This window comes from Anguilla anguilla, chromosome 15, assembly GCF_013347855.1.
Source record: "Anguilla anguilla isolate fAngAng1 chromosome 15, fAngAng1.pri, whole genome shotgun sequence".
NCBI classification, from domain to species: domain Eukaryota; kingdom Metazoa; phylum Chordata; class Actinopteri; order Anguilliformes; family Anguillidae; genus Anguilla; species Anguilla anguilla.
The window spans coordinates 1,686,385-1,738,027 of NC_049215.1; the positions used below are offsets into that span (position 1 = coordinate 1,686,385).

Sequence of the window (51,643 nt, forward strand, 5' to 3'; positions counted from 1 at the left end):
ATCTCAGACAACGGACCCCAGTTTGCCTGTACTCAGTTCCGCCAATTTGCTGTGGAGTGGGAGTTTGAACATATCACTTCCTCACCAAGGCATCCCAAGGCTAACGGAAAGGCGGAAGCAGCTGTCAAAATCGCAAAGAACTTGAAAGAAGCAAGAAAGCACTTCGGGAAGGCAAGGATGCCTGGAAGGCAATCTTACAATGGCAAAACACCCCAACAGAGGGTATGGACAGCAGTCCTGCCCAACGACTGATGTCACAACATCTGAAGTCAGCTCTGCCAGCGGCTCACGCTCTTCTTGTGCCACGGGTCATTACGGATGTAGTGGACAAATTGAGACACAGGAGACAAGTCTCTAAACTCATCTACGACAGGACTGCAAAGGACCTTCCTGAGCTTGCAGTGGGAGAAGCAGTTCGGATGAAGCCACTGCCAGGGGACAGGACAGGCACCTGGCTGCAGGGAGTGTGTCTACGGAAGGTGGCTCCACGATCATATCTGGTGGAGGTCGAGGGCTCCTTCTATCATTGCAGTCGGGTCGATCTACGTAAGGCCGAGTCAATGCCATCACAAAACCCTATAGTGGGGTCAGAGGGGCCTTCCCCTGAATGCAGTGGGTTTCAGTGGGTTTCAGCCACCGAGTGAAATGACGGGGGGTGAGAGGGCATGCATGTCCTATCCTCAACATACTCCCAGCAGGCTTTACAGCAGTCTGCTTGCCCCTGGCCCACCACAGACTTTGGACACGTCTGCAGTCCCATCGGCACCCCATTCCCCTGCTCTCTCTCGATATGGCCGTCAGATACAACCTCCCAACAGACTGAACCTGTAAGTTTACATGGACTGTCAGCTACAGAGCCTGTGTAGAAAAGAAGAAAAAAAAAAGAGAGAGAGGGAAAGCAGACTGGACTGTTTCTACCGTTCAGTGTTTGGACTATTTGGGGGTTGTTGAGGAAGGGGAAAAAAAAGGTGGGGAGAGGAGGATAAGAAGGGCTGTTTAATTGCTTTTCAGATCCAGGCCATGCTTACATTGACTTGTATTACCATGTCTTTGGTTAAGTTATCAATTTGTTGTTAAAAGTTTTGTTAACTTAAAGAAAAGGGAGATGTTATGGGTGGTATTACAGTGCCACCTACTGGATGTTAGTGGTAGAAAACCCTACGTAAAGCCACGTAGTTTCCCAGCCTGCTTTGGGGGTTTGCTTGTTATTTTAGCCCCTCTGCCCCATTGCCTTGACTAAAGCTTGTTATCAGCTAACATGGTGTTCGGTCTCGTCTTTATAACACTACCTAAACAGTCCCAAACAGTCACTACCCAGAGTGCATTGTGACGGTAATAACAATGGCGACCTACGAGTCAATTTGTATTTTATTTAAATAACTAAAATCTTTTATGTTGTTTTTATGACATGTTTATATAATTGAAGGCATTTACACCATCTTAAGGCCTACCTGTCTTAACAGATGGAGTTCCTTTTAAGATTAAACATAAGGTCATGTCATGGCTCTGGCTCTATCACATGGGTGTTTGATGTAATTACAACACGGAAAAATTTACTCAGATGAGCTGGTTCCTGTTAATATATTATACTCCATACTGGTGTGTGTCATTAGCAAACTTCTGAGAATTCCTCTGCAAACTGTGTAGTGTGTGTCTTCCTGGTGCCCCTTGTATTAAAGCCTGTTAAAGAAAACCTGTACAGTGCCATGAAAAATATTTTCCCCCATCCTGATTTCCTATATTAGTCCATAGTTTCAGATCTTTAGAAAAAATGTTACATTAGACACACACACACACACACACACACACACGCACGCACGCGCACACACATAGACAGATGGTTTGATACTGTGTCTTTGGAGGCCCTACTAGACTGAAGGCTTTTCTTTCTGGGGAGGCAACGCGCCTTCGGTGTGTGTAGCAGGATGCTGGCCATGTTCTACCAGATCATTGTGGCTGGTGTCCTGTTCTACACCTGTGTGTGCTGGGCTGGAAGCCTCTACTCCAGGGACACAGAGAGGCTCAAACTGATCCAGAAGGCCAGCTCTGCCAAATTGGCTGACTAGTTCTGATAAAAATGATAACAGGGAGAATATCGAGCTGACTTCTTTTACGGAGAAAAGGGATAGATTAGTATTTAGATTTACAGCAAAACTAGTGACAAATCGGTGACAAATTATAAAAATAGACCTGCCAAATTTTCACAGGAAACAAGTGTGACACATGTAGTTAACTGACCTTAACAGATATGCATGTTACCACACAAGTTAGATAAGTTCAATGGGTGAAAAATACAGATTAATCTACAACAGGCCTGTTTGTGATATAAATGCATAATAAGACAACTGCTTTAGTAATGAGATAAATGGTATTATATAGTTGGAACTGCAATGTGGGCTGTTTTTCATGCAGTGTTATGATCAGTGACTTTCACTTTCACTTTCACTTTCACTTTGACTCCACTTTGCCAGTTGGTGCTCAAACGGCCATAAGGAGGACCACCTTCGTCCGTGTAGACCATGTCTCCAAATAAGGAGCACCACCTTCACCTGAGTGGACCACGTCTCCATATAAGGAGCACCACCTTCGCCCGAGTAGACCACGTCTCCATATAAGGAGCACCACCTTCACCTGAGTGGACCACGTCTCCAAATAAGGAGCACCACCTTCGCCCGAGTAGACCACGTCTCCATATAAGGAGCACCACCTTCGCTCGTGTAGACCATGTCTCCATATAAAGAGCTCCACCTTCACCCGAGTAGACCACGTCTCCATATAAGGAGCTCCACCTTCACCCAAGTAGACCACGTCTCCATATAAGGAGCACCACCTTCACCCGAGTAGACCACGTCTCCATGCTAGGCCACAGGGATTCTGTGCTGATCTCATTTGGGAAATGGAGCTGTGGATTGAGATCTACTTGCATGCTCCACCCTCTGCCTGGAACCAGGGCTCTACTCCCACCTTTGTGTCCTACGGTCCCCTCCTCCTCTGCTTGCCTCACAAAGTGGGTTTGATGCTCTTTCACAGGAGAGGTCTCTGCTTGCCTCCTGTCTGCTGGTCTCCAGTATTTCCGGAAGCTTCCACAGCAGCTGGTCATACCCCCATCTGTAGCACCCCTGTGCTGGAGGCCTGCACTGTGTCCCTGTGCTGGAGCCGTCTCACAGCCTGACAGACCTGCTCTGTGTCCCTGTGCTGGAGGCCTGCTCTGTGTCCCTGTGCTGGAGCTGTCTCAGTGTCCCTGTGCTAGAGGCCTGCTCTGTATCCCTGTGCCGGAGGCCTGCACTGTGTCCCTGTGCTGAAGGCCTGCTCTGTGTCCCTGTGCTGGAGGCCTGCTCTGTGTCCCTGTGCTGGAGGCCTGCTCTGTGTCCCTGTGCTGGAGCTGTCTCACAGCCTGACAGAACGTGCCAGAGGCCTGCTCTGTGTCCCTGTGCTGGAGGCCTGTTCTGTGTCCCTGTGCTGGAGCCGTCTCACAGTCTGACAGAATGTGCCACAGGCTGCGTTTGGGGGCAGCACAGAGCGGACGGTCTCATCCGCACCAAACCATTTGTGCAGGTTCTGAGGAGAAGGCAGCGTGTCATAATTGGCCCTGATCAGGAAGCTAAGCCTGGCTTGTGGTATCTTCCACCAGTCTGATCCACTGAGCGATCGGTCCTCCACACTTTCCCATGCTGTCCATCCTCCCAGACCACCTTAGCAAACTGCTAAAACCTGCTACCTCTCCTGCGCCATCCATGGTGGGATGACCCAGAGTCTTCTGTGCCCCTCTGTTTCCCTGCTGGGGGGGTTGTGCCCCTCTGTTTCCCTGCTGGGGGGTTTGTGTCCCTCTCTTTCCCTGCTAGGGGGGTTGTGCCCCTCTGTTTCCCTGCTGGGGGTTTGTGCCATTCTGTTTCCCTGCTGGGGGGGTTGTGCCCCTCTGTTTCCCTGCTGGGGGGGGGGGGTTGTGCCCCTCTGTTTCCCTGCTGGGGGGTTTGTGTCCCTCTGTTTCCCTGCTGGGGGAGGTTGTGTCCCTCTGTTTCCCTGCTGGGGCGGTTGTGCCCCTCTGCTTCCCTGCTGGGGGAATGTGTGTCCCTCTGTTTCCCTGCTGGGGGGGTTGTGCCCCTCTGTTTCCCTGCTGGGGGGAAGCAGTCAGGTAGAAGCAAACTGCAAACACAGAATGCATATCAGGCCACTGCTATATGTACCACAATTAAACCATCAGTGAAAGCCCAGGATATACTGGTATACTTATAAATCAATGACAAACTATGTTCTACAGCATATCCACCAATTTACTCACCCAGATATAATTTCTGATTAACAATGTTGTACATTTTAAGCTCTCATAAAACGCCAGTAGTACAGATTCTGATGTAGTCAGCTGAAAGGAACTTCTTAGCTTACAAAGGAGATTGTACAGTAGAATGGGCACATCCAATTTGTTCAGTTGCAGGGCATAAACAATATGTAGTTAAAAAAATGTCTGATGTTTGAACAAACTAGGCAGAATTTGTGTCATTTCAAACAGATTGGAATATGGGTTTATCATCAGCATGCCTTCGGAGCTGAGACGCGCAAGTGAGTACGTTTAACATGGTCGGTGAAAATAGCGGTGATATTTGTTATTCAACCAATCGTTTAAACAGAAACATTTACACTCCAGACATTTCACACGTAAACACTAAAAATAACACATACAAATGTAACATTACAAACTTGCACCAGCAGGCCTTATCTGATAGAAGAAAAATAATCACATTATCAGAACAGACATTGCCACAGGAAGACAAATGCAATTTCCCCCCATGTGGAATAAGCCGACATTTTGGAAAAACAGAGTTGCGCGGGCTCTAATAAAAATGATTAGCATGGCTTACAGGCTCGTCACAGAACATAAATAATATAAAAAATGACACCAACACAACAATCCTGTAATGTAATGACAGTATCACATTTTGCAGTAAATTATTGACTTATCAATGTTCAGTCCAAAACCTCTTATTAGATACCACTGTTCACATTTTTAAGTTTGGCATTACAATCCTTCCAGCTTCTCCCATTGTCATGCCTGGATTTATGATATGGTCAATCACTGCGGCTCTGAATTAATTTGATACAGCAGTATTTCTGCTGCAGTATCACTGCTGACTGTAGTGCTGTAAAACAGCCTTTTATGTTGGGATTACCAATCATGCTGCAATGCGACTCACCTGGGCAATGTTGCTGGAAGTGAGACAGGATTGCAAACATCTTGACTTCATTTCACAATCTGCATGTCTAGCAATAAGCATTGGAACATTGTACTAATACGAGACGACTGTGTTGTGAAAACTGAGTGTGATTTAGAGTTGTGCACATTGTGAGTAGGTACTGCAATTAGTGTCTTAGGGTAAGAATTTTGCCAGTCAGTTTGGCAAATTGAGTTTTCCACATTGAGCCAAAGCAATCATAACATACTGTAATGCATTTGTAATGTGTGACTGCAGATATTAGAAATGCATCTGAAAAAATGAGAAAAACTGCAGGGTCTCAGGAACATCTCAGAGACTGGATGTCATGCAAACCACACTTCTGCCTTGATTTTGGCTTAGTGGTCTGATCCAATGAACTGATGTGCAGCAGGTCCAGGTTAAAACTACAGGAAAACCATTTCTTTGAGAGGTAACAAATATACTAGCTCAACAGACAAGCAGTGGCTTTTCAAAATGTATTGAGTTGTGGTTACACTACAGTAACAAAAGCAAGCATTCATCAGACACTACACAACTTTTCTTATAATGGATTATTTCCACTACTGTAGATGAATGTCATTGCTTCAACTGTGCAGATTTTAGCCCCATGCTGATCTACTCATATTGAGCCCAAACATAATCCCATACAGAATATGAAATAAGTACTACTGCATCATAGGAGTTCAATACATCACACAATAATAAATCATAACACCAACACATCTGATATTTTTATAATTCAGGTTTAATCATTGCATGTTATTGTCTGAAAATACAGAAAATTGAAGCAACAAAAAAAAAACAAACAAAAAAAACAATCCCAACAGAATTAATAAGGAAACTCAATCCATCATTATTTACAGTAATGAAAGGAAATAAGTACACTGCAGTGATCATTCTGCATTCTTCCTATCAGCTGCATTTGCCCACAGAAATTTTCACATTGGAACTCTGGTGAAAATGAATGAAAGCAACTGTAAAAACTAGTAAAATGCACATTTAAGTGCAGGAGTTTGCCACTGGCTTCTTTTAAAAAAGATGCAGATACTGGAGACAGAATTATTACTTCAAAAACATTTTACCCTGCCATCTTTTGGCATTATTACTGTCAATGTTATATTAATGTTTTAATAATCAAAAGTACATAAACACACCCCGAACATTTGAAATTTAAATGTATTAAAATGTACAAAAAAATAAATGTGTGTGCATGTTTGTGTGCGTGCGCATGTGTGTGTGTCTCTACTCCAGTTAGCAGAGGGACACTGAGGAGTGTGTGTTGAGACATGTTTGTCTCTCTGCATGCATGTATGTGTGTGAGTGCATGAGTTTGTGTGTGTGTGCGTACATGTGTTTGTGTGAACGTGTGTGTCACTGTGGATGTGAGTGTGTGTGTGTGTGAGAAAGAGAGGGTGTGTGTGTGAGTGACTGAGTATGAGAGAGAGTGTGTGTGTGTGTGTGCATACGGTTATGAGCGTGTGTACGTATGCAAGCATGTGTGTGTGCGCGTGAGAGTGCACTGGTGAATGTGTGTGTTTGTGTGTGTGAGAGATTGTGTGTGTTCATGTGTGCAAGTGTCTGTGTGCATGTGTGTGATTGGGTGTGTGAGTGACTGGGTGTGAGAGTGTGTATGTGTGTGTAAGAGTGTGTGTGTGTGCACGAGTGTGTGCGTGCATAGGTGTGTGAGTGCATGTGCATGTGTGTACATAAGAGTGTGTATTTGTGAGTGTGTGTGCATGAGTGTGAGTGTGAGAGAGAAAGGGTGTGTGTGAGAGTGTGTGTGTGGATGTGTATATCAGTGTGTGGTGTGTGTGTGTGAGTGGGTATATGAGCGTGGTGTGTGTGCGTGTATGTGTATATGAGTGTGTGTGTGTGTGTGTGTGTGCATGTGTGTGTCTCTACGTTAGTGAGCAGAGGGACACTGAGGAGTGACACACTCTAAATCCAGCACAGAGGGGTGTGTGTTGAGTGAAGTGTGTGTGGAGCATGTGCAGGAGGGTCAGTGTGTTGGAGTCAGAGACGCTGTAGAAGGACAGAGTGCCGGCCGGACGGTCCACACACACACCCACCCTGTACACACACACTCCTCTACCAGCACCATCATCATCATCATCACACACTCCTGCTCTGCAGTAGGGGGAGGGGGGGGCAGGTATGTGTGTTTGGTTCTTATTGTGCCAGACAGAGTATTTGAGCTTATCAGAGTCACTGTGTTTATCAGAGGCACTGTGTTTATCAAAGTAACTGGGGTTAAAGCACCTCAGACCCCAGGAGTTTTTATTCCATCCAAACTCACATTCAGAAATCTCTCCTTTCCTGCTGATTCCTTTATCTGTCACTGCTATATAAACCTGTCCCCTCTCAGACACACTGAACTCAGCCTCCCAGTAACAGCGCTCACACAAACTCTCTCTGCACACAACCTGGGACCAGACCTCAAATCTCTCTGGATGATCAGGATGTGGCTGCTCCTCTCTCTCCGGTGTGTGTGTCACCTTCCTGTTCCCCTCAGACAGAGACAGCTCTCTGTTCGCTGTGTTTGGATCCAGTGTGAGCTGACAGCCGTCTGCACACCAGAGACATTAATGAGATTAATTATCATTATTAATATTCACCTCATTATGTGTGTGAGAGAGAAAGCTGTCATAGTACCTCTGTGTGTGTGTTTGTGTACATGTGTGTTTTTGTTTGTATGTTTATGTGTGTAAGAGAGAAGTCACTCTCTCACACACATACACACACACACACACACACACAGCAGAGTGTGTATCTATGGAAAGTGTTCTGTGTCGATACAAACTCACATTTCCTGGGTCCTGTTTTGGTCCTGTTCTCTCCTCCATGGTCCATACTGTAAGAACAGCAGAACAGAATTCTGAATTTTAACCATCCTTTATTTCCACTCTCAACACACCAATGACATCACATAAAAAAAACAAAGACACAATAAAACACAAAACCAAGATCACATGAAAAAAACACAAATCTGTCACAAAGGACACTTATTCCATTCCCTCACCCTATTCCATGGGCAAAAATAGCTCCTCTCCCTCCACTGAACATTAAACACCCTTATAACACACACTCTGAAACACACTCAGGTTCTCCATTGCTTTGTAATACTGAAACTCCATCATCACTGTGTCCCTGATCAAACCCCTAACTACAACAACCACATCTTATTTACTGCAGTGATCCCATGCAGCACCCTCCACTGGAGATCCCCTCTTGGGTAACGCTGGTTTGTACAATGCTCACCATGCCCCCCCCCCCCCCCCCCCCAAACCCTTCTGTGTGTATGTGTGTGTGTCTGAGGTGCAGTGTGGAAACTCTTTCTACGTACAGCAGTGTGAGTGTGTCCAGTTTAGTAGCAGACAGCGCTCTCACTCCTGAGCCTCCTGGGTGATTGTGTCTCAGGTCCAGCTCTCTCAGGTGTGTGTGTGTGTGTGTGTGTGTGTGTGTGTGTGTGTGTGTGTGTGTGTGTGTGTGTGTGTGAGGTGCAGTGTGGAAACTCTCTGTACTTACAGCAGTGTGAGTGTGGCCAGTTTAGCAGCAGACAGCGCTCTCACTCCTGAGTCTCCTGGGTGATTGTATCTCAGGTCCAGCTCTCAGGTGTGCGTGTGTGTGTGTGTGTGTGTGTATTGTTGGGAAACAGACAGTTTTGTGTATTCTGCGCTTGGGAAGTTTCCGCTGGGCCCCAGGGGGGAAGGGGGTGAGCCCCCCTGTTGTATTCAATTTCAATGTGAATGGTACCTGTTTGAATAGGTAGGATGGATTTGAATTTGAATGGTCCAATCGGAAGGAAGCACAGCCTCTATCACCAATCAGAGACAGTGCTCCCTTTCAACAATATAATTCCACAATATGCAAATACCAGTCTACTGTAAACTGTATAAATCTGATCACCCACCAATACTATTTTGAACTTCCTTGCTGAGTTGTTCCCGTGGCCGGCTGCGTATTAAATCTTCCTGTTTTTACTACAAACTTTTGATCTGCTTCTTCCTGGGCTAACGGTCATTTTACCTGTTTTTGGGAACATCTTGATTCCCCTACAGTTTGTTTGTGTGTGTGAGGTACAGTGTGGAAACTCCCTGTACTTACAGCAGTGTGAGTGTGGCCAGTTTAGCAGCAGACAGCGCTCTCACTCCTGAGTCTCCAGGGTGATTGTATCTCAGGTCCAGCTCTCTCAGGTGTGAGGGGTTTGAACACAGAGCTGAAGCCAGAGAATCACAGCCTCTCTGTGTGACTCTACAGCCTGACAGCCTGCAGAGAGAAGGACAAACACACCTTACACAGATTAATATAAACTAACAGGGCTGTGTGTGTCAAACACATAGCAGTGTGTTACACACCTTACACACATTAATACATTTTATTACATTACAGGCATTTAGCAGACGCTCTTATCCAGAGCGACTTACACAACTTTTTTTACATAGCATTTTACATTGTATCCATTTATACAGCTGGATATATACTGAAGCAATTTCGGTTAAGTACCTTGCTCAAGGGTACAACGGCAGTGTCCTTACCCAGGAATCGAACCTGCGACCTTCCGGTTACAAGTCCAGTTCCTTACCCACTGTGCTACACTCCGTAATCTAAACTAACAAGGCTGTGTGTGTCAAACACATAGCAGTGTGTTACACACCTTACACACATTAATATAAGCTAACAGGGCTGTGTGTGTCAAACACATAGCAGTGTGTTACACACCTTACACACATTAATTGTCTTCAACCTTCCAAAGTTCTCCCACGTCACTCCCCTGGCTACCAGTCGCTGCCAGGTTCAGGTTCAAAGTCCTGACCCTCACCTACACTGCAGCCAACAGGATGGCTCTCGTCTACTTGCAGCACATGATTAAATCCTATACGCCCACTTGACCACTGCCTTGCACTCCCTGCCATCCGGGTAAAGGGTTCTATCTAGTGTCTACCACAGAGCTTCTCCACCCTAGCTCTCCAGTGGTGGAACGAACTCCCTGTTCCTCTATGAACCTCTCCCTCACTACCCATCTACCGCCGTGGTGTGAAGATGCATCTCTTCAGACTATACCTGGACTAACTAATTATCACCACTCTGTAGATCATTTCTATCACTTAAACCCCCCTATTTCTACACATGTACCTCCCGTGCCACTGATGTTACATGTACCTCCATCCAGCACTTATTGTGCCTTGTATCATTGTCTAGATGTTGTTGCTTGTAATGCCTCCTAGTTTGACTTAGCATAGGTTAGGTCAGAGTAATGTTCACTGTGTGAACTGGGCTTAATGTGTTCATGGCTATGAATAACTGTACAAAGTATTGTGTCTTATCGGACCTGTGTTTTGTAGTTGTTCCAGTTACCTTTTGTATGCACTTATTGTACATAGCTTTGGATAAAAGCGTCTGCCAAATGAATGTAATGTAATATAATATAAACTAACAAGGCTGTGTGTGTCAAACTAAAATAACATGAATGTGGAATGAGTCATTATCAAACACATTTGAGTTTACACCCCACTGTGTAAACAGGACTAATTCATTTTCCTCATTCATTTGTGTAGAGTCGAATTCTACCAAGAGGAAGAACAGGAACATGCCGTTTCAGTTCTGTGGAGTGTCTGTTTTCACATTAGAAACATTGACATCAGTGTTGTATTTAGTCACATTGTAGCCCTAATTTATTGAAGGGGTGTGTGTTGGTACTCACCCCAGTCTCTGCAGTTTACAGTGTGGTTCCTCCAGTCCAGCAGAGAGCGCTATCACTCCTGAATCCTGCAGCTCGTTGTCTCTGAGCTCCAGATTCCTCAGCTCTGAGTGAGGAGAACGCAGGACTGAGGCCAGCACATCACAGCAGCCCTCTGTGAGATTACACCAACCCAGCCTGTGGAGAGACCACACACACACACCACACACACACGCACAAATTCACAGTTGTGACACTGTACACCTTGGCAGTTGATATATATGTACCTACACATTTCTGAAATGTACACACAAAAACAGGGAGGGGTGTGTGTAAATTAAGTTCATAAAGTATTCTGACTAATCTACAAAAGTCTAAGGCAATTACTGGGCTCTAATAACCCTTTCCATGTGATTAATTTATCTGATTTGCAAACATATTAATTTAATCTGCAAACACAAAAAACAGCATTTTTGTGGTGCACTTTACCTCACCTGGCATGTTCTTCAGTTCATAAACGTCTATACATTTCAAAGATGCTCAATATTCATCACTATGAATAGATAAATATAACTGTTAATGTACAAGTAGAACCCATTAGCTAAATAATTACTGTTATCCAGAGGAGGCTGGTCCATAGACACAGAGGAGGTTGCTCCTCTTCTATTTTTGAGAGGCAAGAGGGAGATCAAAATATAAAAAAAGAGTAATTGGTTGAAATAAACCATTACCAAATCTCAATATCATTTTAAAAATATTTTTTCTCTCTTTGGAAAAAATCCATTATTTAAATTATGATTAAAATGGTTCAATAGCGACACCTGCAGGCAAGAGGGGAAAGGGCAGTCTGTGTGAAGCGGTGGTGGGGGGCAGAGGAGGACGGGCTCCTGCTGTCCTCCTTAGGGCGGGACAGAGACTGTAAAAAATAGCGGGATCTTACATCAATTTAATGTACTTCATTTTTTTCATGCTAATCTGTTATTGGCCAAAACACGTAAAATGATGCTGCATAGGAGGACGTCCTCCCCAACCAATCAACAACCAGAATACAATATTGACATCGCGTTGGTCCAATGATAATTTCCAAATTTCATCTTCAATTCTCTACCACTGTATTGTATTATAACGTGCAAATTGCGAACTACTTTTAACACACATCACTAAAAAATTACATTTTATTTAAGCCTTTTCAACCAGAGGAGGCTGGTCCATAGAGGCAGAGGAGGTTGTACAAATTTCCTTTTTTCAGATTTACGTTTCCCTTTTTTATCGAGCAGTAGCTAGCTACTTGCGTTAGCCAACGCAACAGTTATCTTGTTGTAGCAGCCCTGAAGGACTGAGCTAACGGCGAGAATGGATTTTGAGGGGAGTGGTGCTGCTATTGCTAACGAGGCAATTAACAGCAGCGTGAGTGAGGGGGTCACAGAGAGGCATGGACGCAGACGCAGAGAGTGGGATGGGGAAGAACATCTTGTGGATTACTTGTTGTCACAGCCATTCCACAGTTTGGATTACGCAGCAGGTGAGGATCAAGACTGCTGGACGACCAGCTCCACAGATAACCATGATCAAAAATGCTAATTCTAGTGACACATTATCAGAGACTGTAAAAAATACTGTAGCTGAGTCCTCCGCAGTAATCCGGAAGTGACGCAAGCTGTACCTCATTGGTCCAGAACAAATATTGGCACTGTGCCCAAATGACGCAATAAATCATGAAATCGACCCATGGACAGTCATAAGACCAATAAAGTACACCTATTATGACTATTTGTTCTTTTGAGAAAAAAATATTGACTTTGTATTTTGATCGCATTTGTACCGTAGACTTACATGGAAACCGGATATGAAAACACCTATACTGGAGCCATCCGTAGTGGCGCTAGTGAGCAACCAGGAACTACAACACCAGGAAATGAGCTTCAAAAACGAAGTCTGGTTTTGGCCGCTTGCACATTATGCACACACGAGGTTCATTCTCATCCAGAGCCCGCAGTGATTAGATGTGTCTTTCCCTATCGTTCACTTGGCCCCTTTTTTATATTCATCTTTTGTGTTGTAATATGATATGTAGACCTAAACCACGACGGGCTGTCCCGTTATTGGAATAATTAAAAATAATTAAGGGTCGCTTAACCAGCCCCGAAGTAGGCTACATTATTTTCCAATAACGGGACATCCCGGATGGGTTTATTCCACATACAACAGGTTACCAACAATGACTATATATGGTTACTTTTATATTTATTGATTTTTATCGCTTTAATCAGAAAGTGAAATATTCTTCCGCGGGCGTTTGGGCATATTATTTTACCATTGTCAAGCAGAACTCTGGTTGGGTTCCATTTGCACCGTTTTTAAGCAAAAACCTCTGGTCGTTAATTCTATGAAAACAATCATTCTATCAAGAAAAAATAGTTCCTTCTCGTTTTATACCATATACAGTTAGCACCAATTTTGGTCATTTTTGTCATCACATTATTTAATAAAACTGCATGAAACCATAAGTCAATCAAATTAATCTCCCTAACAGTGTCTTGCTTTTTAAATGGTGTGGTCGCGCAATGTAGACATAACGTCTCAAGGCATGCTTATCCCGGCTGGCTAGCTAGCTAGCTAACTATTGAATTGTATTCAAAACAGTGGTTACTATAAACGCAATCGTTTTCATCAAACAATAAGCGCAAACCATTTTCATCAAACAACATGGCCCTCAAGTTGACACTTGTTGCCGTTCTTCTAAGTTCAGCTTTCGCTTTGACTCACAGGCACGAGTTAGCTAGCTACTAGCCGGCACAACCTACCTTAACGTTACTTCATGAACCAACCTAGCTAGCGGAGCCAGTGAGGAACTAAGCAGCTAACTGTCACAGACAACTTAAATATATACACCAGTATATAAAATAACATGAAGGTTTTATCTAACCAGTCATGATATTATTGGTCAGACCTGCGATATTGTACCTGCTAACAGCTGAAACAGTGCCGGAGCCGTGTACGAGCTGTGCCACACTTCAGTTCATCTGGCACGATCTCCCAGCAATGCAACTTTACCACGGCATCAACTGGAATTACACTGCAGCGCCATCTAGTGGCTGTATGAGAACACCACAACTGCTTATTGCCACTGACTGTTCCTGCTGGTAGACACTAGATTTTTAAAAGCGTGGTGTCTTCTGAAAATTCCACACATTGCACCTACTTTCTGCGTGTCCTTGCCCTATAATCCATCCATTCATTTTATTCTCGCAGCTTTTGCGAATATAACAGGTTAATTATTGTGTTACAATTATTATTGTAACCATGATAATAACAATGACAATAAAAGCCTGATTTATTAAGTCATTTTTTTCTTTTAAAACCCCTTATCAACATGTTTGGTAGACCTTGTGGAGTAATATAAACTGCACAAAAATTTTTATAAGTGGGGGCATTTGAAAGTTATTAGAATACTTATCTAAGAAAAACTCCTGTAAATGATGTTATTCTTTAGATGATATCAGCTAGAGCCAGAAAATTGATCTCTGAATCAGACTATTCCACACAGCATGACTGCTTACAATGGTATAATATCCAGACTATAACTTGGGACACAGAAGAGTGACTAAACTAAACGATGTAACACTGCATCTAAACAGCAGCTCACATGTTGTTCAGATGGACACTCTCCCACCGTGATGTACACGCATACCCTGCCGGCGAGTTAATGCCTGGCTTTACCAGCAGAATAAGACCATTTTATTCACAATCCTTTCAGAAACACCGCAATCCTGCAGCACACTCAGGTGTGTGATGAAGGAGTAAAACTCACCTTCATCAAAAGGTCAGGGTGTGAAAGAGAGTGGGGTAAATGTATGGATTTCATTAGAGTTCATAGCAGGTAGTGAATAATGGAGATGGATGAAGACTGCAATGTGTGACAGACCTGAAACATTTTACTATACAGGTGGTCAATCTTTTACCATGTCAATCAGACATTCAGCATCCAGTCATCACCTGATACTACAGACTCCACCGAAACCTTAAATTCTGTTCAGAACCACAAACCTGGCAACCCTCAAAAGGTTTTATCCTGCTTTTATTTGCTTGTTGTGATAGAGGAGTAAGGTATGTATGGCAAAGAAAGAATGCTGGTGGACAGAGGAGTAAACAGAGAGAAAGAGCGTTTTAATATTTCACTGAATAGAACCATAATCACAAATTATATTTAGTTAAGATCACACAATACACAGCACTACTCACCCCAGTCTCTGTAGTTTACAGTTTGGACTCCTCAGACCAGCACAGAGCAGCTCCACTCCTGAATCTCCCAGGTTATTGTAGCTGAGGTCCAGATCTCTCAGGGGTGAGTTTGATGACTGGAGAGCTGAGGCCACAATATCACAGGACTTCCGTGTGAGGTTGCAGTTGTTCAGTCTACAAAGAAGAGTTAATGTATTCAAGTAAAGAAGAATTATTGGCACTCTTCATTAAAATCAGCATAAATGATTGTATAAAAGAAACAATAAACCTAATGATTTCAATTCAACAGTGTTGCCAGATCAGATTGACAGTTTCCAGCCCAATCACAACGTAAAACCTGCCCAATTCAATGAAACCCAGCCCAAACCATAACACGGCCGGTTTTAGGCTGCTGTATTTGGGTGCGCTGCAGCCAACTGGAGGGGGGGGAGGGGGACAGGGTGCAGTAAAGGCGTATGGGAGTCGATGATAGATAGGGGGATTTTAAATGAGATATGGGGGAACATTTGTGAGGAATTTGAATGAGAGTTGATTGACGATTTCGAGGACTTTTTTTAGGAGTATTTGATTCAGGCATCTGGTAACACTGAGGCAGAGTTGTGAACTAGGTTCAGTCTCAATTCAAGCAAAAAACCGCAGTCATTTCCTTTATTCAAACATAATATGTTAGGCTATAAGAACTCATCACCACTTTGTTGATAATTAGATTCGATAGTTTGATCCACTATATAACATCTGCATGGATAAAGCTTGAATTCATAAGAAATTGTCCCACATTGCTAATTAATGTGTTTTAAAAAGTTTTTAAAAATTAGCGATTTATCTTGTCATCAGCTAATTGCAAATTATTCAGTCATCAACCTCGTGCCACTTATTTGTGAGCTAACCCCTAAATGCTAATTGAGTGAATTGCACAGAAATATGCCCTATATTGGCTATTCATTTTTAAATTGGATAAATGTTTCGGAAACCCTACATGTTTCAAACCCTACATGCCAGCCAGATCCCTCCGTTCTGCTACCTCAGGACGCCTAGCACCTCCCCCTCTTCGCACCTGCACTTCCAGAACACGTCTCCTGTCTGTTCTGGCCCCACGATGGTGGAATGACCTCCCTGTGGAGGTCAGAACAGCTGAGACTGTGAACAATTTCAAACGACGACTGAAGACCCACCTCTTCAGGCTGCACCTCTCTCCATCCCTCCCTTCCCCCCTGTAAATGACTAAACTTAGGGTTGTAACTAGGCAGCTGTTTCATAGGTTACTTAGTTGATGCGCCTGTCTTAACGACTACTTGTATTTTTATTTATTTTTATTTTTCCATAGATTGCGTTGTTGCCGTTCTCGTTGTTAGTGTTAATCAGTTTAACCATCAGGGTCCAAGTTGAACTATGCGGTTGTTCCCTGTACTTGGACCGGTACTTCTCTCTAGGGGTTTCGTCATACTTGTTCCTGGTTATGGTTATACACTTTGTTGTACGTCGCTCTGGATAAGAGCGTCTGCCAAATGCCTGTAATGTAATGTAATGTAATGTAATGGAAAGTCCTGTGAATCGCATAATAACATAGGCCTGTGCTGGGTTCATGTAGGAATTCACATCCAAAGCACAGTAGGTGAAATTACTTTCACTAGGAACTAGAGTCTGAAGTTGGAATCAGTCACTGCATGACTCACTCGTTCACTAGGAACTGAAGTCAATGAACAAGAGTCTGAAGTTGGAATCAGTCGCTGCATGACTCTCGTTCTCCTTTGTGTTAGTCCATCGATCTATTATTTATACCCGCTTATCCTGGTCAGGGTCACAAAGCGAGAGGCAGGAATACACCCTGGACAGGTCGCCAATCTATCACAAGGCACACACAATATTAACTCACCATTCACACATACTCAGAGTACCCGGAGGAAACCCACATGAACACGGGAGAACATGCTAACTACAGCAAGGTCCAGGCCGGGATTCAAACCCAGGACCTTCTTGCTGAGGCAACGGTACTACCAGCAGAATGAAATGTCATTTTATTCACAATCCTTTCAGAAACACCACAATCCTGCAGTACACACATGTGTGTGGGAGTAAAACTCACCTTCATCAAAAGGTCAGGGTGTGAAAGAGAGTGGGGTAAAGGCATGGATTTCATTAGAGTTCATAGCAGGAAAATGGAGATGGATGAAGACTGGAATGTGTGACAGGCCTGAAACATTTTACTATGCAGGTCAATGTTTTACCATATCAATCAGACAGTCTGTATCGAGTTCTCATCGGTGACCTATTACTACAGACACAGGGATTGTTTGACATTAGTACTCTCTTTTATTGATCTATTATCTCTCGTAGTTAGTTTATGTTTTAAAAAGATTACTTTCCTGAAAATGAATGGGAGTGAACTGGGAGCTGGACAAGCAGGAGGAACGGCGATGCCGTTAACGGTTAACAGGGACAGCTAGTTGCTAGTATTCACGCTATCCAAATACAATGGGGTAAGCTCCACAAAATTACTTGTGAAATATCCCTTTAATTATCTTGGTACCTAATTAATTTCATTTGAGGATTGCGGGTATGCATCACAAGTTCTTTGTGTGTTCCTTTTCTTTATCTGCCTAGTGATTTTGCTCCTTGCCCTCTCTCCTCTTTATTTAACTGTTTTCATTACAAATGGCTAACTTAACTGTTCACTCCCAGTACAGTTTATTGGTGCTGTTGACCAATATATAAAATATGTCCATTTCTTCAAAAACAAAGACCCTTTCAGGCAAGACTCGCCCCGAAAGGGACATAATAAGGAATCCTGTATCATGCTAACAGCCATTGTAGAGGCTGTGTTAGAAAAACACAGACAATATTTTGAGACACAGCTCTCCCAGATCAAGGACGAAACCCGGTCCATACGAGCTGAAATCTCTCAATATTCGCTCGGCATGAAAGAGCTACAGGCTGAATTTGCCGGTTTGAAAGCCAAAGTTAAACTAGCTGAAACCGCTGCCTCGCTGCACCCAGCCAAACAGGATCAGCTTGAGGCTAAAATGGCGGAGCTGGAGGATAGGAGCAGGTGATGCAACCTTCTCATTGTTAACCTACTGGAGAATTCTGAAGGATCAGACCCGGTTGGTTTTCTTACCAATTCCTTCAAAGAGTGGTTCCCCTCTCTGGCTGACAGGACTATAGAAGGAATGAGGGCTCACCGTTTCTATGGCAGCTGATCAAAAACAGCAGACAGGCCTGGAACATTGATTATTAATCTGCTGGGGTACACGGATCGACAGCATATTTCGCAAGCCGCCAGGAAATCACCAGTGAAGTTTAACAAGATAGTCATTAGTTTTTATCCAGACTTCAGCGATTACACAGCACAGCGGCACAGAGCCTTCTCTTCTCTGCTGGCAGTAACCTGTGATCGCAGTCTCCAGACGTTCCTAATATACCCAGCCACGCTCAAGCTCACTCACGATGATGTACAACACCTTTTCAAGTCTCCGGCTGAGGCAAGTAAGTTCATTAAATGTCTTTCCTGCTAGAGCTGCTCCAGTCAACTGTAAGAGCTGGTATAGTGAAGAGTTCCAAACTACCTCTGGAAACAACGTCTGTTATCATGGATTCTCTGAGATAAGCTGCAGAATTAACTCGAGATCAGGCACTGGGGTTTGAGGCTAATTTAACAGTTCCTCGAGAAGACTTCACTCTGGCGTCCATTATATCCTACAATTCCTCTACCTTCCTATTTTCACTCTATCTACAGGCACTATGCTGGAGATTCTGGGTCAGCAGAATAAAGCTGAGACCAGGATGGTGCTACTGGCCTTTAAACATGGAGCATTTACTGCCTGGTTTAGTCTCCCAATACAGAAACACAAACATTTAATTAATAACCAAACGTATCCCTCTCAAACCAAACATAACATAATTTTAATCATAACATTGAAAATAAGTTTTATCTTGCAAAGTGGCTTAAAACGAAAATATAAAAAGGGGGATAGATAAGTCTCTCCTTTATTCTTTTCTAATTATTAATTAATTAATTGTGCATTGACCAGGAATAGAAGGAATGGGATTCAAACAACATTTGTTCTTATTTTACTATTAAAACCTACAATTAAAGCAAGGATTGTTTTTTCTTCACAAACAGTTTGGCAAACACAGCCATAACTAGAACTTCACCAAACTGAGTTTGCGAAGAAAAGGTGTAAAGTGCATTTACTAGTCAAAGTCCAAGTTAAAGACAAATGTTGATTGAAAAATTGGCTATAAAGTGTTGACTTTTTAAGCAAACATGAGCCTTTGGTCTTGTCTCAGCTTTGTCTTTCTTCTCAGCTGTGTGTCTTTGGCTTTGATCAGTTTTAATGTGGGAGAGACAAGCTGTGGTTTTGTTTTGTCTTTCATTCGTTTCTTTCATGATTATCTTTTACTTAATTTCCAGGACTGTCTAATTCTGTTTTTGTTTGTGTAGTTGAGCCAGTGTTATTAAATTTTATGTTTAATTGGACCCTATTTTCTCAGTCAAGGCACGACTGTCAAACACTAGCAGCAATGAAAGGCGCTGTGTGTGTGCATGTCTTTTTTTTTCTTTTTCACTGTCTTTAATGGATTTCTATAAGTCCAAACTGGTGAGCTTGGCCTTCCTCCTTATCCTCCCCCCTGCCATCCTGCCAGGGAGAAATCGGCTATGATGCCATGCTGCCCAGGACCCTGAAAGCAACCGATCGATAAAAACCAAACTATTATATCCGATATAAAGTTTTGTTTGTGTAACGCTGAAAACTAAGAGGTCACCGTGTGCTTATTCAGTATTCATGCTATATGACTAGACACTGACAATCATTAATTTTGTTAAATCGTACGATAAGCATATGTATTAACCATGTGCCAATCAGATGTAGAATTATGTATGTTATTGTTAACCACTTTTTGCTAAAAAAAAAAAAAAAAAATCCATCTTGTTGTGTGTAGGTTCCAGACTCTTTCTGCAGAAATAAGTCCTATTTCTTAAATGGATATACCTCATCATGCTAGTTATTCTAAGGGTAGAATTTTCTCTGCCCAACACTATGAACTATTACAATCGTTATGAGGACCTCTACAAACCAATGAAGATGAAACTAAATAGTTTTGATTAATTATTTTGTTAATATTTAAACGAACGTGTATTTTCTGTTCAAATGTCAGTGCTAAGAGGTATAATAAATGGTTGCGTTCCCATGAACAGTTCCGCAGGGAGAATATTCCCAGTCTGGCCAGGAGCAGGAGGCAGCTGGCAGAGACAGCCTCCAGTCGGCCTCTCCATCCTGCTGCTGCCGCTACTTGTGCACCAGAGGACAGGAAAGAAGACATTTTGTCTGGATTTACTACAGCTTTTAAAAAAATTTTATAGTGTTTCACACCACCATTTAAAATAAACAAAAAATTCTCTACTTCAACTAAGTGTCATTCATTTCAGACACGCACTTGATAAGATGAATGAACACTCACTAGTGAAACGGCTCCACAGCCAACCAGCCCCTGCTCTCTCGTGCACTCTGTGCTCTGTAATCTCTGTAGCCATCGTCACATGCGACTCTGCTTCTCTCCGTATGAAAGTCCTGTAATGTGTCCTCTGTGAGGTCTATGTCACATCCATGGCATATGGCTATGTAGTGTAGAACACAGCACACCACAAAGAATGCACTGACTTTCTGAGGGCTGTACAGTAATGTACCACCCAACCCATCCAAATTTCTAAAATGCATTTTCAACATTCCAAAGGTCCACTCAATCATTGACCTAGCCCAGCCAAACACATGATTAAAAGCAAGTTTCCAGTGCATTCTGGGCTCATTGTAAACAATTTCTGAGGGGTGTAATGCCGGTCTCCCACCTATCTCATTCAAGTAGCTTACACAATTAACTCCACTGCCTAAATAGCCAGCATTGGACTGAATAACAATACAACTTTTCTTTAAAATAGTTAAATTGAAATAAACAAAATATTTCTTGTATCTGTGTTATGTGTGTATGGATTCACATGTGTGGCACAGTTATAATGCCCAAATAGCACAAGTTAAATCCTGGTATGGGTCAGTTTGACTGCAAACGCATTACTCAACACCAAACTCACATAGTGAAAGTTTCTATTGACTCATCCCTGATTGCACCAACAAACTCATGTTGACACAAGCAGATTAACCACAGACCATAAAACTAACAACCATGGTGAAATTGAAAAATATGACACTAGCAATTCCAAGTGTGTTTGTGCCTATGCTGTCATCAAAATAGGGCCCCTTTTCTTAATATTGTAACTTAATATAGCATCTCTTCATTTTAATCTGCTTGAATTGTATGTTCTGACAAAGGTTGATCGATCAGATTACTCTGCCTATCAATTAACTCCTTATTTATTTCATAATTGCTATCATTGCAAATAATTAGTAAATGTATTAAATTAGCAAATAATAATAGTAAATTAAATAACATATATGGTAAGTGCTGAGGTTTTGCATTTGATGCTGCTTATGTTCTGGATATAAGACGTTAAATGAGGGCACGAGTTAAAACATCTTGATTCAGAAATCTTTTTTTTAACCAAATTTTCTTTTGCCCTGCAATTTATTCTCACTAGAAATAGAAAGTGTGAAAATGCACTGTCAATCATCTACATTATTAATGACATAATACTCACATGGCCTTCCTGCAGTTCCTGATTACTGGTAGCAGTCTCTGATGACATGCCGCTGATGTGTTGTAGGTCTTCAAGTCAAACTCATCCAGGACCTCCTCTGACACTAGTAACACAAAGGCCAGAGCTGAACACTGGCCTGGTTTCAGCTTTTTATCAGGAAGTTTTCCTGATCTGAGGAAATTCTGTGTTTCCTCTACTAGAGAGCTGTCATTCAGTTCATTGAGACAGTGGAACAGATTGATGATCCTCTCTGCTGAAGATTCCTCTCTGATCCTCTCCTTAATGTACTGGACTGTTTTCTTAATGCTCCGTGATCTGCCTTTTGTCTGTGCCTGTAGGTCTGGTACAGTTGATCTGCTTCCTGTCTGTGTCAGTAGTCCTCTGAAGAGCATCTGAATGGAGTCCAGAGAGAGGCCTAGAAGGAATCGGAGGAAAAGGTCCAGGTGTCCATTCTTACTCTCTAAGGCCTGATCCACTGCACTCCTGTGTAACTCAGACAGCTGCACTGCTGCACTGTGAGGTTTTGATTCTTCTGCTCTGAGTAAATTTCTGTTCTCTTTTACACATGATTGAAATACAAACAAGGCAGCCAGATACTCCTGAATGCTCAGATGCACAAAGCAGTAGACCTTCTCCTGATACAGTCCAAAGTCCTCTTTAAAGATCTCTGTACACACTCCAGAGTACACTGAAGCTTCGCTGACATCAATGCCACTCTCTCTCAGGTCCTCTTCATAGAATATCAGATTGCCCTTTTCCAGCTGTTGAAAAGCCAGCTGCCCCAGTTTCAGGATGATTTCTGCATCTGATGCTGACATCTTCTTTGGGTCTGTCTCATCAGTGCCATGATACTTCTGATTCTTCGCATTAGTCTGAATGAGCAGGAAGTGTGTGTACATTTCAGTCAGAGTTTTGGGAAGATCTCCACTCCCTACTTTACCCAACATTGTCCCCAGAACAGTAGCAGAAATCAAGCAGAAGACTGGTACATGACACATGATGTAGAGACTCCGGGATGACTTTATGTGTGAGATAATTCTGCTGGCCTTGTTCTGATCTCTGATTCTCTTCCTGAAGTACTCCTCCTTCTGTGGGTCACTGAACCCTCGTACCTCTGTCACCTGGTGGACACACTCAGGAGGGATCTGATTGGCTGCTGCTGGTCGGGAGGTGATCCAGAGGAGAGCAGAGGGAAGCAGATTCCCCTTAATGAGGTTGGTCAGCAGCACATCCACTGATGACGACTCAGTCATATCAAAGCAGTCCTTATTGCTTTGGAAATCTAGAGGAAGTCTACATTCATCCAGACCATCGAAGATAAACACCACTTTGACTTCATCAACTTCAACACTTTTGATCTCTTTCAGTTGTGGAAAGTAGTGCTGCAGAAGTTGCATCAGACTGAATGCTCTTTCCTTCTTCAAATTCAGATCTCGGAAAGGAAGAGTGAAGATGAAATCAACGTCCTGATTGGCTTTTCCTTCTGCCCAGTCCAGAATGAACTTCTGCACAGAGACGGTTTTCCCAATGCCAGCGATGCCCTTTGTAAGAACAGTTCTGATGGGTTTCTCTTGTCCAGGTAAAGGCTTAAAAATGTCATTGCAGAGAATTGCAGTCTCCTGTGTGGTTTGTCTCTTGAATGTCTCAATCTGTCTGACCTCGTGTTCATTATTGACCCCCCCACTTCCCCCCTCTGTGATGTAGAGCTCTGTATAGATCTCATTCAGAAGGGTTGGGTTGTTCTGCTTCGCTAAACCTTCAAATATGCATTCAAACTTCCTCTTCAGATGAGTATTCAGTGCCTGCTGGGCTCTTTTTATGGATTCATCTGGAAAGAAATATGATAAATAATTGTTTAAAATAAGATTAAAATTTCCCTATCAATAACAGATTTTAAGAAGAAACTATCAATAAAAATATTAAGGCCCTCAGTTTTCACAGTATTTCACAAATACAGTATCATAGTGTTACATACTTCTATCAGTATGTTACACACCTCACACAGTGATACACGCCTTTATCACAGTGTGCAACACACCCCTCACACAGTATTACATACCCATCCTTGAAATTGAATTTCTTGCTGATACGAGCATCAGCTTCACTGTCACTCTCGCTATAATAGTTTTTGATTGAATTAACACAAATGCTTATTTTTTTCATTATGGTGAAAAGGAGAACGCACTTTTTCGATTCCGCGTTCCCAACCTACTGCCAGTGTGTGATGATGTGTAGCTATCCCTCCAACAAGAGTGACTAGCTACATGGAAGAGGGAAGCTAATTTTTGGAATAGTATTAAAGAAAACCGCTGTTATTTTCTGGAAAGTTAACGATTTATATGTTGCTATTTGATTATAGCTGAAGCATTTCTGACACTTAACATGAAAAATGAACTGTTTCATGAAAAATCGGCAAAATGGGATCGACCAGGGTCTTACACAGGTTTTACATTGCAGACTTATAATATGACAAGAGAGTTAGGGATCGAATCAATAAAAATACTTGAATGGCGACTACGCTGACCACTATCCTAAAGTATGGTACCCGATGCCAGACCACTATTAGCTGGAGCTTTATTTTTCCCAAATATCGTACGAATGATATCTCAAAGCCACAGAGCTAAGCGTTCCTCTAAAGATGGCCAGTCACCCCGAAATACAACGTAGTGTGACATCAAGTACAATTGATGGATGCTGTCTCTGAGGAAAAAACATAGAGAAAAAGTTACACTTTGCTGCCTCCTACTGTTGGAACCCCGCAAGTAGCCTATTTCCCTCTGGCTGGCAGAACCTCTGCCGTAGAGGCAAATGCATCAAATGAAACCCTAAATCACTGTATTGAAAACACAGGTGCCAGACCATAGCCGCGTTTCCACCGCAGGAACTATACCCCGGAACTAGGAACCTTTTGAGGAACTCAGTGCGTTTCCACCGCAGGAACTAGGGTCTAAATTTAGTTCTGGGGGCTTTGTTTTACCCCCCAAAACGTTCCTGCTCGGGGGGTAGTACTTTCCGAAAGTACAGGAACCTTTTGGGTGGAGCTTGCAGCGCTGAACATTTCTGATTGGTCGAGTACTCGTAGCATTTGTGTTGTATTTATTTTCCGCCATTACCCGCCATGTTTGAAAATATGCAGCGGCAAACCAATTTATTTTCATAATAACTTCAAATCAAACTTGTATGTTATGCGGCGCAGTAGCCTACTTTTGGTTATAGCCTGTCAACGTCTTGGAATTATAACGTGTGCTCTTCTGTTCTTTTCTTGCTTTAGTATTCGTTTTATAAAATGCTAAGCATTCGTGCTGGGACAGCATATTACGTACCAAAACATTCAAACGGTTTAATTCGGTTGCTGAATATTTTCTTCTGGATTTTCTTTGTTAGCCCGTTATAATTGACTCAAAACGTTTGATACAGTTATGTGAGGTATGCGGCAGTTCTGCGTAATTTACATTGTTGATACAGTAAAAGCACACTGGAAATCACCTTCCGCACTTTTTGTCAGGGTGAAATAACAGGTTAATTCTAGTAATCGTCCCTTTTGCTTTTTCAGACTGCCATAATTATACTCTGCGATTCTTCAATTCCACAAAAAGACCAGGAAGATTATGGACTAATTTATGGTGCATGGTTCGCATCTGGAGGGCACACTTCGCTGCTCGGCTAGCAGTAACTTCGAAGGAAAGCAAACGGTGGCTGTACCACTACTAATTTAAATGTTCACGCAAGTCCGAGTTTTCGTTCTATTGTCATTTTGCGATTAGCCTATATGGAATTGACGATGAGAGTTGAAGTAACCAATTCAACGGCAAATTGTTTACGACGTGTGCATGTTTTCTGCTGTTGTTACCAGTTATTTGTGGATTGTGAATACATTCTGTCACCTCGGATGTCAAGACATGAAAGTGAATGTTCGCATAAAAACATAATGAATGTGTTTGAGAGGATATATAAAACAGTTACAATCTGACTATTGGCTTGTTATATCCTATTTGTTGCATAACAACGGTCCAAGTCGAACTACCAATGAGAGTTTTGCTTGACAACGGTAAAATATGCCCAAACGGCCGTGGAAAAATATTTCAATTTCAGGTGATTAAGTCGATAAAAATAAATAAATACTAAAGTAACCATATATAGTGATTGTTGGTAGCCCGTTAAGTGGAATAAACCCCTCCGGACTGTCCCGGTTATTAGAAAAAAAAGTAGGCCACTTTGGTGGTAGTATGGGGTTACAGAAGAAATCATACGACAGATAGACCGACGACGACGTCGCTTTTTCATATGTCAGTGGGCTAATTTGCCTAATCTTCGCGGGTCTTTAGACCGCTGTGGAAACGCAGACAACAATGGGCTGAAGGAACCTTTTAGTTCCTTGAAAAGTAGTTCCTGGGACTAAAAGTTCTAGGTACTTTGGGTGCTACAGTGCATAAACCCTAAATGCCCATTTGAGAGTTCTGTGGTGTAAAACCCATAGGCACTGGTCTACAGAGATGTCGAGAATATGGTGAAGGATGGCTCATCTTACCATATCACTTTTTTCCACAAGTGGGCGAGTGCATGTGTGGCATCCATCAAAGAACCATACAGGCCTGAATGCTTGACCCCTACAGTGAGGGGGTCTGGTGACTCTGTTATGCTGCGTGGGCTTGGTCCACTTGACCCCTTAAAGGGAAGGGTCACTGCAAATCAATGCAAAGTTAATGTGAGTGATCACCTTTCTCCTACGATGAAACATTTTCATTCTGATGGGAGTGGTCTCTTCCAGGATGACAATGTCCCCATCCACAATGGCACGAGGGGTTACTGAATGGTTTGATGGAAGTGGGCAACACTTTGGCAAGGTCTGGCATATCCGTCTCTCTCTCTTTTCTGGTATTTCATAATCAATTGTTTACTGTTTTGTTGTATGTCTTCTGTTTTGCCATTTAGAAGTAGTGAGCCTGCATTCAATAAAGAATGCATGATTTCAACGCATTAATCTATTTGACTGCTTTGTAGTAAATGCAATTAGCTAATCTTAAAACCTAATATAGAGCTTTTGACTTGTTCGTTGATTCCACCAGTTTTCTGTAGACTGACCTATCAGTGAATTCAGCAAATTCATTGATAATTCTCATTTTCAATAATAATTATTAAATTAAATCACATAAAATATATTTTACATGTAGGTTAAGTGAGAGGTTCTAGCATGCAATATCACTTGGTTCAGTATTCAGAGTTCTGAACATTTTAACAAGGGCGTCGACTGTTGGAACTGCTGGATTCAGAAAATAAACATATCCTTACTTGTCCCACAATATATTTCAAAGTTTATATATATATATATATATATAATTATAATTATATATATAATCTGCCAGTGAGTTAGCCTAACTGCTCTACTACAGGTGGCGCAGCCACCTCTCACCTGGCAGACCTGCATTTGTCACAATATTTTATCCCAGGTTCAGAGGTCACAATATTTTATCCCAGGTTCAGAGGTCACAGTATTTTATCCCAGGTTCAGAGGTCACAATATTTTATCCCAGGTTCAGAGGTCACAGTATTTTATCCCAGGTTCAGAGGTCACAATATTTTATCCCAGGTTCAGAGGTCACAGTATTTTATCCCAGGTTCAGAGGTCACAGTATTTTATCCCAGGGTCAGAGGTCGCAGTATTTTATCCCAGGTTCAGAGGTCACAATATTTTATCCCAGGTTCAGAGGTCACAGTATTTTATCCCAGGTTCAGAGGTCACAATATTTTATCCCAGGTTCAGAGATCACAGTATTTTATCCCAGGTTCAGAGGTCACAATATTTTATCCCAGGTTCAGAGGTCACAGTATTTTATCCCAGGTTCAGAGGTCACAATATTTTATCCCAGGTTCAGAGGTCACAGTATTTTATCCCAGGTTCAGAGGTCGCAGTATTTTATCCCAGGTTCAGAGGTCGCAGTATTTTATCCCAGGTTCAGAGGTCGCAGTATTTTATCCCAGGTTCAGAGGTCGCAGTATTTTATCCCAGGTTCAGAGGTCGCAGTATTTTATCCCAGGTTCAGAGGTCACATTAACGTTCGGTTTCTGCATTTTTTACACAGATAAAGGAGCCACAGTGCAGGAGAACAAATACACTGCGTTCTATAAACACAAATACTGGTCTGACTTTTGTGCTGTTTATTGATCATAATATTTACACAGCCAATGGTAGCATTGTGAGATTCAAAGAGAAAGCACTTTGGGTGAAAAGTTGAAAACAAGATATTACTCTCTCGTTAGATTTGTTAAGATAATGCATTTGATTTGCTTTCTGCGTGCATCATCATCGTTCTGTGGCCAATTAAAACTGTGTGACATCAAAAATAAATAAATGGTACTGTGCACAGTAAAAAAGGCTAGTAGTACTGCCGTATTGTCATCTGTATAAAGAAGTGCATTCCAAATTAGTTTGTGATACTGTACAAAGTATCAGAACAGTCCTCTACAACAAGCCGTCAATGGTAAACTAGAATTGTACAGCTACATTTTTCATGGCCATCGTGGCAATATTACTACAATGTAGTCACTAAAATTGCTGTCTGATACATGGGGGGACTCTTAAGGATTTCCACTAGCCCAGATGAAATGTTATTATCCCTGTTTTTAAATTCATAACATGTTTACTATTAAATCCCTTCATATTCAAAACATGCACATTCATTCTTGTGCTATGACCTGTAAAATTTCCATCAATAATACTACTCATAGAATAACAAAATGTCTTCATACAGTAAAGATCAAGGCTACATTGAGAAAACAATGAAATCTCGAGTGAAAGTGTTCGCCAAACAAGTTTAAAAGCGGCAAAGGGAAATAGGCTACAAGAGGCAGCATATGCAAAAAAATGTTTGATTTATTTGTATTAAAAATTCATACCTAGAATTAGCTCCAAGGAGCGCTGGAGCGGGGCCTAGCACATGCGGAAAAAAATGTATTCCAAAAAACTAGATAGTCGGCCCCTACACTTTTTCACAGGCCAGCCCAATAATTTGTTTCTGCCTACCCCATTGTAGCTTGCACATGAGTAAATAAAACAGAAATCGCTTCTAGGGTTATCTATTATTTTTTCTATTATCATATAGTCTGTGTGGCAGAAATACATTTTGATCAGAATGCCAAAACATAATTTTTAGCTTATTTCATCTTGCTTCTGTTAATAAAATTATGAACAACAAATATTTCTTTTTGGCATTTAGCACGACCAATGCAGATTTTTCCCAACTGAACTTGTGGATCTCCTGCTTGATGTCAGGAGGAGAGGGTAGATATTTATGCTATTTTCCACACACTGCAGATGCAGCAAAAATTATGTGCTACCCACGTAGTCAGAGGATAAAAAGGTCGTCATATTCTCAGTTTGCGCATCTGCAGGCACACAAGTAGGACTTGAACACCCCGTTGCAGGGTCATGCTTTTGCTTTTGGAACGAGCTTCTTTACAGCGTGAGACACCCGGAGGCCCTCATAATATAATACTTTTACACTGATTGCTGAGTTTGATTCCTGGATACAAACTCAGGGCAGACTGTCTGATGGGACAGTGGTCTAGTTATTGGTATTTGAGCACAAGATTCTGCCTTTAAACCCCCCTCAAGGACATTTAATCTTGTTCATTTGCATTTGCATTGTAATCCCTGCTTGAGGCAATATGTTAATAAATGTAAATGTTAAATAAATAAAAGTTATTTTTGGCCTTTTATTTACAGTATGTAATATTGTCAATGTACAACAGTATTATGAAAGTGTAGATGCTCTAAATAAGAACATTGATCACTGTTAGATTTGCTATCTAAACTCATTTCAAAATTCTAATTGACACACAGTATCAATGAGTGCTCACCTCTTTCCAATGAATCAGCGAGATCCTTCTGCTTCATGTTCCTCAGGATGTGGAGTGTGATCTTCAGAGACCCCTCACTGCCACAGGTCTCCACCAACTTCTCAACTATACACACAACCTCAGGATCCTCCTGCTCTCTCTCAGTGCATTCTGAGTAATCATCAACTTCATGACTGTCGAACAATTCATTAATAAACTTCATAATCTTAGCCAGCCAAGTAGGATCTTCAGGCAGGCTCTGACCTTCAAGACAGCATTCTGGGCAATCTTGACTCAGATGGCTCAGAAACAGTTTCAACTTCTCAACCTTCTTCAGCTTCATCAAAGTGCGCAGGAGAGACTGAAATAAACACACAACGTATCAGTGTGAAATAAACACATGAAGAGGTGTGATGTCTCAGTGTGAAACAAACACATGAAGTGTGCTGTATCAGTGTGAAATAAAAACAAAAAGAGGTGTGTTGTATCAGTGTGAAATAAACACAGGAAGAGGTGTGCTGTATCAGTGTGGAATAAACACATGAAGAGGTGTGCTGTATCAGTGTGGAATAAACACATGAAGTGGTGTGCTGTATCAGTGTGAAATAAACACATGAGGAGGTGTGCTGTATCAGTGTGGAATAAACACATGAAGAGGTGTGCTGTATCAGAGTGAAATAAACACATGAAGAGGTGTGCTGTATCAGTGTGGAATAAACACATGAAGAGGTGTGCTGTACCAGTGTGAGAAACACATGAAGAGATGTGCTGTATCAGTGTGAACTAAACACATGAAGAGGTGTGCTGTATCAGTGTGAAATAAACACATGAAGAGGTGTGCTGTATCAAAATAATAAATGAATATATGACAAATAAATGGGCCATAATACAAGTGAACCGTAACAAATGTCTGTTCGTAAATGTGAATGTACCATGATGTGAGGGAAATGTCCCCATGGGGATAAAGAAGTTTGTATGTATGTACAATATGTATTTTACATGCAGTATGTATTGTAAGTAGCAAGAACTGGTACATTTAGCAAAATGAAGTTGACAAGCAAGTATAAACATATGTTTTCTGGAGGAATATGCTTCCTGTAGGTATTCACCAGCAGTTATGTACATTCATTTAAATGTCTTGCATGAGGCAATTAGAGGTATTCGACACTTTGACGTGACACAAAGTTTAAATGAAATGGTAAGATTAAAATGGTAAGATTAAAAAACACAGGGCCAAGTGTAGATGGTATGTCATAATGCAGTCTATATGTTTGGTGAAAGACAGGGATGATGTGGTGCAAAAGCAATAGTTGAGAAGTAATAGACAATTATTAGTGAGCATATGAGCATGTGTAAGACATGAAGAATTTGCTTCAGTTGGGACTTGAGCCTGTGACTCAATGATCCATAGATCGCGACATTTACCACTGAGCCACAAACTGATTTGCTGTTCAGACAGGAAATTTTATTGGGTAAAAAGATATGTCCATTTTGCGTGTGTATGTGAGATTTTAATTTGCTTTTGCTGGTGTAGGTGAAGGATTGGCTAGTGTCTGTAAAATGTCCAAAGGGGAGACATATTCTTTGTGGGTGTGGCAGTTGGTCCACCTGAGAGGCGGATTGGTCTCGGCTGCGCCGGCTGGTGGAGAGAGCACACGCACGCGTTGGCAAATCAGCCCAGGTGCTTAAAGGTGTGCTGCTCTCCACAGTTTGGGGCAGAGACCGGGAGCTCACACCGAGAGTGCAATTGTGAGTTTCGTTTTGTTTTATTTTAAGCACGAAAGCCAAGAAGGAAGTAATCCTCAGCTGGGATGCTGGAGGAGCTGGACCTGGCTGGGAAGGCGGGTCAGCTACGGGCGGGGCACGGGAAAGTGGTCACGCCGTTTTACTTTCTTTTGTCTTTGTTATTTAAGCTTGTGACCCGTGAGGGGGAAGGGTGAAGTGGTCCGTTAATTTGATTTCGTGTTCGTGTGTGTGAGCTCTCTCTCTCCATGCGACAGAAAAAGTGTTCCCCGGTACTGTCACATTCTCCCTGCCCAGGGTGTCACACTTGGCGTGTGACAGTGGGCTATGAGCATTGATGGATGAAAGAAGAAGAAGAAAATGCGAAGTTTGGGCCTTTATTGTGTGGACATGAGAAGTTGTTTATCAATTCTGTCTGTTGAAATGGGGTCAGAAAGGTACAGAAATAAATGCATTAAGGGCTGAGAGTCTGGCTGTTGTGGTTATTTCTGTGGGGAACCCAGAAAAGTGCCAAACTCTCAGTGCTGTATAGGTATGGGGCATGCCCCACTAAGGAGTAACTTGGCAGGATGACATACCTGCCATCCCAATATGTATTATACACACTCCAATGGAATGTACTGTATGAAAAAAACATAAAGCTTTAAAAATAAATTTGAAAAGAAAAAAAGACGGATCACACACCTGTTTAAGGGGACATAACATCTCTGAGCGGGATTCGAGTGGCCACTGTATCCTATGAAAAAAAACAACATCCAGTTAAACTCATCCCCTTACTGCAGCTCTAACTCACAGCACATGGAGACAGAGCTTCCAGTTAAACTCATCCTCTTACTGCAGCTCTAATTCACAGCACATGGAGACAGAGCTTCCAGTTAAACTCATCCCCTTACTGCAGCTCTCACTCACAGCACATGGAGACAGAGCTTCCAGTTAAACTGTTCCTCTTACTGCAGCTCTAACTCACAGCAAATGGAGACAGAGCTTCCAGTTAAACTCATCCTCTTACTGCAGCTCTAACTCACAGCACATGGAGACAGAGCTTCCAGTTAAACTCATCCTCTTACTGCAGCTGTAACTCACAGCACGTGGAGACGGAGCACCCACTTAAACACATCCTCTTACTGCAGCTCAGACTCACTGCACATGTGAATATGATGCAATACACCTCACCTACACATGAATGTCATATAATATACCCACCTATATGCGACTGCAATAATACATTTACTGACACCTGTGTGTCTTAATAAAAACTGCCTACATGGTGAAGAACACTGAAGAACAAATAAACAGTGGAGTCAATTTGAATCTGTTTAATTACCTCTGATCACCAGTGACGTCTCCTCTGAAAAAGATTGGTTTATCCATTGAATGATGGCTCTTCATAGACAGACCGTTGGGTGCAGGTGACCCAGCTGTTTCTACCTGGACCCTTTGAACAAAACATGAAGACAGAGCTTCCAGTTAAACTCATCCTCTTACTACAGCTCTAACTCACAGCACATGGAGACAGAGCATCCAATTAAACTCATCCTCGTACTGCAGCTCTAACTCACAGCACATGGAGACAGAGCATCCAGTTAAACTCATCCTCTTACTGCAGCTCTAACTCACAGCACATGGAGACAGAGCATCCAGTTAAACTCATCGTCTTACTGCAGCTCTAACTCTCAGCACATGGACACAGAGCTTCCAGTTAAACTCATCCTCTTACTGCAGCTCTAACTCACAGCACATGGAGACAGAGCTTCCAGTTAAACTCATCCATTAAATGCAGCTCTAACTCACAGCACATGGAGACAGAGCATCCAATTAAACTCATCCTCGTACTGCAGCTCTAACTCACAGCACATGGAGACAGAGCTTCCAGTTAAACTCATCCATTAAATGCAGCTCTAACTCACAGCACATGGAGACAGAGCATCCAGTTAAACTCATCCTCTTTCTGCAGCTCTAACGTACAGCACTTGGAGACAGAGTTTCCAGTTAAACTGATCTTCTTACTGCAGATCTAACTCACAGCACTTGGAGACAGCTTCCAGTTAAACTCATCCTCTTACTGCTGATCTAACTTTTGCAAATACACCCTGGGATAAATGCCAGAGAGAAGAGTAGCAAAAGAGGAGAGAGTGGGAAGAAGTGTAAAGCCTCTGGAGCAGTTTTTATGTTAAGGGCCTTGCTCAAGAGCCCAATGAGAGTTTTTTTATTTTGTGTACAGACCCAACTTAATCTCTCCAGATATAAGTCAGCATCTCTACATCTCCATCACAGGCTCAAACCAGCAACTGTACAGTTGCCAGGAGGACACCCTACCACTATCTACACCTTCCAGATAGCAAGTGACTCCGGGCTGGATCTGCACTGATTCTGGCCTTAAGTCAGCAGTGTAGTGCCGAAATCGGTGCAGGTCCAGGCTGAAGTCGTTTGCCATCTGGGCTGAATACGACATAATACACCCACCTTCAAGTGAATGTAACACGGGGCACCCAACCTAGCCCTCAAAGTTGTCAGTGAAATTTAGGTTTAATTAAACAGTGAAGTGTCAAAATGAACCTGTTCATTTACCTTGAATCACCTGGTAACTCTCCTCTGAAGTTGAGTACCTTATCCATTGACTCTCCACTCCTCATAGACAGACAGCTGGGAACAGGTGACCCTGCTCTTTCTACCTGGACCCTGTGAACAAAACATGGAAACAGAGCTTCCAGTAAAACTCATCCTCTTACTGCAGCTCTAACTCACAGCATATGGAGACAGAGCATCCAGTTAAACTCATCCTCTTACTGCAGCTCAGACTCACTGCACATGTGAATATGATGCAATACACCTCACCTACACATGAATGTCATATAATATACCCACCTATATGCGACTGCAATAATACATTTACTGACACCTGTGTGTCTTAATAAAAACTGCCTACATGGTGAAGAACACTGAAGAACAAATAAACAGTGGAGTCAATTTGAATCTGTTTAATTACCTCTGATCACCAGTGACGTCTCCTCTGAAAAAGATTGGTTTATCCATTGAATGATGGCTCTTCATAGACAGACCATTGGGTGCAGGTGACCCAGCTCTTTCTACCTGGACCCTTTGAACAAAACATGAAGACAGAGCTTCCAGTTAAACTCATCCTCTCACAACAGCTCTAACTCACAGCACATGGAGACAGAGCATCCAATTAAACTCATCCTCGTACTGCAGCTCTAACTCACAGCACATGGAGACAGAGCTTCCAGTTAAACTCATCCATTAAATGCAGCTCTAACTCACAGCACATGGAGACAGAGCATCCAGTTAAACTCATCCTCTTACTGCAGCTCTAACTCACAGCATATGGAGACAGAGCATCCAGTTAAACTCATCCTCTTACTGCAGCTCAGACTCACTGCACATGTGAATATGATGCAATACACCTCACCTACACATGAATGTCATATAATATACCCACCTATATGCGACTGCAATAATACATTTACTGACACCTGTGTGTCTTAATAAAAACCGCCTACATGGTGAAGAACACTGAAGAACAAATAAACAGTGGAGTCAATTTGAATCTGTTTATTTACCTCTGATCACCAGTGACGTCTCCTCTGAAAAAGATTGGTTTATCCATTGAATGATGGCTGTTCATAGACAGACAGCTGGGTACAGGTGACCCAGCTCTATCTACCTGGACCCTGTGAATAAAACATGAAGACAGAGCTTCCAGTTAAACTCATCCTCTTACTGTAGCTCTAACTCACAGCACATGGAGACAGAGCTTCCAGTTAATCTCATCCTCTTACTGTAGCTCTAACTCACAGCACATGGAAACACAGCTTCCAGTTAAACTCATCCTCTTACTACAGTTCTAACTCACAGCACATGGAGACAGAGCATCCAGTTAAACTCATCCTCTTACTGCAGCTCTAACGCACAGCACATGGAGACAGAGCTTCCAGTTAAATTCATCCTCTTACTGCAGCTCTAACTCACAGCATATGGAGACAGAGCATCCAGTTAAAGTCACCCTCTTACTGCAGCTCAGACTCACTGCACATGTGAACATGATGCAATACACCTCACATACACGTGAATGTGATATAATATACCCACCCATATGCGACTGTGAAATAATACAATTATTGACAACTGTGTGTGTGTTTTTAAAAACTGCCTACATAGTGAAGAACACTGAAGAACAAATAAATAGTGGAGTCAATTTGAATCTGTTTAATTACCTCTGATTGCCAGTGACTTCTCCTCTGAAAAGGACTGGTTTATCCATTGAATGATGGCTCTTCATAGACAGACAGCTCGGTACAGGTGACCCAGCTCTTTCTACCTGGACCCTGTGAATAAAACATGAAGACAGAGCTTCCAATTATACTCTTCCTCTTGCTGCAGCTCTAATTCATAGCACATGGAGACAGAGCATCCCGTTAAAATCATCCTCTTACTGCAGCTCTAACTCACAGCACATGGAGACAGAGCTTCCAGTTAAACCCATCCTCTTACTACAGTTCTAACTCACAGCACATGGAGACAGAGTTTCCAGTTAAACTCATCCTCTTACTGCAGCTCTAACTCACAGTACATGGAGGCAGAGCTTGCAGTTAATCTCATCCTCTTACTGTACCTCTAACTCACAGCACATGGAGACAGAGTTTCCAGTTAATCTCATCCTCTTACTGCAGCTCAAACTCACAGCACATAAAGACAGAACTTCCAGTTAAACTCATCCTCTTACTGCAGCTTTAACTCATATCACATTAAATATCTGATTCATGCATTTATACCTCTTCCTCTCAGTGCTGAGGGTTCCTCCTTCGGTCTCTGGCTCCTCTGAGAGACTCATTTTAGAATCAGCGCCCCCTATCTAAGGAGACAGGAACACATCAGACCAGACTGGACCACAAGTGGCTTCCAACCCAGATTAGCCTGTAAACACACAGCATGATCACACTCAGAACACTCACATGGACACACAGAGACACACACACACACAATACAGCGTAGTTTTGACTGGACGCAATGCAGAATTTAAATGGGCCATGAACATGTACTGTACAGACATCTCAAAAGGAGTGGTGTCACTCTTGAAACCAGAGCTCGGGAGCGCTTGTAAACAAAAACAGCACAGCGCACTAGAAACAGTGTGCCGAGGCTTGATTAGTTTCTGCCAAAAGCACGTGATCAATGACGTCCGAAGCTTAATTCCGTACACACAACCATGTGACCGCTTTGGTAACTGACTCGACGCAAAGCTTTAGCATAGGTTTCGGGGGTAGAGCAAGCAGTTCGTGTCAGTCGTGTGCTAGTGAGTCACAGTGACTGCTTTAAGAATCCGAGACATTGTGCGAGATGGAACCAGTCAGAAACAGAGAGCGGTCTGCAGTTTGGGAGCATTTTAAAATGATGTCAGCAACTAAGCTTTATCCTCCTGGGACCCAGGGGAAAATAGGTTCAAAATTACATTTTTTAATATATTTTTTGTGTTATAATATATATAGTAATAAAAATACAAATAAAATAAAAAACAATAAAAACAATCTGTTATGAATAATGCTATATAAGTGCAGTTTTACTTATTATGACAACAATTTTAAAAAATACACAGTAAATTTTCTTACTGCGGAAAGACCACCAGGTCCAATTACATGTAATCTCACATCCAAATTTATGACATTTAAAGACCATTATGTATTATAGACACAGAGACAATTAAGCTATCATGAAGGCTTGAAGATACAACTAGAAACGTCACGTCCTCCACAGAGGACAGACATGGATGTCTGTCTCAGAAGGATGAGAGAAAATTATTATATGAATACATACAACAATAACCTTTTATTTCAATGACCTGTTCAATCTTACATAAGCACCTCCTCTCCCCATTTAATAGTTATTACTCCAAAGTTTCAAGGCGGACACGACGCTGATGACTATCTTTTTTTTAAAGGAGTACCATGGTGGTTGAACGTGACACTTCCCAGTTGTCTTCAGGCAACAACAAAACAAATGTGCATAATTTTTTTATTCTTCAGTCATTTCAATGTACTTTAAAACGTATTTTTCTAAGCCTAAATTTCCCACGATAAAAATTCACCCGAACCGTCTGGGCGTGGTAATGAGAACTGTCAGTTAGCTATGATTGACAGACCGTGCCCCGTTACCATAGCTACCCCCATGATATGCGCTCTCTTTGGGAGACTGAATTTTCACAAGCTAGCTAGCTTAGTAGGGCTAGTATATCAAGTATCGGTAGATAGCTAAGGTAAGGACGTTGACTTATATCTAATGATAATTTTTGATATCTAGCTAGCCAAGTTAAGATAAAAGCACAACTATAACGTCCTCATAAAAGCAAACTAGCAAGCTAACGTTATCGATAACATTGCCTTATGAAAGCAAACCTCCTAGCTAGCTAACGTTAGCTAGCTAGCTAAATGAATATAACCAGAAATAATCTAAAGGCACTCTAATTTAAGTGAACCTAACGTTAGTCAAATATTTGCATTGTCTGAACAGCAGGACGGTGTGTCCTGTCAGATTTCTTTACGGGGCGTGGAAATGGGAGTGGTTACTGTATTAATGACGTAGCAAAATGACAACTTTCTCAACCGGTTGAAAATAGGACGATGAATTTAAAACGCATATTTCTCCAAGAATACAGAACGGACATATTTAATACTTTGCTCATTGTGTTTCTTCAATGCCTCTTGTGAAAATAGCACATAAACCCGAGAAAGTGTGAAAATCACCATGGTACTCCTTTAAGTCTTGGTTTTAGGTCAGAATGGTCTCACGGCATGCATGCTGTCCCTGCTGGCTAGCTAGCTAGCTAGCAGACTATTGAATTGTCTTCAAAAGAGCGGCTAGGCTACTATAAACGCAATCGTTCACAAAAATACGGATGAAAATATGCGTCCCGTAGCCATGAGTTAAATGCGCAACGAATATTCTATAGTCCAAATAAGGGACGATTCCGATTTGCGGGAAGCGTAACTAGAAATGTGATTCAACGTTGCCATTATTGTGAAATTGTACCTTAAAAAGGGGAGGGGATGAAACAACAATTCAAAAGCGAAAGAATAATGTTGCTGTTTAAACTGCGTTAGAATGCCAACGAGTGCAATACCAACAACCACAAAGGGGAGAAAAACATTTGCCCACCACATAGGCTACGCAGGCAACTTCCTGGACCCTACTCAAATGAATGAGACTCACACTAAAAACCGTGGTCTACGGATAATGCCAAATAGTCTACAATTAAATCGCAATCACTCAAACATGTAATCCTTATAATTGAGAGTTGTAACGTTACAATTCACGGTATACTGTATGTGAGAAGGCAAACCGGATCCTGAACCGGCAGCCATGGAATTTAGTAGGCTAAATTCATGCACTTTTTTGTTAAATAGCGAAATTATCGTACATTTGGGCACTTTTTGGCATTACTGATCGTACAGAGGGTAAACGTATAGTACAAATGCGATCATTATCGTACACCTGGCAACGCTGCACGACGGGCTGTCCCGTTATTGGAAAGCCCTCTGAAACGGGTTTTGAATGCCAGCAGGCTTTATGATAGTGTGACGTCCGGGGGCTGTACAAGCAAGCTGCGCCGGCAGCTCCCGGAATGCACGGCGCGCGAACTTTTGTAAACAGTTCGTGTGGGACATAAAATTGTAAATACTGTAAAAAGCGATCTATCGTGTGTAAATATGTGTTCTTGTGCTATCCGAATTATGTTTGCTGCTTTTAGTTTAGTTTTATATATGTTAGCTTGCAGCGGTGCTGTGTAGGGGGGCTTCTCTGCTGTTCGCTGTGGCGAAGTGCGAATCTAAGGATTGTCTTACTTCCCGTTTTCTTCTTCAATACAGTTTCATTGAGTTTCGAACTGGCTACGAGCAGCTTCCTGATGAAGCATTGTTTCGCTACAATAGCTTCGGCCTCACTGGTTACCTAGCCTGTATTAAGTCTTTTATTGAATCTCTTTTAACCTTTAATATTATCTGCTGGTTTGGTAATCGTAAGTGCAAGAGTAGACTGGCCAACATTGTAAAATTAGCTGGCAGGATCATCTAATACAGTTGACCCCTCCCAGCTCCATCAGATGGGATCTATAAGGCCGAGTCCATTCTGAGGGATTCCCAGCATCCCCTGTTCAATCAGTTTGTATTATCTTCCCTCAAAGCGCAGATATACACTGATCAGCCACAACATTAAAACCACCTACCTAATATTGTGTAGGTCCCCTTGCCGCCAAAACAGCTCTGATCCGTCTCCAACTCTGAAGGTGTCCTCTGTATCTGATGTTTTGTATCTACTGTAAATTTGTATCTGATTGTGTTACTTTATTGTCTTTTATGCTGCAACAGTGCAAACCCCCCCCCCCCCCCCCCGGGGATCAATAAAGTGCCTACTACGACTACTTATTACATTATTTGTTTTTATTACATAAAAAATTTGAAATGGATTACTGGGGAGTTATTGGGAGTTATTACACTATTGGTAGTTTATTACATTATTAGTTGCTACAGGGCTATACAAAGCCAGGATATTGTTAGAGGGTGAATTATTTACACATGATTTAAAAAACTCTCGACAGGTCAGATCAGTTTTGGCGGCACGAGGGGGACCTACGCAATATAAGGCAGGTGGTTTTAATGTTGTGGCTGATCGGTGTAGGCTCAGGATTAAACACTCTTTTATCCCAAGTGTCACTGCCTTTCTTAATAAGTTATAGTGATACGTTTTGCAATGATTTGAATGTTTATCTGTTGTCATAAATATAGTTATTGCTATTTATTATATACTATGCTGCAGTACAAACTGCCCCATTGGGACAATAAAGACTCTAACTAACACCAAACCTATATCCTTTGTGTTATATACTGGCACATTTATTTGGAATACCCCCTCATTAATGCAAATAGGCTACTCCTAACTGCACATTATGTGGCTGTAACTCAATATAGACATTACATTACATTACAGGCATTTCGCAAACTCTCCTATCCAGAGCGATTTACACAACTTTTTTTTTTGTCGAATATTTTTTTACATTACATCCATACAGCTGGATATAGACTGAAGTAATGCAGGTTAGGTACCTTGCTCAAGGGTACTACAGCAGTGTCCTACCTGGGACTCGAACCTGTGACCTATAGGTTACAAGGCCAGCTCCTTACCTATTATAATGGGCAAGATGTGTGATCTAAGCAACTTTGACTGTGCCAGATGGATGGTGCCAGATGTGGTGGTTCCAGCATCACAGAAACAGCTGCCCTCCTGGGATTTTCATGCACTACAGTCTCTAGAGTTTACAGAGAATGGTGTGATAAACAAAACACATTGTTAATGAGAGATCAGAGGAGAATGGGCAGACTAGTTCAAGCTAACAGAAAGGCCACAAATGAAATAATAGCTATGCTTGGCCAAAGAGCTCTATTGTCATCTCTCAGGACCACAGTAGATGAGACAAAGGAGACAATTTAGATTCTTGAAACTGTCGATTACTCCCAGTAAAATCATTTTTCCTGAAGCCATTCCAAATAGCCTTTTGGCATGGAGGTAGCATCTAATTTTGTAGCATCTAATGTAGCAATTAATAGAAACTTGGTGACCCCCCTATGCAACCAAGTTCTGTAATTCTCCAACTGTGGCCACTGGATATTTCTTTGCTCCCTGAACCATGCTTTGCTCCATTACTAGCGCCATTAGAATTAAAAGATGACATTTTCATTCAGTGCAAACAGCTGCAGTTTATTTGTAATAACATGTTTACTCAATGGATAATCAACTGACTTTCCAACTTGATGAATACATCAACATAATTATGAACAATGATTTGTCAAAAAAGGCCTTTAAAATACAGCCAGTTATAATGAAATATAATGACCAAGCACAAAATATCATCAGCAGACATGGTATCAGTGACCTGTAACCAAAAGAATACATACTGGCCTGTAACTGTATGATTGTACATAGTGTATCTGTGGCTAATATTTGATGTTACAGTGGATAGAGTAACACGTGTGAAATCAGATCCCATGATCAGATTCAATAAGAAATAATACATGGATAAGCCATTTATGATTCAGTGGCCCTTAAATCTTTGTGGTATGAGGACTATGTAGTGTAAAAGACACACATTTACAGTGCACAGTGTAAAACATGCATACACCTATATGGACAATTGGGGGTATGCATTTATGGACCACTTTATTTGTCAATCATTTCTTGTATTCTGAATCTGATCACAGAAATCTAATTTCAATGACAAATATTGTGGTCACTGTGACCATGTACTCCAAATGAAGAAAGAACTACTATTTCTGTCTACAGATTTTAAAAAGCCAACACTGAATTTTACAGAACATAGAAGGTCCCTTAAGAATAATAAACATCAGTGCCCCAGTTCTTGCTGAAACCATGCAACCATTTATGATGTCTGCAACAATGACAATTTGATGACACTCATAAAGCAACAGTAATACACTAAAAGCCCTTAAATCATTGTGACAAGGGAGGGGGGTGTATTTATAGACCATTTTATTTGTCTAAGATTTCTTGTATCTGAATCTGATCACAGAAATCTTATTTCAATAATGTATATTGTGGTCACTGTGACCATATACTCCTAATAAAGAAAGAATTACATAATTCTGTCTGCAGACGTTAAAAAGCCAACACTGAATCTATAATTGTACACAACATAAAGGGTCCCTTCAGAATAAGAAACATCAGTGTCCATGTTCTTGCTCACAAGTGAAAACATGCAACCATTTATGATGTCTGCAATAATGACAATTTGATTAAACTCTTAGTGCAGCAGTAACGCTCAAAAAGCCAAACTTCATACCGATGCCCGTGACACTTTGACTAGAGAAAGCTCCTGTAATCCATCTAGTGACAAGCTATTACAAGGCTAGCTCTCAGAACTCTGCAAAATGATTATTGTTGCTTAATGTACTTACAGATTCTATTATGTTTGCCACAGCCCAAACATGAGATTACAGTTTGAACCAGCAAGCGCCCATGAGATGACAGTTTAGTGTGAAACTGAACTTCCACTACCATCTAGTGGCTATTTAGAGGAACTACAATATTATTTTTACAACAGTCTTTTCTAGAACTCCACAGGTGTTCTTATGTCTTAATAATTGCAGTAGATGTGACTGTAAACTAAAATGTTTTGCAAATAATTAAATGTTTTATTTATCAGAAAAACAGCTTTCATGTCTATATGAGTGCACATAGTGAATCATTGCACATTCTTTCACTGCTCCGCCTCAGTTCCTGTAGATTCAGTGGGAAACCTGCAGTGATTAATGCACTTCAGACTGTGCTCTGCAGTGTACAGCTGCTTGGCAGCTGAAGGTAGTGAAGGGAAGTGTATGTTTCTGTATTTCTGTATCCACTCATGGCCACTTCTGCCTAGGCCTGCAGCCTTGTCCCAGTCTCCACATTCCCAGTTACCGTGGCGATGAGGGAAAAGAGTGATGGAGAGCTACGAGGAGGATGGAATGCAGGTCAGGGCCATCCCGAGTGCACTCCTGAGTGGACCCAAAAAGCTCTGGCACCCACTATGGGGATATACCGCCCCATCCCAGGCACTATACTGTGTTGTTGTGTTGTGTGCTGAGGCCTAATTACTGAGATAACAAACGTGTCTGACCACAGACAAAGACTCCATGCCTGTGAGATGTGACCTTATGAGGTGTGATGCTTCGAAACTACAATCAAGACTGAGACAACTTAGTGAGTTTTTGGAGAATGTATCTGCATGCTGTGTAGTGGGCATTGTCCTGGTGCATATTGTACTAAAGTCTGTTACAGTGGGAAATCATCTGGCCTGATTATTTCCTGTCTATCGTAATGTACAAATTGAATGGTTCTTAATAATGCAGAGATGATTTGGCATTCTGTATGGTACTTCGCATTTCTTATGGATGCTGATAAGTTGTAATTTAATTGAATTCCTCTGCATGCTGTGTAGTGTGAATCTCACTGGTGTATATTGTGATCTCATGAAAAACATGTTGTCAACATACAAAAATGCCAAGTTACTCACACATGCAAAGCACTGTCTATAAGTCATTCATTAAAACTGGCAAAATCTAGGCCTGCCATTAAAAGTATTGAGATCAAAATGATGCCAAGTTACTGGACTACAAACAATATAGGCTATCTTGCCTCACCAAAATTAAAGAAGCTGTATTCAAAAGCAATGTTTCCTAAACTGTTTCAAGTCACTCAAACAAAAGCCCCTTAGACACCCCTGGCATTTTCCTAATCATACCCCACACCTCCCCTGCCTCAATGACTTTCCTGGCCACTGCTCTTGCCCTCTGATACTCTAGCACACAGTCTGGAGGAAGGTTCCTGTGCAGGACCCAGAGTGCATGGCTGTGTGCTCAAACAGTCTTAGAACATTTTGGTGACCACCACAGCACCACCTTCCTCATCCTTCCCCCTTCAGACCAAGGGACAGCAGCTGACAAGGCAGCTAACAGAACTTCAGATGATGCAGTTACTGAATCATCTATATCACAATCTACCTGGATCTGTGCTGCTCCAGTTTCACAGACCTGACTGAACACCTCCCAGTCTCCTTTTTCCCAGCGCCATCTACCCAGGGACACCCATTCCTCTCTAGATGCTTCTGTCCCTATTTTACACAGTATTGGATAACGGTCACTCCCTACAGCTGAATCCTCCCAGACCTCCATTCACACTCACCAGCCATAGAGCTGCAAGCTAAGGTACTGTAAGGTCCAACACTGATGACGTCCCCAAAATAACATTAGACTGTGTACCCCGCCCATCATTCAGGAAAACCAATACCAGGCTAACCATAAATTTGTCCATAACAGCACCATTTCTGTTAGTGAACCCGCTACCTCAAAGTGTATTATAGGAATTCTAATCTCCACTCCAAATCATCTTATTAGCCCTAAGCTGGAGTGTTCCCTCAAGGTAATGAAGGGACAGGTCCAAAGTCTGGTTATAAAAATTCACCACTACAGCACTATCCCCTGTACTCAACCACACCTCCTCCACCACTCATTCACTCTCAGCGCTTACAACCAGCTCTCTAAATGATAACCCATCCTTCACAAAGGTGCAGCACCCTCCCCCCTGACCAACTTGTCTGCCCCTCCGCACTGATCTATATCCTGATAGGACAAACAACAGGTGTGCTGTTAGCCAAGTTTCTTCAATGCAGAGAAGGTCAGACAACTCAGGCAACTCTTAAGCAAATTTTTTAAATCCCTGCCCATTGGCCGCCTAACACAAGTAGAGACGTTTAAAAAACACCAGTTGTAAACTAGACTGTCAATCACCACTTTGAGATGGACGTGCCATCGCTGGAGTCAACAACCCGGTCAAGTCCTCCACTGTCACTCCAGTTATCCCTAAATGCACACCCACAGCATTCACAGTGATCTTTGTGCGGCTATCAGTTTGGGCAGAAAAGTTAATTACATTAGCCAGAAAACCTAAAAACTGTCCCTTGCCAACCATCAAAGTACCAGGCTGTTTGTCTGGGACACCTGTGTGTACAGGCCTGTGTGTTCTCTTCACTGATCTCCCATCCTGCCTTGTTGAAGGTGCTGTGGAACCACACACCTGTCTGACTTCCCTCACAGCTTCAGCACGTGATACCTGACTGACAGCTTTGTACCTGTATCTCCTGCACCTGCTGTTGCATTACACATCCCCTAAAGGCTACGCTGTGCCCCCCCACCCCCACCCCACCCCCAATGATTACTGCAATTAGACCCAACCCCTCCCCCACGCTGAGTAGTCATGGTTCCCCCCACACCTGCAGCAGCACCTCTCTACACACTGAAGTCACATGACCTAACCTCTAACATCTGATGCACTGCAGTGGGGCTGGCACTAACGGCCTGACTGGGTGGTTGACGTAACCCATCTCCCCTCTCTCCGGCTAGTTTAGTCAGTCTCGTCAGGTTAGAATCATCACTGCTTATTTCTGACTGAAACCAATACTTTAAACTCCTCACCCTCCACTCTCCTAACTTTGGCACTGCTTTTGGGGCTATCCACGCCACTCTCGCTGAATGGCTTCCTCTTATTCCCCTGAACACTACTCCAAGAACTTCCACCTGCCTCTTCCTCAATTGACTCTCCCCGCAAACCTCACTATCCCCACTGTGTACCATTGCTTCAAGAAAAATAATTAAAGCAGGAGAGACGGCCAGCCAACGCTCATGCATTGGCGAATGAGGAAATGCCAGCGTGTGTTGCCTCTGCCAAACACCACTGCCGAGTTAGCTTTGCAACATGTCAAAAATACTAGGGAGAAAACGTGTAGGGAGTTTTTATGTGCATTAAAAAGGGTACCCCTCTGTTTTTAATTATTTTTCTGTTATCATTTAAAAGTCACTCTTAATTATTCTTGGAGTTGACAGCTAAAATGTCATAATAGTTCTATCCTGTAGAAGACACTCTGTATCAGCAGTGATAGGAAAAACTATGGTTCTGGTGACGATGCTGTCACAAAGACGCTTTACAATGGCTTTACCAGGCCTGAACCACCAAAAACAGTTTGTGCTGACTGTAATTGCAGCGGCAAAATTTGCTTTCAACTCAGGGGACGTTGATATTTTTGAAGGTTAGTTCATCTAGTTTTCACAGTTAAATGATATCCGTACATCAACCCTGAAGAATATTCAAATATCAAAATGTGTAAGAATGCACATCTGAAGCTGGATTCCTCCTGAGATTTCTTTTTTCTGGCCACCACAATGTTTTTTCTTCCTATCCGGGAGATTATCTTTACCTCACTGCTTGTTTTTGGGGGTTCATGCCTGGATATTGCCAAATGTTCCTTCTGTTACTCTTTAAAACATAAATATCATGAATGCGGGAGATTAAGTAGCTGGATGTGCATTGTAATAACAGAAATATGGTAGTATGCGAATATCAGGGTGTGTATCATAATAACAGAAATATGGTAGTGTGTGAACAGCAGGATGTGTATTATAATAACAGAAATGCTGTAGTGTGTGAATAGCAGGGTGTGTATCATAATAACACAAATACTGTAGTGTGTGAATAGCAGGGTGTGTATCATAATAACACAAATACTGTAGTGTGTGAATAGCAGGGTGTGTATCATAATAACACAAATACTGTAGTGTGAATAGCAGGGTGTGTATCATAATAACACAAATACTGTAGTGTGTGAATAGCAGGGTGTGTATCATAATAACACAAATACTGTAGTGTGAATAGCAGGGTGTGTGGGAGACAATCTTGTGGCGGCCAGGATCAAGGAATTTAGGCACTCATATAGTAAAATTATTTAATGAAATGTATGCCATTATTTCAACAATATATCATATTTAACAATGTTCAGCTGCAGAAAAAATAGCTGAACATTTAAAGGGATAGATTCTAAATGTTTTAGCAATGACAACAGAATAAACAGAATAGCCTATGACAGGGTGAACTGTCATAGCCTATTTCAAATGGAAAGAAAAACAGCTCATGTGAAGGGGCTACTAGGGCTCGCCTCTGTTAAATTTAGTTCCTCAGTTGAACGTTCATCCTGTGGAAACTGTCTCTGCTGTTGTCCCTGCAAGTATCAAAACGTGTCAGTTGCTCTGTGCCTTCAGTGGAACCATCGCCTGGCCTAACTAGGCAACAGGTAACCGAATGTGCAGCCTTCTTCTCTATGGAGAACTATAAAACTGTAACACTAATGCTGCATTGCTTGTGTAGCTCTGTATTACCAGGTTGACCTCAGTATCCTACTGTGCTTTAACTAAACCTGCTGTGTTAGCCAAATAGCATTAACACAAAAACTGTAACAGTAACATGCCACGTTCTGTACACTCTGCCCACATTTTACATTTCTACATTCCGCACAAATCCAAACTGCTTCATTATAGAGAGAACTAAATTCTGACTTTCCTTTTCACAAAGTGAAGACTGTTCACACAAGGCTCATCATGTCCAACAAAACTGTTTTTTCTATGTTATTCAGTGCAAAATCAGTGTCTGTTAGACAAAACTACTACTGTTTGACAAAAAAGTTTGGAATTTTATTCAATGTTACTGTTACAGGTGTCAAAATGTAGCCTTCTCTTTTAATCAAATGACTAGGGCTATGACTACCGCCATATATCACAAGGTAAAATTATCACAAAATATTTTTTTAAACTGAAGTAAAACATAATTCATTCAAATTATTTTTTAATTACTTTTGGTCCCAAATGAAAAATTTGAAAAAAAGAAGAAGCCAATTGCACCCAAACCGCCATTTTATTGTCAGTTTTCTGTTTTGCTGAACAAGGCGTGTTAATGTGATTATACTAGAAGATTCCCGTTCCTCCCCACACCTCTTCACCTTTAGTTCATATTCTCCCAATCCCACTCCACAACAGGCTACTTACTCTGTTCTTTTTTCAGTTTTATTCCTTCTTTTACTCCCTCTTCTTTCTCGTCCGTCTTTAAAATGGTGTTTGAGTTTGAAACACTCCCAGAATGGTACTTTTGGACTTTGGACCATCTCACACTTTCAGTATGCCCTGCCCATTCACTTCCTCATAATCAGTTACAGCCATTATTTAATATGCTACAGTTTGTGTTTACACTAAGTTATATATTAGCTCCAGTTCTTAACTGGCTGGTTTTGTTCATAGGTTTTGGTGTAGGGTTTGTTATTATGACGTCTGTAAATTTGTTATGTGCCATTTCCAGCCATTGACTGTTTGTTTTCTTTTTTAGACAGCCTGGAAGGTTATTTGTCATTTGCATGTTTGTCATCCTGGAGGCCAGGATCAAGGAATTGTGGCACTCATATAGTAAAATTATGGGATGAAGTTTATGCCATTATTTCAACAATGCATCATACTTAACAATGTTCAACTCCTGAAAAAAATGGCTAAACATTCAAAAAGACAAATTTTAAATGCTTAAGCAATGACAACAAAGTAAACAGAATAGCCTATGGTAGAGTGAGCTGGATGGCCTATGATGGATTGAACTGAATAGCCTATGATAGAGTGAGCCAAATAAACTATGACAGACTGAACTGAATAGCCTATGATAGAATGAGCTGAACAGCCTATGACAGAGTGAGCTGAACAGCCTATGATAGAGTGAGCTGAATAGCCTATGATAGAGTGAGCTGAATAACCTATGGTGGAGTGAGCTGAATAGCCTATGATAGTGTGAGCTGAATAACCTATGACAGAGTGAGCTGAATAGCCTATGATAGAGTGAGCTGAATAGCCTATGACAAAGCGAGCTGAATAGCCTATGATAGAGTGAGCTGAACAGCCTATGATAGAGTGAGCTGAATAGCCAATGATAGAGTGAGCTGAATAGCCTATGACAAAGCGAACTGAATAGCCTATGACAGAGTGAGCTGAACAGCCTATGACAGAGTGAGCTGAATAGCCTATGACGGAGTGAGATGAATAGCCTATGATAGAGAGAGCTGAATGACCTTCATTATAACACAAAAACTGTAACAGTAACATGCCACGTTCTGTACATTCTGCCCACATTTTACATTTCTACATTCCGCACAAATCCAAACTGCTTCATTATAGAGAGAACTAAATTCTGACTTTCCTTTTCACAAAGTGAAGACTGTCCACACAAGGCTCATCATGTCCAACAAAACTGTTTTTTCTATGTTATTCAGTGCAAAATCAGTGTCTGTTAGACAAAACTACTACTGTTTGACAAAAAAGTTTGGAATTTTATTCAATGTTACTGTTACAGGTGTCAAAATGTAGCCTTCTCTTTTAATCAAATGACTAGGGCTATGACTACCGCCATATCTCACAAGGTAAAATTATCACAAAATATTTTTTTTTAACTGAAGTAAAATATAATTCATTCAAATTATTTTTTAATTACTTTTGGTCTCAAATGAAAAATTTGAAAAAAAGAAAGCCTATTGCACCCAAACCGCCATTTTATTGTCAGTTTCCTGTTTTGCTGAACAAGGCGTGTTAATGTGATTATACTAGAAGATTCCCGTTCCTCCCCACACCTCTTCACCTTTAGTTTATATTCTCCCCATCCCACTCCACAACAGGCTACTTACTCCGTTCTTTTTTCAGTTTTATTCCTTCTTTTACTCCCTCTTCTTTCTCGCCCGTCCTTAAAATGGTGTTTGAGTTTGAAACACTCCCAGATTCATACTTTTAGACTTTGGACCATCTCACACTTTCATTATGCCCTGCCCATTCACTTCCTCATAATCAGTTACAGCCGTTATGTAATATGCTACAGTTTGTGTTTACACTAACTTATTTATTAGCTCCAGTTCTTAACTGACTGGTTTTGTTCATAGGTTTTGGTGTAGGGTTTGCTATTATGATGTCTGTACGTTTGTTATGTGCCATTTCCAGTCATTGACTGTTTGTTTTCTTTTTTAGACAGTCTGGAAGGTTATTTGTCATTTGCATATTTGTCATCCTGGAGGCCAGGATCAAGGAATTGCAGCACTCATATAGTAAAATTATGGGATGAAGTTTATGCCATTATTTCAACAATGCATCATACTTAACAATGTTCAACTGCTGAAAAAAATTGCTAAACATTCAAAAACAAATTTTAAATGCATAAGCAATGACAACAGAGTAAACAGAATAGCCTATGACAGAGTGAGCTGGATGGCCTATGATAGAGTGAGCTGAATAGCCTATGATAGAGTGAGCTGAATAGCCTATGACAGAGTGAGCTGAATAGCCTATGATAGAATGAGCCGAATAGCCTATGACAGAGTGAGCTGAATAGCCTATGACAAAGCGAGCTGAATAGCCTATGACAGAGTGAGCTGAATAGCCTATGACAGAGTGAGCTGAATAGCCTATGATAGTGAGCTGAATAGCCTATGACAGAGTGAACTGAATAGCCTATGATAGTGAGCTGAATAGCCTATGACAGAGTGAACTGAATAGCCTATGATAGAGTGAGCTGAATAGCCTATGATATAATGAGCCGAATAGCCTATGACAGAGTGAGCTGAATAGCCTATTGTTGTAGTCTGTATTTCCCGGTCACTTGTCTCCCCAGTACTGTCTCTGTGTCTGTGTTCCCTGAGCTGCTTCACTCCCCTGTACTTGTGTGATTTCACTATTCGGGTGGTTCCGGGTTTTCGTGGTTTCCCCCCTTCTTTCCAGTCTCGCTTTACTTTCTTCCTGCTGATTTCTAGTTTTACTAATTTCTACTAATCCCTACTAACTTATAGATTGTAAAGTACTAACCTCGCTAATATACTAACATGTGAATATTACTAATGGACTAACACACACTAGTTTTGGGTTTTTGATAGTTTAGATCACTATACTAATACATTAACCAGTCTCCCCTTTTCCATGCTGCGCTGTAGCTCCGCCCCTTTTCTTTCTAGCCTGCTCTAACGCTGAGTTCTGCAATTGCCTGCACCTGTCTCTTGCTCTAACTGCACCTCTCTCTCTCTGCACGTGTTTTACCTGCTAAACCCAGGCCGTCTGTTATCATTGTTGTCTATGTGATTCCAGTCCGCGTTTTGTCAGTCCCCTGTCATTTAATTAGTTATCCTAATGTTCTTCACCTGGATGTTGTTTGTTACTCCGCCCTCACTCACGTAACCCCTCCTTGATTGTTACCTTCCCCAGTGTATAAATGTCAGTCTTTTCCACCATGTCCCTGTCAGAACGTTGATCAAATTCATTGTGCCGATTATTTGTAAGCCTTTGTTTATTGAGATTCTTGCGACACCCCTTTGCCCGACTTCGAGTTTGCCTGCCCCTTTTGGTTTTGTTTGATCTGGTTCGACCTTCGCTTTTCTTTGACTTCTCTTTTGCCTGCCCCTTTGTACCTTCGCTATTTCTGATCTCCTGGTTTTTGACTTTTTGCCTGTCTTTTTACTTTTCTTTTGGAAACTCGATTCTGTACCGCACTCTCTCTGATCACCTGGCTTCGAACTTCGCACTGATTAAAGACAACGTTTTTTGGATTTCCCTGGTCTGCGTGTGGGTCCTTACACAGAACATCACAGTACGTTCTGACCAGGATGGACCCAGCGGACCCTGCCCAGGTACAATTTGTACTTGGGCAGCAGGGAGCCATGTTGGGACGCCACCAGTCCCACTTGGAGTCGGTCTCTCACCAGCTGCAGACCCTAACCTCCTGCGTGGCGGAGCTGATATCTGCACTCCGGGCTTCCTCGCCTGGCTTCGCTCCCCAGCAACCTGCGGCTCCCGCTACGCCTGACATCCCACCTGTACGTGCTTGTGAGCCCGACCTTCC

The 51,643-nt window shown here is 41.9% G+C and overlaps 1 protein-coding gene across 1 annotated transcript; it reads right to left on the reverse strand.

Moving 5' to 3' along the window:
- Positions 1 to 14,615: 14,615 nt before the first annotated feature.
- Positions 14,616 to 47,911, reverse strand: LOC118213917 (NACHT, LRR and PYD domains-containing protein 12-like). The gene is made up of 10 exons (XM_035393150.1): positions 47,785 to 47,911; positions 35,590 to 35,700; positions 34,936 to 35,046; positions 34,344 to 34,454; positions 33,926 to 34,036; positions 32,682 to 32,792; positions 32,042 to 32,093; positions 29,636 to 29,975; positions 21,779 to 23,606; positions 14,616 to 15,303 (listed from the first exon to the last, which is right to left on the reverse strand). The coding sequence occupies exons 1-10, from the start codon at positions 47,898 to 47,900 to the stop codon at positions 15,126 to 15,128; spliced, it is 3,069 nt and encodes a 1,022-aa protein (XP_035249041.1). The 5' UTR covers positions 47,901 to 47,911; the 3' UTR covers positions 14,616 to 15,125.
- Between the last annotated feature and the right edge of the window lie 3,732 nt (positions 47,912 to 51,643).

Bases quoted from the DNA above. Each gene is read 5' to 3' on its own strand.
- LOC118213917 (XM_035393150.1), bottom strand. From the start codon at position 47,900: ATGGTCCAAAGTCCAAAAGTACCATTCTGGGAGTGTTTCAAACTCAAA. The intron at 35,701-47,784 runs GTAAGTAGCCTG...TTTTATTCACAG, and splicing joins AAAACTGAAAAAAGAACAGA to GGTCCAGGTAGAAAGAGCTG. The intron at 32,793-33,925 runs GTAAATGAACAG...TTTTGTTCAAAG, and splicing joins GAGTTACCAGGTGATTCAAG to GGTCCAGGTAGAAACAGCTG.